The 68271-nt window shown below is 56.3% G+C and overlaps 4 protein-coding genes across 5 annotated transcripts; 2 read left to right on the top strand and 2 right to left on the bottom strand.

Moving 5' to 3' along the window:
• The first annotated feature begins 1665 nt into the window (after nt 1-1665).
• Nucleotides 1666-8245, top strand: MVD (mevalonate diphosphate decarboxylase). The gene is made up of 10 exons (XM_068992637.1): nt 1666-1752; nt 3686-3756; nt 4160-4274; nt 4541-4687; nt 5384-5583; nt 5672-5746; nt 5846-6064; nt 6247-6362; nt 7119-7227; nt 7658-8245. The coding sequence occupies exons 1-10, from the start codon at nt 1683-1685 to the stop codon at nt 7736-7738; spliced, it is 1203 nt and encodes a 400-aa protein (XP_068848738.1). The 5' UTR covers nt 1666-1682; the 3' UTR covers nt 7739-8245.
• Nucleotides 8246-9002: 757 nt separating this feature from the next.
• CYBA (cytochrome b-245 alpha chain) lies at nt 9003-15725 on the top strand. The gene is made up of 6 exons (XM_068992761.1): nt 9003-9100; nt 12268-12337; nt 12770-12844; nt 13068-13151; nt 13657-13738; nt 15347-15725. Exons 1-6 carry the CDS (start codon nt 9043-9045, stop codon nt 15551-15553), a joined length of 576 nt encoding a protein of 191 aa, XP_068848862.1. The 5' UTR covers nt 9003-9042; the 3' UTR covers nt 15554-15725.
• Nucleotides 15726-18119: 2394 nt separating this feature from the next.
• On the bottom strand, nt 18120-21633 carry IL17C (interleukin 17C). The gene is made up of 4 exons (XM_068992262.1): nt 21598-21633; nt 21358-21426; nt 18792-19132; nt 18120-18381 (listed from the first exon to the last, which is right to left on the bottom strand). The coding sequence occupies exons 1-4, from the start codon at nt 21631-21633 to the stop codon at nt 18120-18122; spliced, it is 708 nt and encodes a 235-aa protein (XP_068848363.1).
• Nucleotides 21634-24505: 2872 nt separating this feature from the next.
• ZC3H18 (zinc finger CCCH-type containing 18) lies at nt 24506-67731 on the bottom strand. 2 transcript variants are annotated; one of them, XM_068991957.1, is made up of 19 exons: nt 67603-67731; nt 61010-61584; nt 54792-54876; nt 54031-54099; nt 47073-47221; nt 46669-46761; nt 45890-46047; nt 43464-43581; nt 42262-42524; nt 33185-33376; nt 30745-30870; nt 30260-30361; nt 29127-29273; nt 28760-28819; nt 27675-27835; nt 27321-27520; nt 26822-26918; nt 26009-26105; nt 24506-25269 (listed from the first exon to the last, which is right to left on the bottom strand). In XM_068991957.1, exons 2-19 carry the CDS (start codon nt 61568-61570, stop codon nt 25062-25064), a joined length of 2886 nt encoding a protein of 961 aa, XP_068848058.1. In that variant the 5' UTR covers nt 61571-61584; nt 67603-67731; the 3' UTR covers nt 24506-25061. The 2 variants fall into 2 exon arrangements, with proteins under 2 accessions (XP_068848058.1, XP_068848059.1); XM_068991958.1 differs by lacking the exon at nt 54031-54099.
• Between the last annotated feature and the right edge of the window lie 540 nt (nt 67732-68271).

The raw sequence follows: 68271 nt of genomic DNA, 5'->3' as shown, positions 1-68271 counted from the left end.
TAAATTATAAACAATAACATGAAGTCCCCCAGAGTGGGACACCTGGCACAGTACTTGGTGCAAAACAGATGGCATCATGAACCTGTGAGATGTCCCTTCATCATTGCCACACACTGTACAAATCACTGATACTCATAGGCAACCTTGCTTCTATAGTTCAGAGAATACACAGCAACCACTGTCCAGAGAAATGCACCAACAGCTCTTCAAAGGAAGTTTTAATGGCTCTGCATGAAACAAAACAGTGACTCCAAGAAAAATGTAACAACTATCAGAAACACAACTGAAAACAGTGAGATACCATTTTTCATGGGTCAGGTGGACGGGGAGCTGCTGTGCTGGGGAAGGTTCCAGATCCCTTACTTTGGTGGCTGGCATCAATGAAACTTCCAGAGGGAACTTGCCAAGAGCTATCAACTTTACCTCAGGTACATCCTGCTAGGCCCTTCAATTCCAATTTCAAGGATTTATCCTAAAAAAGGACTCAACACTTGCGGAAGAAACCTGCTTGTGACCCAAGACTGGTAACAACTTCATTGTCAACCAACAGGGTACCAGTTGGACAAGTTATGGCAAATGGAGATCTTCAGGATGGTCTCTAAAACACACCTAATCAGAAGAGAGCTATTTGCTGATACTTGTAGGAACAGAACCGGGGGGCTGCGCTCCTATCTTCACTGAAAACAGAATCATTTTAAAGCCAAAAATAAATTTTTACAAACAGAAGGGGGAAACTGGGAGTTATTGTGTAAGGAATAGAATTTGACCTTAGGAAAATGGAAAAGTTCTAGAGTTGGAGAGTGGTGATGGTTGCCCAACAATCGGAAGGTATTTAATGCCACAGAATTGCAAGCTTCAAAGTAGTTAAAATGGTACGTTTTACCCCAATAAGCGTCATTATAAATGTGACAACCCACTTCAACAGGGAGGCCTGGCGTGCTGCAATCCATGGGGTCGCAAAGAGTCGGACACGACTGAGCGACTGAACTTTAACCCTGAAAAGAGAACCCCGGCTGGTACGGAGCTTTAAAAGAGGGGGTTAGGGCTGGAAAGTACCTATTCCGAAGAAGTTCCTCCCTTAGCAGCCCCTCACCCAGGAACTGGTTGGTGAGGGGGTGGGGAGTCTGTGGGAACCCCGGGCGGCGGGGTGAGGGGAAGCTCAGGCAGCCGGGCTGAGGAAAACTCGGGCGACGGAAACTCAGGGCGGCCGGGTGAGGGGAATTTCGGGCCGCTGAGTGAGGGAAACCAGGGCGGCGAGGCGTGGAGGACCTCGGCCGGCGGAGTGCGTGTCTCACGGCGCTGAGCGCGGCATTCACCCAGAGGCTTCACCTGGTACCCTCGGCGCAGGTGGGGGAACTGCACCTCCAGGCGCCTGCGCGGAGCTCGCGCCTGCGCGGACTTCTTCTGAGCGTGAGGGGCGGGGTTGGGGGGGCGGCGAGGCGAACCAATCTCTGCGCCTGCGCAGAGTCGGAGCGTGTTTTCGGGCCAGCGGGGGCGGGCTCAGGGTCGCCAGCCTATCTTCCGATGCCACTCATTGGTTGAGAGGTGGAGCATGGGCCAGGCCCGCCTTTAATTGGGCGACACGCGAGCAGGTGGGGCGTCGAGGACCAATCGCCGGTCCCCCTGCGGCGCGTGTCTGGAAGGCTGGCGGCCGTGGCTTGGGGTCGCTCTGTTCTTCGGCCATGGCCTCAGAGAAGCCTTTCGTGGTGGTGACTTGCACCGCGCCCGTCAACATCGCGGTCGTCAAATACTGTGAGTGGTGGGCTCGTGAGGCGCAGGATGTGGGGGCCCTGCGGACATGGAAACTGAGGCTGGGAGGGGCTTGTTTGGGCGGTGGACCGGATCCCCGGACAGCGGCAGGTGGGCTGGGCCCTCGTGTGGACGTGATTGTAGTCCGCGTGCAGATGTGGGGACCCTCCCGCGGTGCGATCGCGGAGCTGGGCACCACGTGCAGCCAGAAGACCTGGGGACGTGTTTCATACAGGACGCCGGCCCCCGTGGGGGCTTGATTCCCACGGCCACGCCCACCCTGCCACCTCCACCTGCTCTCGGTGTCTGTCTTGTTCAGGTCTCAAGAATGCTCCCGGGATTGGCTCCTTTCCCTCACTAGTTTCTGGAGAGCCACCCGCGTGAATCTTGGAGTCCCCAGGGGGGAGGGGCCACAATTTGCTTGGCAATATGCCTTTGCAAAGTAACTGGGCTGTTTCCAGTTTGGATCAATTATGGGAAAAGCTGCTCTAAACTTTTGTGTACAGGTTTTTGTATCAATGTAAATTTTCATTCTTCTAGATAAATGCCCCGGGAGTACACTTGCTAGGCCATAGAGTGGTTGCATGTTTGGTTTTTTAAAGAAACAAACTTTTCCCATTTGGCTGTACCATTTTAATCATTCCCGCCAACCACATAAAACCGTATGGGTGATCCAGCTTTCTGGCATGCGTTGTTGTCACCAGCTATTATTTTAGCCATTCTGATGGTGACATCGCACTGTGGCTTTAGCTTGTTTCTTCTGCTGCTCAGTGATGTTGAACAGCGTTCCGTGTGCTCATTTCCTCTCCGTGAGTCTTAGGTGAAATCTCTCTTCAGGACTTTAATCCAGATTCTAACTGAACTGTCTGCTTACTACCATTGAGTTTTGAGAGTTCGTTTTGTATTTTAGATAATAATCCTTGCTACATACAAGATTTGCAAATATTTTCTCCCACCATGTAGCTTCTCTTTTCATCCTCCTAACAGAGCCTTTCAAAGGGTTGAAGTTGTTAGACGGTGGTGGGGGCCAATGTGTCATCTTCTCCATCCTTGGTAGCAAGTCAGAGACGTCTTGGTTCTAGCCCTTCACCCTGAAGAGTATTAACTATGTTTTTTCCTAAAAGTTTTAGGCTTTTACATTTTAAATTGAAGTCTGATCTATTTTGAGTACTTTTGTTCAAGACATGAGACTGAGGCATGGCTGTGTTAGGCCATGGATGTCCAGTCACCCAGCGGCATTTTCAGAAGCCGCACCCCTCCTCCAAGGAACTGCTTTTGCACTTTTGTCAGCAAGCAACTGGGCATGTTTATGGGGGATCGTTCTGGGTTCTCCTGGGTTATCCACCAGGATTCATTCTCCTCATGTCCTGTAACTGTCCGCCACCCCAAAGATGAAAGTGGGGACCCTTTCGTCCCCACCTGTGCCTAACAGTGGATCTGAAATTTTGGACTTTCTGGAAAGTTTTCCGTATTTGCTGTGATATGCAGGAGTGGAAGAGCTCAACAGAAGTGGGGGTAATTCCAGAGTGTCTCCAGGGGCATAAACAGGGAGATTTAATAAATTTTCGGTAAATGGGGCTTCTTCTGTTTGGGAGGGAAACGGAAGAGACTTAAATCAGGGCACTCAGCACCCGGCAGGCACTCCAAGACTACTTGCTGAATGAGTGAAAAACAAAACAGAAGCAGTGAAGCAGGGGGTGGACTGGCCTCCAGCTCTGCTCTTGGGAGCTCAGTGAAGTGGGGAGCAATTGCCAAGGGGTTCCTGAGGACAGGGGCACACCAGGAGGAGGACTTAGATTGTGCAGTAAAAGAGCAAGATCCAGGCAACTTGGGGATCTATGGGGTGGCCGTGGCGGTGGGGAGGGGCAGGGCACTGGTGGTGCTGGTAGACGGGGCTGGGACACTGACTGGCTTTGCGGTGGGCTGTCTGTTCCAGGGGGAAAGCGAGATGAGGAGCTGATCCTACCCATCAATTCCTCTCTGAGTGTCACATTGCACCAGGATCAGGTGAGCATGGTTGATGATACACATCGAAAAAATATTTACAAAACCCCTGTTTACAGATGGTAGCAGTACATCTCCAGCCAACAAACGCCATCCGTCCGATCGCTCACTGCAAGGTGTGCTCAGCACACGGGCACGTACATGCTGAGCCCTCCTAGGAGGTCCCTGCCCTGCATTCTCTGCTGGGAGATGGGTATGTGGGCCCTTGCCCTGTGTAGTGGACACCCATGGGGCGTCCCCACCACTCAAGCCTGGCCTGCCTTGGCCTCCACCTCCACGTCCCTGTTCTCTAGCAAGGCCACTGCCCTGAGCGGGCGACCAAGAGGGACCAGGGGAGGAAAGGCCCCACAGAGAGGGGAGCTTGGCTGGTACTCACCACCGAGGTGCCCTGCGCTTTCTTTCCCAGTTAAAAACCACCACGACGGCCGCCATCAGCAGGGACTTCACAGAGGATCGGATTTGGCTGAATGGCCAGGAGGAGGATGTGGGGCAGCCTCGCCTCCAGGCCTGCCTGAGGGAGAGTGAGTAGGGTCCTTGGGGATGCTGGGGTTAGGACAAGCCTGCCCCTACCCCTGCGCCACTTCCTTGCGCTGGGCGGGTGTGAGCACATAGAAGGCACTGCTGTCACCTGCCCCCTCCCCACCTCACACCTCAGGGGCCGCCAATGCTTGTCAGCCTGGCCAGGTCTGAGCCTGGGGTCTCCCGAGAAGGGGGAGGTCTGTGTAAGGAGCTCGGGCAGAGGCCGGTCCCCTTGTGCTGACCCAGGCGTCGTCTCCCATCCCCTCAGTCCGCCGCCTGGCCCGCAAGCGGAGGAGCAACGGCCATGAAGACCCACTGCCCCTCAGCCTCAGCTACAAGGTTCACGTGGCCTCGGAGAACAACTTCCCCACAGCTGCAGGCCTGGCCTCCTCTGCTGCAGGCTATGCCTGCCTAGGTGGGTGCCCCGGGACAGGTCCCTTGCAAGCTTGCCCTGCACACGAGGCCACGGCCTCAGCCATGTCGCACCTCTGAACGCTGAGATATTCTGGGGGCTCTGAGGGGAGGACCCAGCACGTGACAAAATCCCCCTCAAACTGGCTCAAACTAAGTGGGGGTGATTTCTTGGCTTACGAGCAGAACCCCAGGGCTGTGGCTGGCTCCAGGCTCTCAGATGGCCTATTAGGAGCCCATCTTGCTTCTTCGGAACCCCTGCTCTGCTCTGCCCTCCTGTGGCTCACTCTCTAGCAGGGCCCCCCACCCCCAAGCTGGGGGCAGAGCCGGTCACCACAGCAGTGGGTGGTTGGGTCACGTCCTCCACATAGCCCTGAGACCGGTGAACCAGGGCAGACAGCTGGCCTTGTGGACCCCTCCAGGTCTGCATCCCAGCATCATGCCCTTAAGAAGTCCTGGCCTACGCCCAGCACTGCCAGCAGCCCCAGGCCTCCTGGTGCCCAGGGGGCTCTTCCTCCCAGCAGCTCATGTACCCTGAGAGCCCTTTGTGGAGGCTAAGCCTGTGAGCACGTGGGTGCTGACTGCCAGCCACGGAGCTGAGGGCCAAGGCTCCATCCCCCAGGTGCCCCCCTTCTCTACCACTGAGCACAGACCACCCCCCACCCCCAGCCTATCTGAGCCTCCCCACCTCCACCTGCAGCCTACGCCCTGGCCCGGGTCTATGGGGTGGACAGCGATCTGTCGGAAGTGGCCCGCAGGGGCTCAGGCAGTGCCTGCCGCAGCCTGTACGGTGGCTTCGTGGAGTGGCAGATGGGGGAGCGCCCCGATGGGAAGGACAGCATCGCCCATCAGGTGGCCCCCGAGTCACACTGGCCAGAGCTCCGAGTCCTGATCCTCGTGGTGAGTGAGGGGCCCAGCTGGGGTCAAGAGGGCCTTCCCAGGCTCCCTGGGCTGCGGGCACAGTGAAAGCCTCCCTCCCTCGCCGCAGGTGAGCGCCGAGAGGAAGCCGATGGGCAGCACGGCAGGCATGCAGACCAGCGTGGAGACCAGTGCCCTGCTCAAGGTGAGGCCAGCGGGCAGCTGGCGGGCGGCTCCTCAGGGGTGCTCGGAAACCAGGCTCCACGGCTCCACACAGCTCACAGGCTGGCCGTCTGCCTTACAGTTCCGGGCAGAGGCACTGGTGCCGGCGCGCATGGCCGAGATGACCCGCTGCATCAGGGAGCGCGACTTCCAGGCCTTTGGCCAGCTGACCATGAAGGATAGCAACCAGTTCCATGCCACCTGCCTGGACACCTTCCCACCCATCTCCTACCTCAGTGACACATCCCGGCGCATCATCCAGCTGGTGCACCGCTTCAATGCTCACCACGGGCGGACCAAGGCAGGTGCAGGGCTGGGCGCCCCAGGCGGGCTTCACGGAGCCTGCTTTGCTGGGGGCTGCGTCTCCATCTCACTCTCATTGGTGGCACAGCCCCCATGTTGGAAAAACTCCACTCCCCACCTGAGTGGGTGGCCTGTGGGTCCTGGAAGCTGGTCTGAGCCCATCTGACCGCCCGGTTCCAGGTGGCGTACACTTTTGATGCGGGTCCCAATGCTGTGGTCTTCACCCTGGATGACACCGTGGCTGAGTTTGTGGCTGCCGTGAGGCACAGCTTCCCCCCTGAGTCAAACGGAGAAAAGTGAGTTGCAGGTCCCCATCCAGGAGGCCGTGGCGGGCAGCAACCATGAGGACCACAGGCAGTTTCCCCACACGTGTGCCCATGTGGCTGTGGATGCTCGTCCACTTGGCCCAGCCCCAGGGGCACATGCCTGTCTCTGGCGGCTCCTGTGATGATGAGGGCATCTGGATTTCTCCCTCCCAGCTGTTTAAGGGGCCCTGTTCTCATTGTGGGGACACTTGACCCACTAGGGATGTGAAAAGCGTGTGTGGGTTCTTTTTATCTGTCACCCTAAGGAGGCAGTGAGGCTTCTGGTAGGTGGAGCTGAGTACTGCTCCCACACTGCGTGGGATTGGCCCCACCATCGAGGACGCAGAGGCTCTAGACTCATCGCCCTGGTTACCACGGGGGTGGTTTGTAGGATTAAGCTTGAACTGAGGCTGTTTCTTAAGCTATGTCCCCATGGGGCACGGCAGCATGGTGGGCCAGGGCGAGGGGCAGTACTATAGCCTCGTGGAGGTCTCCTGAAGCCCTCCCCTCAGAGACAGCCAGGCCCTGGCTTTCTCACTCCAGGTGTGCCTGTACTCAACATTTAACCACCTCGAGATGTGCAGCCCAGTGGCATTAAGAACAGGCTGAGCACCCTTGTTCATCAGCCCCAAAGGCCCCAACCCCGCTGGCAGTCACGGTTCCCAGCAGTCCTGCATCTGCCTGCGCTGCACACCTCCCACCCCTGCCGTCCTTGGACTGCAGTCCAGCCCTGCCTTCTTCCCCCAGGTTTCTGAAGGGGCTGCCCGTGGAGCCCATCCTGCTCTCAGATGAGCTTAAAGCTGCGCTGGGCATGGACCCTGTCCCTGGCAGCATCAGATACATCATCGCCACTCAGGTGAGTCCTGGTTGCACACCGCATGCGCCCTGCAGGCTTGCCCCAGGGCATCCACAGGAGGGCCAGTGAAGTAGCTGTGACCCTGCTCCCTGGTTTCACAGCACCTAGTGTTCCCCTCAGTCACTCACAGAATATTTAAGGACTGATGGATGCCTGTGGTGTGCAGGGGTGGAGCTGAACTGTGGTGTACCCTCCAGAGCAGGTCAGGGTCCTATCTGACTCCTAGACCTGTGACCTATGCTCTCCAGGCCTTGGCCTCTGCCGACCGCTCTGGACTTGCTATCCACTCCACGTCTGCCCAGAGGGACTGAGCCTCTGCCTGAGGATTGGGCCCTGGGCCCAGCATCACCAGGGTGTCTGACCTGCCTGCATTTCCTGGAAGGGCAGGTGCACCCTGTCCCTCCCTGATGATAACTTCTTAACCCCACAGGTGGGACCCGGGCCTCAGGTCCTGGACGACCCTGGCGCTCATCTCCTGGGTCCTGACGGTCTGCCAAAGCCAGCTGCCTGACCACCTCTTTGATGGGGCCCGGCCGCCGCTGGGAGAAGGGGCTGCTTCGCTGGGATTGGGAGCCGGGTGTGGTGGTCAACAGGCCACGCTTGTTGGGATTTGTGGGTAACTGCCTGCTCTGGGCCAGGCCATGTGCTGTGGCTGAGTTGGGCAATGGAATGACGCCTGCAGCCACCCAGATGATCAGGGGCAGCCCCCCCAAGTGCCTCACCTTTCCCTGACCTGCACCCAGCGCTTGCTGAGACGGGGACCTGGACCCCGATCCAAGACCAGGGGACTGAGCCGGCAGGGAGCTGCTGGTGCCTCGATCATGAAGGGCCCTCAGGCCCTGGACTCATGGGCACCCCACTGCCATAGGAGGTGATGGCATGTCGGGGTACCCCTCAGAGCTGGAAGCCGGGTCACCGTGCAGGGGACGACCTCAGGACAGCTCCATGAAGTGGTCCCTCAACTCTGAGCCCAGGCCCCTGAGCGGGTGCAGTGTTGTGTCTGCGGGACAGAGGAGCAGTGCCAAGGCCAGAGTAAAGGCAATTCGAGGACTCACCTGGCCTGGTGTGCTTTCTTCAGCCCTCACCCAGGGGGCTGGGTGGGCATTGTGGGGGGTGGGGCTGGGGCCTCCCCGCCATGCATGGGATGCTCAGCACAGGCCACAGCCACAGAGTGCTGGGTGGACGTGGTCACTAAGGCCGACAGGCTGGGGAAATGGTTCGGGTTTGGCTTTAAGCTCGGTCCATGTCCCCCTTCCAAGTGAGTTCCATTCTTCTCCACTATCCTAACCCAGCTGGGGGAAGGAGGGGGAGGGCTTCTGAGCCCTCTGACCTTGACCCTAAAAGGGAGTCCAAGGAGGGAGGTGACAAAGGACAGGGCCCAGCACTGCTACATTCTGGGTTCTCCCAGAAGCTTCCCATACTCACCCGCCCTCACCCCCAAGTTAGTCCAGGGTTACCAGTGGGGCCAACGCCACCACACCTGCACTAGCCCAGGGCCGGATGCGGCGGGCCTCCCAGGAGTCTTCCCAGGGGTTGGCCTGAAGCCCTGCTTCCCCTCCAGGGGTCCACCGAGGCCGGGCTGGCTGGGCCTGCAGGGGAGGAAGACCTGAGGTCCCGTGGAGCGAGTTGGGGGCAAGGCTCCTGAGACCCCAACCTGCCGCCGGCCTGTCACCTGGGGAACCGGGTTGGGGCGGAACCGGCGGCGGGGCGGGGCGGCGCCGGAACTTGGGGAACTTGGGCGGGGCGGGAGGCTTGCTGAGCTCTGGGGCCGCGGGGTCTGAAGAGTCCGAGCCACGTTCGAGCCGATCTGCCGCCATGGGGCAGATCGAGTGGGCCATGTGGGCCAACGAGCAGGCGCTGGCGTCCGGCCTGAGTGAGTGGGGGGCGCTTGCACTTGGGGCGGGGGCTGCTGAGCCTGGGGGCGGGGCGCCGCGGCAGTGCAGTGGGGCGCTGGGGCTGGGGAAGTAGGCGCCTGGAGACCCCAGGCTGCGAGAGGTAAAGGGGAAAGGGCAGGCTGGAGAAGGGGCGGGAGCAGGGGTCCTGAGGAGCCACAGACACCCGGCTGGAGCCTGGGGTGGGGCCCCGGGCCCGGAGGCTCCAGTGGGCGACCTACAGCGCCGGCGGGAAGGGGGCTGGGGGCCTCTGTTGGGAGCAGGGGAGGGAGAGTCGGGGCCCTCCTGCCCCTGCACCCCGTGCACACCCACACCCCCATCCTCTGCCCTCTTCCCCTCCCCCGCACACCCTCTTCCCCTCCCCCTCCCCCCCCCCCCCCACACACACAAAAGAGGAAGTTCAGTCTAGGGAAGAAGCGCTTGCCCCCGTGCTTTCCGGAGAACTCACCGCCCAGTAGGGCTGGGAAAACCCAGCATGACCCACCCCTGCCTGGAGTGACCCTCCTGCCCTGGGGTGGAAGCTCCCTCCCCTAAGGCCCCTGGGCTGCGGAGGTGGGCTCTTCCTGCCTCCTGGGCAGGGGCTTGGTCCATGGAACTGGGTGACCGCTCTGTCTCCCGGGGCGCAGCCCTGAGTCTGCTCAGAAGGACATTGCACTAGGCAGCTGGAGACGACCCATGTGACCCCTCCCACCCAGCTCCCAGGGCCTGCTTCTGGGTAGGAAGGCGGCCGTCCCCCCTGCTTCCCTGTGCTCAACCGCGGTTGCTGACAGTGCTGTAAGCACTTGGACTCAACTTCTCAGGAGAGGGTGGGGCTTGAGGCTTGAGGAAGCCGCCCGTGGCTCCGCCCCTCCCAGGAAGGCCCCGCCCCCAGTGGGAGTGGGCGGGCGGGAGGACCTGGGGATAAAGTGATGAGAAGGGTCTCAGCCACCACGTCTCACCTGGGACCCACCCTGAGGCCCCCACCGCCAACCTGGGGACTGAAGGAAGGAACCTGCGAAGCTGAGCTGGAGGTGGGGAGGGAGCACTTTAAGGTCACATTTTGGGGGTGGGCAACTTTGGGGTGCCAGGCAGGGCAGCCCCCTTCTGGCTTCTAGATGGCGGAGAGCCCAGTGGGTCAGTGCGTGGCTTTCCTTGCTTCTGCCCAGAGCGGTCTTCTCCCAGTGCCGTCTACCCCTCCCCATCACCGCCGCAATGACTACTGCTGGTCTTCCTGCACAACCTCCTGGCTCTAAATTCCTCCTCTTGCTAGCTCCTGACTCAGTACCAACTACAGGCCCCACGAGCATCCCAGCCCACCGTCCCTTTATGTTGTAGAGAATCGCATCTGATCAGATAACGGTCCCTCCATCTCCCACCACTCTGCCCCTGCCCCTCTGGCCTCGGGGGCCCACCACCCTGGTGTTTGCCACAGAGCTGGCTCCCCCCACTTCACCTCTCTGACCACATCCACCTGCTCAGAGCCACGGCGCCCACCTCATTCACCATGATCTGAAGTGTCTGTCCACATCGAGAGACCCCAGGCCCCTCTGGGAGCTGAGGCTCCAGCTAACGACGCAGGCTCAGGCCAAGGAAATTACATGCCCAGGTCAAGTGGACGAGCCACTGCCTGAACGCAGGAGCGATGGCTCTTCCCTCCTCCAGCACAGCAAGTGTGAGCATGACACCAGCAGAAGAAGGCCAGGGTTCAGGGGCTGAAGGGAGGGCTGGGAGGTCAGAGCTTTTACCTCGTGGGACTCTGAGGCCAGACCGGGAAAGGCTGTCTGAACAAGAAACAGATCAAAAGATCGTCCCCTCCACGGAGTTGTGTTATCTGCCACCACAGCCTGGACGAAGAAAGTCACAAGTAAGACAAAACCGCTGGAAACTCAGGCCTGTGCTACACAAGGGGCAGGGGCTGCCCTCTCCCACTCTATGCCACAGGGACCACCAACGAAGAAGTTCAGGTCATCAGAAAGGAGTGCTGAAGGGTGTGCTCCAGCGAGGGCGAAGCTGGATCCAGAGGGAAGATGGCTATGCCACTGTGAAGACACTGACTGTAAATAATTAATAATTGTGGCTAATTTGGGGTGAGATTAAAGATAAACCTTCTAAAGTCCACATGTAGTTCAGGAAGAGGAATTTTAAAATTACAGTTTGATCAAGTCAGTAGAAAGCAGGAGAAGCAACAAGAAAAGCTGTTTAAGAGGAAACCCAAGTAAGATAACAAAGTAAGTTATCTGCAATCACAGTCAATAAAATGTGTCAAATTCACTATCAGATTGCTTAAAGAGTGAAGAGTTTAACTCTATCAGCTGATTCATAAAAGCCCAACATTGGAAGCAACTGACATGTCCCAAAGGCAGGAGAATGCATAAATAAATTGTGGGAAACTACCCAATGAGACAAACAGCGAGCCAGAGCTCTGTGCAAACCACCCCAGGAAGGGCCTGGACCAACCTTCTGTCAGCAAAAGAAGAGCCCTCAGAAAACCTGGGATGGGGGAGAATCTTGATATGGGTGGAGGTCACATGGTAGGGGTCACACGTGTTAAAAGTCTGTGCACTTTATGTCATAGTGATACCTCAGTAAGTGACTGGAACCCTGAGGATGGGTGGCCGTGATGGAGTGACAAGTGTGAGTGTGCATCACGCCCCTGAGTGGTACACTGAAGCTACCGCCGTAGAAGAAAGTCACTGGGGAGGAACGGGGGCGATGCACATGCTCACGGCAGGTGGGCTGCGATCAGGTGCACACAGGGCCGGAGAGACCAGGCCCACCCAGACCCGGCATCGCACAGAGCGCACGAACAGGATCAACCCACACACCCGAGGCCAGGACAGAGGGTCCACGCATCTGGTACAAAGTCAACCACCAACAGCGTGGTCCTTAAACGCTCAGGGTGCCGTGGCTCACAGGCCTCGGGGGTGTGTCCAGGCTAGAGCCAGGCCCTGCCTCCCTCTCAGCAGCTCCTCAGTCCCCTCCCTGCCTCAAATGCTGCTCTTGGGGAAGGGTCCCAACGCCCATGCCTATAGCCACCCCCATCATCTACCAAGGTCTCCCCCGCCTGGGTCCCCTTCCTGGGCTAACATGGTGGGCCCTGGGGAAGGGGCCAGAGCCCCTGCAGAGTTGGGGTATGGCACCTACTAACCTCCTTCTCCTCTGCCCACAGTCCTTATCACCGGGGGCATTGTGGCCACAGCCGGGCAGTTCACCCAGTGGTACCTGGGCGCCTACTCCATGTATCCTCTTGCTGCAGACCCAGGTTGGGGTGGGGGCCAGAGAGGCTGCTGCCCCTTGAAGGCAGGAGGGGCTCCGAGCAGGGAGGTGACAGAGCCTGGGGGCCTCCCTGGCAAGGGAGGGAGTTGTCCGCGGCACCTGAGGGCTGACACTGAGGCCTGAGAAAGCTCGGGGTCCCTCCGTATTCCCTTCTATCAGTCACCCTCCCCAGCTGGCCTGGCCTGCCCACCAGTGGACCGAGCCCCCCTTGTCCCAGCCAGTCCAGCTGTTACAAGCCCTCCAGACGCCAAGGCAGGCATGGGGGAGGGAGGCTGCCTTGTTCGAATCCTGTGGACCTCAGGCAGTGGCCACACCTCTCTGTTCTCTCATCAAAAGAGCCGACTCCCTGGGGCCTCTCAGGCTTGATCTGGGCTGTTCCTTAACCTGCGCTTCAGAGCAGCGGGTGTATTGGTCTGCCTGCTGGAGTACCCTCGAGGGAAGAGGACCAAGGGCTCCACCATGGAGAGGTGGTGAGTTTCCTACCCTGTTCCGGGAACCACCCCCCACCCCCACCAGCTGTCACTATGAGGAGCCTGTCATTCCTGTCTCTCCGAGGCTCCAGCACCAGCCCACTCAGGGTCTGCCCTGCCACTGAGCCTGAGACCCCCTCCCCTCCCCGGGACGAAGAACCGAGTGATCTGAGAGGCTGGGGCGGGTGGAGGGTGACGTGGCCTGTCTCCCCCTCCCGCCCAGTGGACAGAAGTATCTGACCAGAGTGGTGAAGCTGTTTGGGCCCCTCGCCAGGAACTACTACATCCGGGCCTTCCTGCACCTCGGGTGAGCATGCGCCCACTTGGGACCCCTCAGCGCCACCAGCAGAGGACTGCTGGGGTCAATCAGGCCTCTCCCAGCCCAGAACCTGTTTCAAACAAAACCCCAGGTCCCAGGCTCTGCCACGGGTTCCCCAGACCTGTATCTGTCATTAACACTTCACCCCAGCCTGATAGCTTAACTCGGATAATCGGTGCCCCAGGGTTGATGGCTCAGCCGCCCCCAGTGAGTGTGCTGGAGAGACCGCCATGCTGCCGAGGCCTCTTCCCAGGTGGCCGGGGGCCAAGTGCCCTGTCCAAAGACTCGGGAAGGTGCAGACCAGGCAGAGAACAGCTAGGGGTGAAGTTAAAAGTCCAGCCGTGCAGCACTGGGCCTGCTGGGCCTCCCCTCCATTCAGGGTCCTGCGATCGTGTGCTGTCTGACCCGTGCCAGGGGTGGGGGAGCTGTGGACCCCCTCTGACCATCCTCTGTCTCCCCTGTCCCCTCTGACTGTCCTTCACCCCTACTCCAGTCTGGCGGTACCTGCTGGCTTCCTGCTCGCCACCATCCTGGGGACAGCCTGCTTGGCCATCGCAAGTGGCATCTATCTGCTGGTGGGTAGCATCCTTGCAGTCAGCCTCAGCCTCATGGCTGGTCCTGCAAGCCGAGCCCGTGTCCTGGCTTACGTTGTGGGGACATGACACTGTGGCCTCCATGTGTGGCCCATCTAACATGCTAGCCACTCCCCTACATCCTCCTGTAACCCATGCCACAGAGCCTTGACAGTGCGGGGGGGGCCCACTTTACAGACAAGTGGCAAAAGCTCGGAGAGGGGATGTGGCTGGCCTGCCGGGCCCTGCTTGGAGTGGGATCCATTGCTCAAAGTTTTCTATCCAGTTCAGGGTGCTGCCAGGAGTACTTCCCTGGGACTCATGAGTCTGAGTGGTGCCACAAGCCGTGCGTGTGGGGCTGCGGGGCTGGGTTTGCCTGGAGTCCAGGTTATGCAAAAGGCCCCCTAAGGCCATCTTTATAGCAGGTTGGGGAGGCTGGGAGGTGGGGAGGAGGGGGCGGGGAGGTGTGACAGTGGAGTGGGGAGGGACGAGGGTCCCTGCCAGGCGCAGGTTGCTGAATGCCCACTGTTCACATGCTGCCTGCTGGCTCTCAGCCCACTAAGCCGTGGGTTCCAACCCAGCCACAGCCTCCAGCCTCCCAGAGTCAGTTTTGACTTGGTTGCTCTACTAATTCCAACCCCAGGTGCCCCCCTCATACGTCGCAGCTGTCTTTCTGTGCTGCTTGTTCAGATCTTCCCCCCATTTTTCTGTTGGGGTTTTGTCTTCTTGTTGGTTTGCAGGAACCGCGCGGGTGCTTTCACTGTGAACCCTTTGTAGCTTTTAGCTTTTGAGGATACTTCCTCTCTGTTAGGGATCCACCTTTACCCATGGATTCTTCACTGAGCAGAACACAAGTGTGTGGTCTAAACTGGTTTTCTATTTTATGGTTTGTCCTGCCCGCCTCCCCCGCCCCGCTGCCTGTCTATTTCCCTGCATTCTCTTCCTTTAGCGTTCTAGCTTTAGCTTCTGGGATAGAGTGCTCTAGTCTTTAACTTAGGTGTGATTATAGAACCTCTTTTCATTCTTATGCTTCATAAATTATATGCCGTCACTTTTTTTTTTTTAATCAACTATTATGGAATACAAAGTTAGAGATACACGTTTCTAGGTCCACTTGGCCTGTGGCCGTGGGGCAGGCCCAGGACTCTGCATTTCGGCAAGTTCCCTGGGCTGCAGTCTTCCCCCCTCGACATGCCTGGGCCCCTGGCCTCCCACACTGTGCCTGCCACCCCACCCCCCACCCCTACCCAGAGCTGCTGGCCTCAGTTTAGCATCATACCCCTTAGGCCTGGGCTCCTGTCCTGCTCCCAGCCCTTACTCCCTGGGAGGAAGCCTGGTCTTGGGCTGTGCGCCTGGCAGTGGCCTCCAGGGGTCATTCAGAAGCCCCAGGGTTCCACTGTCCCCCTCTCAAGTTGAGGTGTCTCCTGGCTGGTGAGACAGCTGGGTTCTGACCATGTAGCCTCAGGCCTGGCGCATAACCTTACTGAGCTACAGCCCCTCAGGTCTTGCTGAGCTCAGTCCTGTCCTGGACCCTGGCGGGGGTTGGGGGGCGCAGGGACTGGGTTGGGGGGTGGCCCAGGAGGACCCATACCCAGCCTGTGTGTCCTGCAGGCGGCCATCCGTGGGGAGCAGTGGAGCCCCATCGAGCCCAAGCCCAAGGAGCGGCCGCAGATTGGGGGCACCATCAAGCAGCCACCCAGCAACCCTCCACCCCGGCCCCCGGCTGAGGCCCGCAAGAAGCCGAGTGAGGAGGCAGCGGGGGTCCCCACGGGTGGCCCCCAGGAAAACCCCATGCCGGTGAATGACGAGGTCGTGTGACCAGAACTTCAAGCCACTCTGGCCCGCTGAAGCTTCAAAGGCCCTTCCTCCTGTAGGCAGGCCAGTGGGTGGGTGGGGGTGTGTGGCGCCCAGCCAGGGGTGCCCCCCTTCCTGTAGCCTCTTTGGGGTTCCTTGACAGCAGGGCTGGGGTCTCGGTGCCTCGCCTGTTCCATGAATCATGTACCTGGAATTCCCTGTGTTTGTGTTTCTGCTCTGGAAATGAACGTCTCGGGTCTGGGGGGATGGCCTGTGTCCTCCCAGATCCCCCATCTGCCAGGGCTCACCTGCTGGAGCACCCCTCAGGCCACCCTGGGGTCGATGTGCCACAGGCAAGATGCCTGCACAAGAACTTCCGCCCACTCTGGGTCGCCAAAACTGTTACCAAACCAAATGCAGGTCCCCTTACCCCCGTGCAGCAAAGCCAACCTACTGACTTGGGTCGTGGTGAAGGAAAGGGCAGCATTATCGCAGGTGCTGAGCCAGGAGGCCAAGCGGCTCACGTTCAGAAGACCCCCAGCCCCCTCGGCTTTCAGGGAAAGGTTTTTAAGGACAGTGAGAGAGGGTAGGGGGTAATCAACAGACAAGAGACCCAAATTTGGTTCCGCAACACACACACACACCACACATGTCCCCTGCTTACTCCCCCAACACACCACACACACACCATACAAGCCATGGCAGGGGCCCCAAAGCTCATCAGCTCACACCCAGCCTGGGAAGCCCTTCCATCCTGGTACCCAGTCCCCCAAGGTCTGGGAAAATCCTTCAATCACTGGCTTCCTGCTCTCACAGTTCTGGAACCGGGGTCTCTGGGATCTCTGGCCCAGAGGGCACCCTGCCCATCAACTAACACTCTGTCTTCAGCATAAATCCAGTGGGTTCACTGTTCCCTGCCCCCTGGCCACTCCCAGGACTACCTGGCCTGTCCAGTGCCTGGCTCAGAGCCCAGAGACTCACAGGAACACAGGGCAGACCCCACCCTACCCCAGCCCCACTGCTCTGGACCCCATCACCCTGCCCGCTGGCCTCCAGCCGCCCTGACCTCCCAGACACAGCTGCATGGGCTGCTCCCTCCGCCTGGAGCATGGGCTCTGGGTGGCCAGCCGGGTCATCCTCAGGTGGCCTCCACTGCAGCCCCTCTCTTCCTGATGTGTTCACCACCAACAGGCCAAGCACTTTGCCGAGGATCCTGTGGCCGTGAGTCACCTGCAGGGCAGGCAGGGGGCTGAGCATTTTGTCACTGCTCCGTCCCCAGTGCTGGGCACGTGGCCGAAACTCAGGGCGTAAAGTGCTGACTGAAGACTGCTTCCAGGCTCACGACATAGTCACCTCCTCCAGGAAGCCTTCTCTGAGACCTTCCCGCCTTCCTGGGCCTTACACACAGTAGGTGTCAATCATCGGATGAAAACGGCAGTGGGGTGCAGACAACCGTCCTACAGCCCCGCGGCCCAGCATCAGCCCTCGGAGCTGAAGGGCATCACAGGCAGCAGGGAGACTGAGACTAAAGGGGGGTCGTGACTGAGCCAGGACGCTGAGGCTGCGCACTCAGCCTCTAGACTGCCAGGAACGTGCTCTGATCCAGGATATCCTGCCATGAGCGGGCGGGCTGTTCCTCCGTAGCTGACGGGGCACCTGAGCTGGTAAGCCTGGCTGCCCCTCTCTGGCAGCTCACCTACAGTGGACAGAAGCCCTAGGAGGGGTGTCTAGAGTTTTCTGGGCCCCTGTTGGGGCTCGGGGAGCATGACTCAGCCAGGTTAAAGATGTGTCCCCCTGAGTTGACCACTTGCCCTGAAGTTACCCTGAGGACACCCGTCCGTGGGGCGGGGAGGTGGTCCCCAGGGACCACAGCCATGTCTGTGAATAGAGGGCTGGGCTTTGGGAGTGTGGCCCATCGCCAGGCCCGGGAGCCACTGCTCATCCATCAGGGCACAATTGGGCTCTTCTGTTGAAACCCACCTCGCCCTGGGTGCACCTGGGTTCACGCACAGATCTTTCTAGGACACACCACACTAGTGGCTGCCCCTGGCGGGCAGTGGTCAGTGACTGCCCCTTGGGCCCCAGATGGGTATAGAGGGCCTGGCGGGGGTGAAAGAGAGGGGCTTCACCCACTGCCCTCTGTGCCATTCAGGTCTGTGTTCTGGGGGCAGTTTATCAAGTAAACAACATAGATTCACGTGGAAAACAAAAAGCTGTTTTAGAAACACAGGGGTACTTTTTTCCTCCCAAAGGGCTGGGGTGAGGGGCGCCCAGGGGCCTGGAGGTGGAGGCAGCCATCAGAACAGTTCCCCTTTTCTGTAGGTGTTTTAACAAGTCCTAGAACAGTGAAAATGTTCCTTCTAGCCCAGCTGTTTCTGTAAAAGGGTAAACTGTCTTTCAAGGTGGGGGCTGCCGGCCGCAGGCCCCCGCCCCCCTCCCCACCCCAGCCTTTCCTGGAGCCAGCCTTTCCTGGAGCCAGCCCTTCCTGGAGCCTCGTACCTGCCCGAGACCCAAGGGGCACATAAATAACCAATAAATACACATAAATAGGAGGGCCTCCCTGGAGGCCAGTTCAGGAGCCAAGCGGCAGTCACCGGGCCGACCGGGGCAGGACACAGGTGCAGCCCACGGGCACGCGGATGAACTCGGCATGGAAGGTGAAGGCCCCAGGCGTGGGCTCCCCCATGGCGTCCTGGGAGCAGGGCCGGCGGCGTAGCACCAGGAGGCTCTGGACCAGCGGCACCGAGTTGAGTGCGGCCGTCTCGCGGCCCGTCTTGGCGCTGATACAGCCCCGGCACAGGCACTCAGCGAAAGCCAGCTTCTGTGGGTAGCGGCTCTCGTCCGTGTCCACACTGCGGGGACAAGCGGGGTGTCAGAGAGCCTGGAGGGCACCTCCCTCCCTGCCCATGCCCCCCCGCCCAAGCCATATGCACTCAGGGCCCAGGGCCTGCGGTGTGGGGCGCTGAGAGCACATGGCACACAGCTGGTGCCCAGTGAGTGCGGGTGTGCCTGTGCCCCATGGCCTCCCAGAGCATGGAAGCCTGCTCTCTTCCCACCTGGCCCCATCTCACCCCTGCAAGGACTCAGATAGGGGCCCCCAAATAACCCAGGGGACCCTGGTGTCCCAGGTCTGGCTGCGATCGAGACACGGGGCAAGGACTGGCTCATGTGGAGCCTCACCCTTGCCCTCACGGAGCTGGAACCGCCAGCCGGAGGTCACGGTCACGGGGAGAGTGCCCAGGCCCTGGGAGCCCGCCCTCACCGGTATCTCCAGGGTGAGATGGAGCGCTGGTGGACGTCAGCTTCCAGCACCTCTCCCGGCTGCAGCACGGGGCACTGAGTCCCGGCAGGGGCCCCTACGTGCCTCCTCCTGTGGCCTACCGCCTCCAGGCTGGACACCAGGGCCACTGGCAACGCCTGCTCCCACTTGGCAGCTCGAGCCAGCAGGTGTGGGGGGGCATGGCCCAGGGGCAGCTCCTCTGCGGAGTAGCAGCGCAGGGTCCCAGGGCTGTGGGGGTGGCTGTGGGCCCCCACCTGGAGAGAGGGGCTGTGGCGAGCCAGGCTGGCGGGAAGCCAGAGCAGAAGCAGGAGGCCAGGGAGGAGCTGGTGGAACAGGCGGTGGGTGGTCAGGGGTGGTCAGGGACGGGGCCCTCCACTGCCACCCGCGGGCTCTGCTCCCGTGGAAGGATGGGGTGGGGGAGGTGTAGCCTCCCTCTACAGCTGAGGGAACAGGAGGTCCGGAGGGGCCAGCCTCTCAGCCCAAGCTCACCAGCGAACCCGGGATCCAGGATCCTGGCTCCCTTCGACCCCAAGATCTGATGGGTTTCCTGGACCCTACCCCCCACACCCTCAGCCTGGGGGGTCAGTGAACCACCAGCCCTTCGGGACCAGGCAGCCCTGTGCAGGTGGGGGCACGGGGAGAGGAGCGTCTTACCATTGCAGCAGGGGCTGGGCTCTGGGCTCCCGGCTCCAGCACGTCCCTGGTGGTTGACCTGGCGGCGGCTGGCCCGTGGTGCCCTTTATACCTGGGGCCACACCTGGGGAAAATCTGGGCGCTGCTTCCTCCTCGGGAAGTGCCTGGCTGCGCTTCCTCCTTCCCTCCCTGCAACCGTCCCCTCCCTTCCTCCTCCTCCTCCCTCTTCCGCCACCCCCATCTCTCCCCAATCCCTCCCTGGCATCCCCCAGGGGGACACTGCCTCAGGCAGAGCACTTGCAAATGTGGCTGAGAATGAAGGGTCTTGCCTGACACTCTTGAACCTTCTGTAAGCTCGAGTCCTAGCCACTTGTATGTTTCTGCTGTTTGGACCTGGTGCCCGGGGGGCGGAGGGCTCCTTCATTTTGCGCTGCTGTCCAGTCCCCCACAGGCTTGATTCTCTCATCCATTCCTCTTGCCAAGAGGGAGGTCCCAGAAGGGCCAGGGGCCAGTGAACGTCTTCAGGTTTCTCTGTTGGGCTTTTGTGGTTTTATTAACAAAGTGTAAGTCTAAGCGCGAGGGGGTGATGGTACCCTTGAACCTTTAAGATGCAGGGTGCCCTAGGAAGGTTTCTAGGGAGGCCCCAGGAGCCCACCTGTAGCAAGTCTGTGCAGCTGGCTGGGGGTGATGGGGTGGGGAACTTTGTTATCCCGAAAAGGAGACGGTTTGGAGCCAGATTCTGCAAAGTTTTGAATTCTAGGTTCAGACGCCATCCTGGGAGGGCCTGTCTGCCCTGGTCTCTTGAATCTGTACCACATGTCCAGCTGAGGAGGGCCTCGCCTTGGAGGATCGGGTCAGCTCTCCTGGTTTCCCCCCTGCCCGCAGGAGGCAGAATGCACGCCATCAAGGCACCAGTCTGAGTTTGGAGGCCCAGGCTGGGTGGATAGGAAGACCCCTGAGGCAGCACTGGCAGAGGCAGGGTAACACCCGGGCCCTCCCAGGGCCTCTCCTAGGCAGTGCGTGACTCTGGGCCTCCAGTCCACCCTCCCTGCACATCTTCATCTGGAGTAAACGTTTCCGGAGCAGGCACTGCGTCATAGCTGTTCTCCCGGCTTCTTCCTGATGAATGGATGGACACTTTGCGTCCCCAGGCTGTTCCTGCCTACCACGCCCCTGCCCATGGCCACCCACCTTCTGCTGATGCACCTCCTGCAGTGGGGAGCTCACCACCTGTATTCGTCACAACTGGGGCCTTAAGAGAAGTGTCTTTTCTCAGGCCTGGAGGCCGGAAGGCCCAGGTCAGTGTAGGCAGGGCCTCTCTCCCAGCCCTGGTGGCTCCTGTGGTCCTCGGAGCTCCCGCGGGCGCCTCTCTCCCCAGGTGTCTCTCCTCCTCCACGGCTTTCACACTCTCCTAATCCAGGATGATTCATCAAGATCTGAACTTGACCACAGCTGCAGAGACCCTTTCCTCAGATAAAGGCACATTCCTCACGGGCACTGGGGCTATTCAGACCTCGACATGGTTTTAGAGGAACAACAGAGCCCTTTATACCTTACCCTGGGCCAGATGCTCAGGTTGAGAAAGACCCCACCTTCCTACAGGGCACTCGACCTCAGAAATTCCAGTCCCTCCTGCCTGGGCCCCCCAAGTGAGGGGAAGTGGTAGCTGTGCCTGGCAACAGTCCCTGGGGAGAAGCCACCAGGAGACCGGGGAGGTGGCCCCAGCAGTGGCCTTGCCTTTGTGCGGCTGGGGTCCCCACACAGGATCTTTGGAAGTGAAAGGCTGTAGAACTCGCTTGCGCGGTGGTCCCTACTTCGAGGGCTGAGCTCTGGCATTTTCTGTGTCTTTCTGAACAGCTGAGCGAGTGGGCGAGCCAGGCACAAGTCTTGAGGCCAGGCCATGTGCCTCCCTCACCGCTGCCCTGATCTGTTCTGTGGGCACTGGCGGGCTGGTTGGGGTTGGGGTCGGGGTCTGGGGCACCAGCTGGAAAGACAGGGCGGGGCCCAGCAGTGCCTCATTCCTGTGGGTGGCTGAGGCAAGCACACCAGTACCAGGTTGGGCAAGACTGGAAAGGGCGCTGCAGGAGGAAGGCCAGAAGGCTGTTGAGGTGGTGTCCTGGATGGCTCCGCCCCCAGACCACTAAACCACACCCACCATATCCCTGTCCCCAGACTGCACCCATAGGGCCATGCTCCCAAGTCCCTGCCTGGAGAGATGCAGAAAGGGGATGGAGGGGGCACAGAGTGGGAAATGGAGGTACGGGAGGAGGGATGGAAGGAGATAGGCACAGAGATCCAAGGAGACTCAGACAGATGCAGACACTGCGGACAGAAGGCAGCGGAGAGAGAAAAAGGCAGATCCAGGGCAGGAGACACACGGACAGACTCAGCAGGGACAGTCCCTCTGTCCCTGCCTGTGACTCAGAGCCCTTGCAGCCCTGGCTGGATAGGAGCAGCCCAAGTGGGCCTGAGGTGGGGAGGTGGACTGCAGGACAGGTTTGCTCTAGGCTCTTGCAACTCCAGGCTCAAAGTTCTCCCCCATCTTATGGGGAGACCTAGGGGAAGACCTCAGTACCGTCTGTAAAGCAGGGGTGGCAATCCCCTCCCGCTTCCCTCCTGTAGCATGGCCTTCTCGACCACTGGGCCCAGGCAGTGCTGCCCATGGTGAGTCTGTGCCACAGTCCAGTTTCCTTGTGCTCCCCAAACTTTGCACTGTTGGGAGCAATCTCTCTGCCTTGTCCTAGTCCATGGCCCTTCAGGGGCTGGGTGGCCAGGGTGGGGGTCCCTGCTTGTATACTCAGGGCTTGTGCCTCCTTTCAGCCCAACTCCTCCTGCCAATGAAGGCGGACCGCTGTCATCTGGGGCATACAGGCCTGAGGGGCTGGGGTGCTGGACAGTTGGCACAGGGTGGGAGGGTGTTTCCGAGTCAGCGGTAGACGACAGCAGGCTCGTGGGGAGGCAGGCAGGTGTGACTCCCATCATGAGAAACCCGAGGGACCTTCACTGTCATTGAACTGAGCTGCCCCATTAGCTCGATGTGTTCACTCATTCATTGGAGACTATACTCCACATTTGAGTTAGAAAAATTATAAACTAAAAACATGGTGTCTTCTTTTTCTCACCCTTTCAAGAGAAGGGGAGAAGGCCTCATCTGAAGCTGGAGGTGGAACCTGCGGGGTGGGCTGGCGGGCAGAGGTCCTGAGGGCTGCTGCTCCTCATGGTGGGGGGTGCAGCAGTCCATTCACCAGCCAGGGGCAGGGAGGTGTAACTGAGACCTGACCCCTTCCCTGGAGAAGAGGAGGGTTAACAGGAGAAAACTCAGAAGGCTGGGGTTTCAGTTTACCCTCCAGAGGGCCAGCTCGAGGATGGCACTCGGGTAGTGGACAAGGGAGAGTCGGAGCTGCGAGAGGAAGTGTGGGGCACAGCTGGGTCAGAGTTCCAGGAATAGGAAATAGTGTGTGCAAAGGCCCTGGGGTGGGAGGAATGCCAGTGGGCAGGGAAGGCTCAGGTCAGGTCCAGGTCTGCCAGGTCAGGTCCGGGTCTGCCACAGAGGAGGAGGCTGGAGGGGCGGGGCCTGCCGCAGAGGAGGAGGCTGGAGGGGCGGGGTCTGCTGCAGAGGAGGAGGCTGGAGGAGGGGCGGGAAGCAGAGCTTTGGCTTGAGGAACAGGTCGCGGCTCCCATCTTCGCAGGTGAACAGCTTGGCCGCACGTTCCCCGGAGGGCAGAGATGCTGAGAACCCATTACACCACGGAGCCTCCCTTTTCCCAGATGCTTGGCCTGGAATGTTCTTTCCACTAGACCTGTGGTGGAGCTGGCTCAGGGTGTGCTCTCAGCCCTCCTGGGACAGGTCCCTGCCCGCAGGTGGCAGAGGCCAAGCTGCCAGTTTAAACCTAGCCCTGGTCCAGGGACCCAAGGCCACAGGTCCAGCCCAGGCATGAAAGATCAGGTCAGGCCAGCCCCTTGGCTGACTGCAGAGACCTGCCTGGGGGCTCACTTGTGGACTCCTGGCTTCAGAGGTCATCACTGCCTGGCTGGCTGGCGGAGCCCAGCACCTGGGGCCCAGCGTGCAGGGCCAGGCTATCAACCCAAGTTGTCCTGCATTCCGGCCCCATGTCCTCGAAGGCCGCCCACTTGGAGAATGGGAGTTCCCTCTGCAACTGGCTTTGACCTGATGGCAAACCAGGTAAGACCTGAAAAATTACCCAGACACATGCCATGATGAGGCCGGTGGTGCAAGAGGCCTTACGTGTGCTGTGCTGCGGGGCTGGCGCTGCGGACAGGCCACTGGAGGCCCTGCAGTGCTGGCTCCCGCCCAGCTCTCCTGTCCCACATTTGAAGGGCCACGCAGCCTTGGGGCAGAGGACCTGGTCACTGCATGCAGCTCCAGGGTCACGACCCCAGGCCAGAGCCCTAGGTGGCTCCTCCTGACGCCCTCACAGCGAAGTTCTGGGAGGTGAGTCATCTGCCAGGACTCATGAGACTTGCTTTAAAGGTAGTCTTCCGAGGGCAGAGGCCCTGATAGGGTCTGGGCAGGGGCACTCCCAGGCCCCTGGCACCTCTGCAAAGTCAACCCACAAGGAAGGGTCTCCCTCCAGTGGTCCTGGTCCCCTGGGAGGGGAGCAGGGGCTGAGCAGGGCATGGCGGTGTTCCTGCCCTGCAATGGGACGGTAGTATGGCCCCACTGGAATGTCTCACACACAGACACCTGCACGTCCGCGTGGGGTCCAACCTCGTGTGAGGCACTCGGTGGAGAACTGGCTTGTAGGCTGGAGTAATCTCTGGTCCAGGGCCCACCAGGAAGGTGGCCTCCAGTCCAAGCAGAGATGGCGGCCCTCAGGAAGCCCCGCCAGGCCAGCCACTGCAAGGAAACCAGACGAGCATGCTAGGGGCCGGGCTAGCAGCTCCAGGGGCATCTCAGCGGCCTCCTTCAGCCAGCGATGCCCAGTGGGCATCACCAAGGGGAGGATGCAGGGGGGCTGGGCACAGGCAAACATCACCACCAGGGCAACACAGCTGTTTATCAAAATATTTTATTTTAGGAGACCCCTCAAAAAAAGACCCTCCACATCTGACAGATGCCCAACAATACCCTTGGCCTGTTTTTTTTTTTTTTTCAGTCTTTTCTGTGTTTTTCTTTTTTTCCTTTTTAAATCAACTAAAACAATTTGATGCTTAAAATAAAAGACAGGAGTATTTCCCAATCAGACTTCAGTCAAGAATATATATATTTTTGATCCTGGGGATGGCAGGGTGGGGAAGACGCTCGGCAGCACTCAGTGTTCCCGGTTACAGGAGGAGGGCAGAGCTGGGGACGCCTGCCTGAGCGGAGGGAGGACTCGTAACTGACATAAAATCGGAGCTGGTCCTCGCTGCCGCCGTGCCCTCACCCACCGGGCTCGCGGGACTTCTGCTCTGGGAAGGGGTTGGTTCAGTCTGGGATTCAGCGTCATCTTCATTACATGTGTGGCTTCTTTTCCAGCTGAGAAACTTTTTTTTTCTTTTTTAATTTTTAAAAAGAATCACAGCCAAAATAAGACATTAACTGCAAAATCCAAAATGGCTGCGCTTACCCTATTTATAAAAACAGGTGAGTCCCTGCCTCGGGGAGCAGAGCCCGGGCTACACCTTCCCGGGGATCTTGGCCCGCTTGCGGGCGATGGCGTCCTCCACAGCCTTGAGCTGCTTCAGCAGCTCCTCCCGCCGTGACAGTGTGCTGGCCTTCCCTGACTTGGTGCCCGCAGTGACAGTGGTGCTGGTGTCCGAGGCTTTGCCAGGCACGCTGGTGACCTTGCTGGAGCTCTTGGACTGGGGTGACAGCGGGCGCTTCCTGCAGGGGTGGGGAGGCCATCAGAGAGGGCTGCTCTTTGAGAACCTCCTGCCAGGGGCGTGGGTCCTAGGAGCTGTACGTGCTAGACAGAAGGCACCCACTCCCCAGCGGAAGAGGCCCCCAACACAGACGAGCGTCCGGGGTCCAGCTCGGGTTCTGGCCACAGTCAGCATGGCCCCCCGTGCTCCTCCCATGCCCCGATCGCGGAGCACACCTGGGAGGTGGAAGGCACAGCACTGGGGCTCGCCTGGAGCCCACCGACCTGGTCCTCCTGCTCGGTGCCAAGGTAGAACCCACACTGCTGACCCTGACTTCAAGCAGCGCTGTGGGCCGGGGGCTGGGGGTGTAGGGCTGTGCCCGTGCCCCTCCTTCCTGGCCCCCCACCCAAACCTGGGGTGCTGATGCGCAGGGACTCAGCCTGCTTCCAGGGAAAAGGTGAGCCCCGCTCCTGCTTCTCGAACTGAGTGGGACGGAGGGAAGAGCTGCTGCCAACTGGCCCCTGCTCCTTCGGTCGCAAGCCACGTGCTCCCGAACTGCCCTGCACTCTAGGACCCGCTGGTGGCCCAGGGTGAAGACACAGCCAGCGTAACGCACCCAGCACCTCTAAGCCTGCCCTGAGCTAGTCCTGACAGCCCAGGCCTCCGCCTGGTGAGGAAGCTTGGCTGGCCCTCTCTGCGGCCAAGAACCCGATGTGCTGTGCCCAGTGTGGGGGGAGGGGGATTTGTGGGGAGATACTCACCTGTCTGTCGGGGCCGAGGGGGCCTTGGAATTCTGGCCCCTCTGCCGCTCTGGCTTCGGGGAACTGACTCTCCCACCTGACTTCCGGTCCCGAGAACCTGAGTGACGGGACAACATAAGACCAGGGTCCCAGCTCCACATGGGTCCAGCTGCACAGCGGCTAATGGGCACAGGCAGGGAAGTGGCAGCCTCTCTCTGGCCCCCAGTGACCCCATGCCAAAGAGCGGTGGCCATTCAGCTCAGCTTCCTCATTCTCAAAAGTGGCCAGGTCTAATTTGGGTTTTGGTTTCCTGAGCCACCATCAGCGTCATACAAAACAAGGAGCTTCCAGTGTGCAAGGCCAGGCAGACCAAAACCCTCCTCTGCTGACTTGGAAGAAACTCACAGTGTAGGTCTTCAAGCAGGGAACAAAAACACACGGCTGCTTACATACCGCAGGCAAGATCAAGAAGAGGAGTGCTTGCTGCCCTGAGTGTGGGGCCCGAGTGAGGGCACACAGAGGGGTCCCAACACTCAAGAGGCATGCGGGTGGCCTAGCAGGGGTGGGGGATGTTTTTCAGGGGTGCGCCGTGAACTCCTCCTGCTCCTGGTGGTGTGTGCTGGGCCCGCTCCTTCTATTTTAGGGGGAAAGATGCCCTGGCAACACTCGGGGTTTCACTTTACTAGCGGAGCAAGCCAGGAAGAGGCTCTGCCTGGGCCAGCGGCTCTCTCTAAAACTAATGCTGACGGATGCAGACCACCTGGTCAGAAGGCCCCTGGGGGCTTCAACACTTCTCAGGGCACACGAAGTGTGGCTCCAGAGGCAGAGGCTCACCTCGGTCTGGGGAGAGGTTGGCGCGCTTGGCTGGCGGTGGGCTCTGCCTGTCCTTGTCTGAGGGCTCGTAGCGCTTCCTGCTCCCCTTGTCAGTGGCCTGGAATGACGGGTGTGCAGTCAGGACCAGGGCCTGAGTGGACACAGGCAGCCACCTGCTCTCTGCTCCCGCGGGCCCTCCTTGGGGCCCCTGTACCACATGGCCCCAAGTGAGGCAGGGCCCATGGTCTCTGGGCCTGCACGCCAGGGATGGGATTCAGGCCTTCCAGTCCCCTGGGCACTGTGGATGCCAACTCAGAAAGGCCATGTCTGTTCTGCCTCCCGACCCAGGTCCCAGGGTTGTCCTGTGGTAATTGGCTCATCTCCCACTGTCAACCCCCTGCCCACGCGGCACTGCCCCTGAGGCTGTCCATCAGGGCAGGACGAGCCAGGCAATGTGGAAAGCCACTAGCTGGCCCAGCCGTGGGTCCTGGGGTCCCAACAGCACTGCCCACAGCCCCACCTTGTTCAGCAGCGTCAACTTGATCTCCTTGTGGGCAATGAATGCGGCCGCTGGGGGCTGGCCTGGTGGCGCCTGCTGGGGGGTGGTGGGCTGCTGGGAGGACCTGCCGCCCGCGGCGGTTCTTGAGGGTTTAGGCGGCTGTGTGGACGAATCCCGTTTCCGCTTATCCACTTTCACACCATCTTCCTTCTTAGATTTTCCTGCCAATGAAAAACACCGTCTCAGCCTCTCTTCCAGTGAGGCAGCTGCCTGTGTGCTGTCTTGGGAAGGTGTCATCAGTGGACAGAGGACAACCAGCCCACACCGCCTCTTCTCTCTGGACCCCAAGGCCCGGCACACCTTGTAGGCGCCTACCTTTCTCCTTCTTGGTCTGGGCTGGGGTGGGGGACCGTGAGCTAGCCGAGGACACGGGGCTGGCCAGGTCTGCGTACATGTCATCCGAGTCCACGCTGTGTGCTGAACTGCTGCTCGACGTGGCACTGGACACCGAGGACACACTGCTCACGCTCAGCGATCTGCACACACAAACACGTCTGTGCCCACACGGCCCTGAACCCCAAGGAAGGGGAACCCACCAGCCTGAATCTTTAGGGGCTCTGGACAGTTTACAGGTGCCACCCAGTAAGGGGATGCCTACATGGCCGGGGCCAGGCCCTTGTGCTCATGGTGACCATTCTGCTAGCTGGGCAGGGATGCACGACTGGGTGTGACCAACACACAACAGAGGGTAGGGATGGGATGAAGGACGAGCACATGCTGCGTCAGCGACGCCCTGAGGGGCTGGCTCGGGAGGCTTGAGACATGGATGGTCTCTTTAGTCCGGTCCCGTCACAGCCCAGGCTATACGAGGGCTCCGCCCTCTGAGAAAACCACCAGCCCCACGTCCCGAGCTCCAGCGGGGAAGGCAAGAGGCAGCCTTTCGTACGCAGTATTTTTGGCAGTGCTGGGTCTTTGCTGCCGCTCAAGGGCTTTTTCTAGTGGTGCACAGGTTCAGTTGCCCCGCATCCCCTGTGCTGGTGGGTGGGTTCCTAACCACTGAACCACCAGGGAAGCCCAGAGCCCAGCCTTCCTGAAAGTTAGGTCTTTAACAGACCGCAGACCTACTCGGACAGATTCAGGCAAATGTGTATACCACCTGCTGCCTACAAGTGAAACAGAAAATTGAATTGAAGGAATCTCAGGACTAATCTGATACCATCTTCTTTTTAAACTAAATGGCAGAATGCTCTTCTGCTTTTTCCTGTCTCAGATCTTTTCAACAGGCTGTCCCCCAGCTGCCTCGGCCTGCTCATCCTCGCCAGAACTCTGCGGAGCCATGGGGCCAGCCCGAGGCAGGGGCTGCGCGCACCCAAGGTGGCCTCTGTCCGGGGTTTCCTGGGCCCTGACTGCAGGCAGAGGCTGCCGGGACGGGACGGGGGCAGCAGAGACATGACAATGACCTGGATCTGGAACTGGAGCCACTGTAGCTGCTGCCGCTGCCGCTGCCACTGACCGTGCGCCTGCAATACAACCAAGAGGCTGCAGCTCACGCTTCTGGGGCCTCAACACATGGCGCCCCCCAAAGCCGGGGCTCACTGGCCCAAGATCAACACTCCACCAGGGACTGGCCAGCGAAATCAGGCGGGGCTCGGATTTCTATAGAGGACTCCCCCTCAAAGTGAGTCAAACCACACCCTCACCAGCCCCAACTCCCCCGGCACCACCAGGAGGGGACTCCGCCGTCAAGCTCCTGGGACACCAAGGCTGGAGGACATGCTGAGTCCCTGGGAGCACCCCTCCCCCAGCTCTGGAAGGCGGGACACTCACCTCCTGGGGGGGCTCCTGGCCTGCCGCTCCCTCCTCCTGGCTTCCCGAGGGTCTCCGCCGGGCTTGGTGGGCTCGGGGGCAGTGGTGGTGGTTTTGGGGGCCTGCGGTAGGGCTGGAGGAGGGGCTGGCTTCTTCAGCAGCTTCTCTCTGTCATGTGGGACACAGGGAGCTCAGACCCGCCGGGCAGGCCTCAGCCCTGCTGGCCAACCTCGGGGCGTGGGTACCACACACACGTGCTTCCCCTGCCCCCTGCCCTGAGGCGCTGTTTCCTGCAGACCCCACCGCACACCAAGCATCACCCTGCCTCTTCCTCAAAGGCAGGAGGAGGAAAATGAGGGCCATTGGGAGAGCTCTGGAGGAGAGCCCATGAGCCAGGTCACGCTCCTTCAGTAACAGCACCCTGACCCCTGCCCTGCATGGTGGGGGCGGCAGCCCTCAGGTAAGGCTGGGTGTGCGCGCGTGTGGGGACCTTAGGCAAGCAGGAAAATGGCCCCAAAGCAATTCTTCACTGTTGCGTGAGGAAGATACCCTGCCAGTGTTGAGTACCCTGAACACGCATGGGACTGATGGGCCACAGGGCGAACCTGCCAGTGGGGCACAGTGTCTGGGTTACAGGCGGCTGCGCAGCACGGCAACAGGACTGAGCCCACACACAGACCCCACCTGTGAGACTCGGGGCTGGGCCCGGCACTGCGCAGGGGTCTCACGGCCGATGGCACCGGGGAGGTGGCTGCAGTATCTGGGATGGAAGCTGTACCCCAACACCATTCACTTTTTAACAGGGGGCTGCCCAAAGCCCCAGAGCTGACCCTGCTCAGGAGGAAGCCCTGCAGCAGGGTTGGGGCAGACTCGTGCAGGGACAGCCAGCGTCGGGGGGCAGTGCTCCCTGACCCTGCACGCCAGTTGCCATGCAGTTCACGTGCCAAGTTCTAGACGCTTCTAACCCCTCCCTTCGACATGTCTGTTGAGAAGGACCAATATGACCAATGGCAGAAGCAGTGAAGAAGGTAAAGGATGACAGGGAGCCTGGCAGGGCCACGGCTCCAATGGAGAGATGTGGCCCATGGCCGGAGGTCCAGAAATCGCAAGGCCAGGCCTGCCCCTCTTCCCCAGGGCCCGTTGGCAGCACTCACCCTGCTTTCGTGGGAGGCGGAACTGGCTCCCCCTTGGCTCTGGCAGGTCTGTGTGGGGAGGGTGTCGGGGACGGCGATGGGGACGAGGAGAAGGACCGGGACCTGCTGGGGAGCAGAGGTGTGAGGAGAGCACCCTACCGTCCACTGCCCAAGGGGCAACTGCTCAGCCTGAAGTGGCTCGTGCTCATTTCCTGAATGCACCTCTGGTGAAAGATGCTGGGGGCAGGCAGCACCCCATCAGCTGTCACGGGGGAGCTGGTGGGGAGGCTGCCGAACATAGGGCTCTCGGACACAGCCTGGGGGAAGGGTCAGCAGTGAAGAAAGTGTCCCTGACGTTGTGAGAACAGCTCAGACACAGGGCTCTGTTGTGGGTACAGTGTCACACACTGCTCACACAGGGCCAACTGAGGGTGAGCCCCACGCCCTGGGATCGCCAGAACCCCCAGGTTCCTCAGCTGGGTTCCACGCTTCTCCCCACAGCTCACCTGGACCGGCTGCCTGAGAACGAGCTGTGCCTGGAGGACCGGCTGGAGTAGGAGCTGTAGGACGAGGAGCGGGACCGGGAGCGGGATGAGCCGGAGCCGGAATAGGACGACGACCGTGAGGAGGACCTGGCCCAGGGAAAGCAGGGGTGAGGCGTCTTCCCCCGCCCCGCCCCCGCTCCAGCACATAGACGCACCTCGCCCCCGCTCCCGCACAGACGCACCCCGACACCGCTCCCGCACACAGACGCACCCCGACACCGCTCCCGCTCACAGACGCACCCCGACACCGCTCCCGCACACAGACGCACCCCGACACCACTCCCGCACACAGACGCACCCCGCCCCCGCTCCCGCACATAGACGCACCCCGCCCCCGCACAGACGCACCCCGACACCGCTCCCGCACACAGACGCACCCCGACACCGCTCCCGCTCAGACGCGCCCCCCCCCGCTCCCGCACATAGACGCACCCCGCCCCCGCTCACAGACGCGCCCCGCCCCCGCTCACAGACGCGCCCCGCCCCCGCTCACAGACGCGCCCCGCTCCCGCTCACAGACGCGCCCCGCCTCCGCTCACAGACGCGCCCCGCCCCCGCTCCCGCACAGACGCACCCCGACACCGCTCCCGCAGACGCACCCCGACACCGCTCCCGCACACAGACGCACCCCGACACCACTCCCGCTCACAGACGCACCCCGCCCCCGCTCAGACGCACCCCGACACCGCTCCCGCACACAGACGCACCCCGCCCCCGCTCCCGCACATAGACGCACCCCGCCCCCGCTCACAGACGCACCCCGCCCCCGCTCACAGACGCGCCCCGCCCCCGCACACAGACGCACCCCGCCCCCGCTCCCGCACAGACGCACCCCGACACCACTCCCGCTCAGACGCACCCCGCCCCCGCTCACAGACGCGCCCCGCCCCCGCTCACAGACGCGCCCCGCCCCCGCTCACAGACGCGCCCCGCCCCCGCACACAGACGCGCCCCGCCCCCGCACACAGACGCGCCCCGCTCCCGCTCACAGACGCGCCCCACCCCCGCACACAGACGCACCCCGCCCCCGCTCCCGCACAGACGCACCCCGACACCGCTCCCGCAGACGCACCCCGACACCGCTCCCGCACACAGACGCACCCCGACACCACTCCCGCTCACAGACGCACCCCGCCCCCGCACAGACGCACCCCGCCCCCGCCCCCGCACACAGACGCACCTCGCCCCCGCTCCCGCACAGACGCACCCCGACACCGCTCCCGCACACAGACGCACCCCGACACCACTCCCGCTCACAGACGCACCCCGCCCCCGCACAGACGCACCCCGACACCGCTCCCGCAGACGCACCCCGACACCGCTCCCGCACACAGACGCACCCCGACACCACTCCCGCTCACAGACGCACCCCGCCCCCGCACACAGACGCACCTCGCCCCCGCTCCCGCACAGACGCACCCCGACACCGCTCCCGCACACAGACGCACCCCGACACCACTCCCGCTCACAGACGCACCCCGCCCCCGCTCACAGACGCACCCCGCCCCCGCTCACACAGACGCACGCCGCCCGCGCTCACAGACGCACGCTGCCCCCGCTCACACAGACGCACCCCGCCCCCGCTCCCGCACATAGACACACCCCGCCCCCGCTCCTGCACATAGACGCACCCCGACACCGCTCCCGCACACAGACGCACCCCGACACCACTCCCGCTCACAGACGCACCCCGCTCCCGCTCACAGACGCACCCCGCCCCCGCTCACACAGACGCACGCTGCCCCCGCTCACACAGACGCACCCCGCCCCCGTTCCCGCACACAGACGCACCCCCTATGGGGCACCTCGTGGATGCGGCAGTCCAGCCCCCTTCTCTTGGGAGAGGTGCTCAGAAACCAATATCTAGGTGCTGGTATGCTCACGGTCAAGAGTGACACAGCTCCCAGGCCCTCGGGCAGAGCCAGGACACGTGCCCGTGAGCGCTGACGAGCGAGTCTGACCCAGGCAGACACACACGTGTGTATCTGTGTGTCCACCGGGGCAGGTAGTGGAAATGCTGAGTCCACAGGCACCTCCAGCCTCCTCCCTCTTCAGGGAGCGCCCCCACTCTCGCCACCCACAGCGTCCTCACTTGTTTGTGCAGACCTGGTGCACACACACGTTTCAGAGAGGCCGACCGGAGCTCGCAGGAGATGGGAGAACTGCCTGGACACCGGCTCAGGCTGCTCTTGGCTCCCCAACCAGCAACGCCTCTTGTTGACCCCTGCCCAGGCCCGCGCTCCACTCTGGGCTGCCCCCACCCTGGCTCACCTCACCGTTTATTCTGGGGTCCACGGAGGCCTCGCCTCAGTGCTAAGTATCAGTCCTGTTAGCCGGCGATGCTCCAGAACCCAGCCTTGCTAAGAAGACAGACACACTCAGTCCTGCTGACCTCTCTTACCTGGAGGAATTGGAAGCAGAGGCCGACGAGGCTGATGTTTTTCGACGCCGTCGAGCACGGCTAGGGGAAACTGACACCCCGAGTTTCTTCTTCGGAGACTTGGACCGGCGCCAGGGGTCCTTCCACTCGTCGGCTCTCTTCACCTGGGGTCCTGTGGACGCAGTCTCCTTCTTTGGTGGCTCAGCTTGACGGCTGAAATCACAGAGGGGTTAATAGGTCTGGGGCCACCTCCCACCAGACAACTCTGCCATTTGGTGAGAGAAACTGTGTGGGAGGAGAGACGGGGACCTAAGGGCTCACTCCAGGGATGCCCCACACACAAGGCAGCAGGCGCTCTGTCAATGGGAGACCTCCCCTGGAACCGGACATGCGGGGCTCTCTCCACGAGCACTGTCTCACAGGGCCACGGGGGAGCTGGCCACCCAGCAGCGCCCCTCGGAATCCCTACCTTGCCCACCGCACAGGCGCTGGGTGGGGCAGGAGGAAGGGGCCCGTGCGTGTGCGCCCTAGAGACAGGCGCACTGGTGGCAGCACCGTCAGCACTTAGGATGCGAACATGACTGAAAAAATCCCGGTTTTCAAGTGAGTTAGAAACTCTGTAAATATAAACCTAAGCCCTAGACAGTTCCTTTGTTCACGGGCAGGGCAAATCAACAGTGTCAGAACCCGCCCCGACCACAGGTCACCACCAGTCAGAAACGCACACGGCTGAGCCTGCCCAGAGGGCGGGATCAGCTGGGTCCTGAGCGCATGAACAGGGGTAGGGGCCAGGCGGCAGCTCAGCAGGGCAATACCCAGAGCACAGGGTCGCAGACCGACAGCAGTTCAATACCAAGGTACCTGCTGGCCTTGTGACACATCGATCAGATAAAAGTCACAGAAAGTGAAGCAGGGCAACAACCCCCGTCATCCGGCTCTCCTGGCACAGCCGTTCCTAGCATGTCCGAGTGTCCCCTCTGCCTGTGTTCACTCTCCACCAAGGACCCTGCCGGTAGAGTCAGGGCTGCTCGGAGACTGCCCCGCCTGGAGTGGACCCCCCGGCCATGGACAGCAGTGCTTCACTGTCAGTCTGTTACATAATCTGGGCGTTTCTCTACTGTTAGCTATTTCTGTGTTTAAAAAACACAAACAATAAAGCTACCCTTTATATTAAGTCTTTATGAACACCTTGTCTTTTCAAGGGTAAATTTTTAAGATGTGGAATCAGGGGGCCACAAGAGGCAACCTTTTAACAGGTTCTTGCTAAGTTATCAAATATTTCCCCTGGAAGTGAAAGCCATTTCACACTGGGCTCAGCATGGTGCTTGCCCCACACTACCTGCCTGGGCAGCATGGGCCCCGTGTCACCAGGAGCACCACCGTGCCCAGAGAGGAGCACACCAGACTCCTGAGAGCTCTGCGCACAGAGCGCTTCCGGGAGGCCACCTGGGGGTTTTGGCCATGCCTGTGCTTGGCCAGTTTTCCAGGAAGTTCCTGGGGTATGACGATGGGAACCCTCTGCGGTCAGGTATTTTCCCAGGCTACTGGCTTCCACTCACTGGTGCTGCTGACACTTGTTCCAAGTGTTAACAGCTTCGTTCAGGCTCACAGAGCCCTCTCCACCTGAGCCAGGCTGGCTTCTAGCTGACTGAGAGGCACTGTCTTTCTTCTTTAACCCCCCTCCCGCCCCTGCAGCGTGGTGTGCTGGCTGCCACGCTCTGTGCAGCCAGGGTGGGGGCACTGTGTGGATATTGTGAGCCTGGCGCATTCCCGTCCACAGGCCAGGAACCTGCTTTCCCTCCAGAAGGTGTGGGCAATGCCATCTCTAGGCACAGATTCTTCCTCAGAGGGGCTGTGCTCCCCCATTCATCTGCCTTTTCTTATTCCAGAATCTGATCTGCACACAGGACCACCACATCATGACAATTCCAGACATGCTAATTCTCAGAGGCTTCTGGAGTGTCCTGCCTACCCGTGGGGCTCTGGATCAGAACTGTGCCAGACATATGAAATGGGTCCTGACATTCATCCCCACTTTCCATGAATGCCAGCAAAACATCAGTTTTATTCACACAACATAAAACAATCACCGCCTGCTGATATCTTCAGAACTTTTCAATCAGTCTATCCACCAGTGAGCAGGCTCCATGCCAACTATCTGCTAAGAGCCCCCACCAGGAACAACATCCAGCATTTAAAACCACCCTAAGGACACTGAACAGAGGCATAAGACCCTGTAACTCGGCCCCCACACGCTGAGCCACTGCCCTGCTGGCTCCAAGCGTGTCCTCCTGGAAGTGTGTCCAGGAAGGAAGTGAAACCCGAGTCTGACTCGTGCCAGTCCCAGGCCACCCCAGGCTGCTTTCCCCTTTACACTTCCTGTGTTGTTCTCATTCTGAAAAGACAACAGCAAAGGAAACACCTTGGTCCCTGGTATTTTCATGAGTCATCAAAATGGCCCAGCTCTGTCAACCTGTGGCTCTTCCAACACAGGGAGATAGAAGCAGCTGGGCACCAAAGGCGTGCGTGATTCACACTGGAGCCGTGTGAGCACTGAGGGCTGTGCGTCAGCAAGGGGAAGCAGAACGCTGGACCCTCTCCCCTCGTGGCACACAGCACCCGTGGCCAGACAGGTGGCTGCGCAGCCCCCCGACCTCTGAAAGGCAAGGCTTCCTCACCCTGGCTGCAGTAAGATGGTCTGGCTATCTTATGAGCGCCAGAACCAGGCCTGGAGGCATCCCTCGAGCCCCACATTCTCCGGCGAGTGTCATGGACGGGCCAGAGCTGGCTCTGCAATGACGGAGCCGAAGGCCTGTGCCACCTTCCTTTAGCTCGACAACAAGCCCAGGACACGCGGGAACCCTTCTGCAAGTCCGCCCGTGTTCCCCAAAATGTGGGAAACTGGGCTCCTGATTTTAATTAGTATGAAGAAAACTATTTTTATTTTTTACTTTGTTTCTACAGTGACTCACCAGGACAAATCATCTGGTGTCTGTTACATGTTAAGGGTATAAATTTCCTTTTAAAATGTATTTAAGTTTAAAAGGTGAAAGTTTTTTTGTTTTTTAATCCATGAAGGTTTTTTGACCACAGCACGCAATTTGTGGGGTCTTAGTTCCCTAGCCAGGGATTGAACATGGGTGCTCGGTGGTGAGAGCACAGACTCTTAACCACTGGGCTACCACGGAATTCCTGGGACATATCTTAAAATATGAATCAATAGTGTTAGGTGGTACCTGGATACAGAAAATCATGCAGGTGGAACACCTGTGGGACAGGGCACTTTGCAGACCACAGTGAGAGGTGAATGAGCCAGCTGGGCCCCAAATCGCCTCCCCTGACTGGGGTCTCAAATCAGGGATAAGTGGTTTCAGACCTAGATACAAACGATAAACAATCACTTTAAAGACGGATGTTTTGGGAGGAAGGACTGGATGAACAATCAACAGAGTTCATTCACAATGCCGACTGGGGAAGCTGTCCCTAGCCTACTGGGGAAGGGCAGGGGCACCAGGAAGGCCTGCGCCCAGTCAGGCTTTGGGGAGCACGGACAGAGCACGGGGCCGAGTTGGCGCCCCGACGTGCAGCCATGGCCTGGGCTGTCCTGCTCTCCGACAACACTGAGGAGAGCTGAAAGAGACCTGGGAAACCAGGCAGCCCCAACAGCAACTACATGGGAACGCAGGACGGCAGGCTCACCAGGCTCTTCCCACAGGCCACCTGCCCACGGGAAGCCGGGGCCACATGGGAGGAAGCCTGCGTGTGCAGGGACAGCTGGGAGGAGGACGACCGTCAGCCATGCTGGCACTGAAAGCTGACAGGACAGATTTGGCATTTGCATAAACCCTCTGAACAGAGAGGGGAAAACACCTTCCCATAATCTCTGAGCAGCCCTCCCCCTAGGCCAAAGCCACGAGCAATCTTATCTGCCAGGCTCCTGAGCCTTTGTTCAAGACCACACGAGAGGGACACTGAGGAGCAAAGGTCACGAGAAAGGGCCTGAGTCCCCTCGAGACACCAGGGCAGAGGCGTGAGGTGAGGCGGCTACAGAGCGGGTGGCTGCAAACCCCTGAGCAGCGGCCTAGCTTGAGGTCAAAGACAAGAAGAGATAAAAAGGAGGAAGGTTCTCTTTTAAGATGGAAGGGTGACGAGCTCAGAGAGACGCGCAGACAGCGAAGGGGCAGCCCGTCGGTGGGTTTATCCACTGCACTCGCTCACGCCTCCCACGGGCCCTTCCCCATGAGTTGCTCACCTCCAAACTCTGGACAAGGTCACCCTGGGTCCCCGTGGACGTGGAGCCGGCTCCCAGGATGGTCCCAGGATGTCACCAGCCTGAACAACCTGCCCAGCAGCCTCCTCCAGGCCAGTGGCTCCCAGGGATCCATACACAGACAAGCAGGGAGTGAACAGGCCCCTTGACTCCCCCCCCCAGGGGCCTGGGAAGGTGAGAGCAGTTCCCAGGGAGGGGCATCTGGGGTCACAGACCCGTCGCTTTATTCCTCAGACTTAAAAAAAAATTTTGACTCCACCACAAGGTCAATTTCTGGGTGGGGCCATGAAGACTTTGTTTCCACAGCGAGGCCCATCATTCCCAAGCCCACTAATGTTGAGGAGCAGCATTAGTTTGGGGTGGCCCTGAGGGCCAGCCCGTTCCCACCATGGAGCGCAGTCATAGCCTGACTGCTCTTGTGACCTCATGCATTGACGCAGTTCCCACCAAGGCCGCTTGTAGGCACTCGGGTTAGAACTTGAGAGAGACAAGTCTCTCCATTTTTAGGCAAACTCTGTAACTCTGTGCGTCAGTCAAGAAGTTAGAACACGGGATCCACACAGATCCACTTTTCCTCGAGAATGCCCTGGGCATAACTTTCCCAGAGGAGGAAGTAAGCCGTGACTGGGAAAGACTGGAGTGAGATGAGAAAGATAAACAAGGTTCCTTAGCTCCCAGGAAGCGTGTCTCCTAGCAGAAAGTCCGAGCTAGGATCAAACTCCCTAAGTGCAAGGATGGAGCCAGTGCGGAATGGGAGGCCCCTGTGGACTGGCCAGCACGGCAGCTGTCTGGGTGTGAGCGGCTGGAGCCCTCGGGGTTATTTAGCAAAGGCGGGTAACACCAGCATGGGATCCCATGAATTCCACAAGTAAGACAGATGGCACTGAAGGCAGAGCTGCCACGGCAAGAGGTGAGGTGCTCGAGGGAACAGAGGGAAAGGCCGCCAAAAGCAGAGGGGGACCTGACGTGTCCCACGGAACAGTCAGAGGAGACCTGAGTGGCCATCACCCTCGGCCAAGCACCAGTCTGAGCCAGATGGAGTGCGTGGGCTGTGGCTTGGTCAACCAAACAGTAACCTCCGTGCTCCTAGGGCCCTGAGACTCCCAGGTAGGCACGCTTGAGCAGGTCACCTCCCTGGCATCCAGGTGACGGTCGCCAGGCCGTGGGGAGTGTGAGGAAGTGGGAACAGCACTGCCTCACGAAGAACCCTGGTCCCTAGGAGACTGAGAAGCTGGTCATTTCAACCCCAAGGGACCCCAAACCTCTCACTGCACTTGAATGCTCAGTAAACAGCTTTGAAGATAACAGGCAGTCTGGGTGAGTCCTCAGGAAGGTCCCGGTTACTATTTGTGTCTGGAATGACATTCATCCGCCTGTCTGAGAACATCCTCCTTTCTGTGGCACCCTACCCACAGAGCACGCCCGCCAGCCTGGCTGTACGCACTGGGAGGAGGTTTCATGGAAGTGCTCCTCTGTCACAGTGATCCTCTCACAGAACTGGCTACAGGCTCTGCTCTAAAAACAGCCCAGTTATAGAAGCGGGCAAGATGCTTGGAAAGGCCCAATCACAAAGGTGAGCCTCGATGAAGGCGGGGGTGCCGACTCCAAACGAGCAACACGGGGGCTGGCCCAGAGGCCTGCAGAAGCGCCAAGAGGTGGTCCCTGTGGCAGCCACTCCACAGGAAGCAGCTCGGGCAGGTGAGGGGCGGGGGTGAGGGGGACCCGGCCTGGCAGAGCCAGGACCCACCCGGCTGTGTGCTGCCTTCAGGCCCCGAGCTGGGTTTGGGGAGCTCTCACTGGTCGTGGATGTGAGGGAAGATCCAGCACCACACCCAATGGCATCCTCTACTCCCACGTGTGGGACCTTCCGCGACAGACACCGCCCTGTCCAGAGCCCGCACGCAGCGGCAAAAGCTATCTCAGGTATGCACACGCTGCGTGCTCTGTCGCGTCCAACTCTCTGTGGCCCCGTGAGCTGCAGCCTACCAGGCTCCTCTGTCCATGGCATCTCCAGGCAAGAATACTGGAGTAGCGTGCCATTTCTTCCTCCAAGGGATCTTCCCGACCCAGGGGTCAAACCCGCACCTCTTGTGTCTCCTGCACAGGCAGGCAGGTTCTTTACCACTGCGCAAGCTGGGAAGCCACCACACTCTCTCCATCCAGCTGCTGACGAAAAACTCCCAACCTGTTAGAGGCTAAGCAGACAAACTCTTCCATAAAAGGGACGTCATGTAAAGGAATTATGGCAGGGAGCCTGGCCACCTCCTGACACAGTGGTCACACCAGCTTGGGCTGATCAAAGGAAAGGAAACAGGAGGCCGTATTGGAAATTCTGCTCTGGTGAAACCCCAGCCTTCAGGCTGGTGGCAGGGCTGGCGGGGCCCCAGCCAGGGTGATCAAAGATGAAATTCAAGACTTCCAAGACCAGTGAGCTGGGCTGAACTGAGGCCAAGTGATGGAATGTGCCCCTTTGCTGAGGGCAGTAGGGGGTCCACAGGGGAAGAACTGAGCCCAAAGAAGGGAAGTGAACCAGGTCAGAAGCCGGCAGCAGAGCACACCAGCCCATGGCAAAAGCTGCCTCTGATTCTAGGAGGAACTCACTGAGCTCCCTGAACCCTGGCCCTCTGGTCCAGCTGTGCTGTCACCGAGCCCCTCCTCACAGGAGACCTGTGGCTGCGCAGACACCAGACCCGGCGGCTGCTCTCAGTGCTCCGCTGCTGGGGGCCAAGCTGAGACTTGCCACTGCCTTCAAGAAACCCTCCTCGTGGGCCTGATGTCCCCAGACCTCCCCGTGGAGAGTGAATACAGGCATCTGTCCGTGAGCTACAGGTAGTCCCTGACTTGTGATGGCTAGACTTCTACAACAGTGGAAAGTGGCATGCCTTCAGGAGAAGCTGTGCTTTGAATTTTGCATTTTGATCTTTCCTGGGCAGTGAGCCACAGCTCCTCCTCACGGTCACCCACATGACCACAGGGCAGACGAGCAATACACCAAACAACTCTTCTGGAGCCAGGAAACCCTTCTGCTTTCCACCTTAGTACAACTTTCCATAAGTCTCATGAAAGATTCCACACTTTACACTGTTAGTAAATCAGATGCATTTTTAACGTACAATGGGTCTTTTGAGACAAGATTCCTCCTAAGTTGGGTAGGCCCTGGGGTCACACACAGACTAACTACTGGCGCCCCCCTGTGCCGGGCCCTGAGACTGCAGTGCCCTGTCGGGGTTCCACTCTACAAAGACCACAGACGACAACAGATAAGGAAGTCCTATGAAGTCAGAAGATAAGAGGTGTAGAACAATAAATAAAGCAGGAATGGGGGTGGGGTGGGGACTGACCTCTCTGAGTAGCAGGTAAAGCCCAGAGGCAGGGGAATGGCAGAGCAAAGATTGAGGTGAACCATGAAGAGGCAGAGGCTGGCCAGCGGTGTGGACAGAAGGCAGTGTCTACCAAACAGGGGCTTCAAAGGGCCCCACAACAGAAAAATTAAAGAAAGAACTCTTCAATGCATCTAAAATATGATTTACTCTGAATGTTCTGAAAGTATATCACTTTGCCCAACATTAGGAAAAAACAGCAAATTCAGGGAGGTCAGTTCACTGTCACCCAGAGGACAAGAATAGAACCCACACTTAACAAAAGACGAGAATGAAAGACTATATGGTCCTGACATTTACTTTCAGAAACACAGGACAGGACTCTGTTCAATGGTAGGGACAAGAATCAGGGATAAGAGCCTGGCTTTTCCACCAAAAACTGTTAGAACTAATGAACAAGATTCAGTGCAAATGCAGGATACACAATCAACGTACAAAAACCAGTTGTGTTTTTATATGCTAACAAACTACATTAAAAAATAATCCTATTTATAATAGAAAATAATAAAATACTTAGGAATAAATTAAATCATGAGACACTGATGAAAGGAACTGAAGAAGACACAAAACACTGAAACACACACCATGCTCATAAATCAGAAAAATATGGTTACAACGTCTGTGCCACCCACACCAATCTACAGATCCAGTGCTGCTGCTGCTAAATCGCTTCAGCCGTGTCCGACTCCTAGTGACCCCATGGACTGCAGCCCACGAGGCTCCCCCGTCCATGGGATTTTCCAGGCAAGAGTCCTGGCGTGGGGTGCCATCGCCTTCTCCACAGATCCAGTGCAGTCCTAACCCAAGTTCCAATGGCATTTTTCATACAACAGAAAAAACAACCCTAGAGTTTTGTACGGACCCACAAAGGACTCGGAATAGCCAAAGCAATCCTGAGAAAGGACAGAGAAGGAGGCACCGCACCTGCTGACTAAAAGCTAAAAGCTGTGGTGACCTAAGCAGCGTGGCACTGGTGTCAAAGCAGAAGCACAGGCGTGAGCGGAAGGCAGAGGCCAGAAACAAAGCCCTGCACATCCAGGCAACTAATATTTGCCAAGGGAGCCAAAAACACTCAACGGCGAAAACTGGACAGTCACATGCAAAGAATGAAATTAGACCCTATCTTAAACCCCTAGTAAAAGCCACCTTGAAATGGATTTAAAAAGATGTGAGATGGGAAATCACACAACTCTCAGAAGAAAACAGAGGGCAAAAGCTTCATGATATGGGTCTCAGCAATGTTAGATATGACGTCTAAAGCACAAACAGCAAACGCAAAACTAAACCTGCGGGACTGCATCTAACTAGAAAGCTGCTGCACAACCAAAGGAGCGGTCCAGACAGTGCGGGTGGCGAGGAGCTGCGCGGGGAGGCCGGCCCTCCACCTGGGCGCCGCCGCCCCTCCCGCAGCCCTCCCGCTCCCAGGCTCCGGAAGGCGTGGTTCCTACCTGGGTGGCTGGGGGGAGCGGGCCTTGGGCTTCTCCTTGTCCTTCTCACGCTCCTTGTCGCGGTCGCGGTGCAGCCTGTCCTTCTCATCCCGCTTGGCACGCTCCCGCTCCCACTCCTCCTTCCGCCGCTGCCGCTCCTTGTCCCGCTCGCGCTCCCGCTCCCGCTCGCGCTCCCGCTGGCGCCGCTCCCGCTCCCGGTCCCGCTCCCGCTCGCGCTCCCGCTCGCGCTGTCTGTTCTCCCGCTCCCGTTCTCGCTCTCTTTCCTTCGTGGAAAAGCCAAACACACGCACACACGGGATCAGACCCTCAGAAGGGGAGGCGCGGGCAGGACGCGAGAGCCGGCGGAGGAGACAGAACACCTGGGTGGCAGTCTCCTTTCTGCGCCAGAAATGGACTTGAGGCCACATGGGGGGCCCACAGAGCAGGCTCTCCAGCATCAGCACCAGGTCGGTGGGCCTGGCAGGCCTCCCGGACCTCAGCTCCTGTCTCGAGAGGTAGACACCAAGACTGTGCACAGGCAGCCCAGCCTGGGGCTCAGGGGACCCCAGCAGGCCACCCCCGGCTCTGAGGCTGCCCTGGCTGGTGGGAGGCATCCACAGCCCAGCAGCCGGCCCCACTGAGTGAGGAGTCTGCTCTAATCGCCAGGGAAGGGGCATAGCAGGGCCAGCAGCCAGGTCCTCTTCTCACCACAGGCTCACCATCTGATGGGGTCCCCAGCCAGTCACTCCCCTTTGGCCCTAAAAACTCATGACTGTCACTTAAATTGTGGCACAGAAACCGCTAACCTGCTTCTAATGACCTCTTCCAAGCGGCAGCTTCACGTCAGAAGCACAGGGTCAGGGGCTCAGAGCGTGAAGCACATATATTCATAAACCTACCACATCTTAGAGAAGTGCCGACAGGAATGGCCATGACCCACCAAGGGGGGTCCTGAGCCTGAAAGAGGCACACCCCCTGCCGCTGGCATTGCTCACCCACCCCACGGCTCCAGTGAAAACAGAGCCAGAGCACAGACCGGCTCAGGGAAGGAGCTGTTCAAGTCACCACAAGGTCAGTCCACGGAGCAGAATCCGTTCTGCACAGATGGTCAACTGGGACTTGAAATCAGTACGCCATGCTCATGCAATTAAGCCTGTATAAAGTCCTATAAATGAAAATGGGGTGATTTAAAGGGCCCACCAGTGAAGTTCCAACCTACATACCCGGTAGTTATGGTACGGCTCGGCCTCTGTGTACTGCACCCGGAAGTTCTCATACTGCCCGCCACGCCAGAAGCGCTCTATCTCGTAGTCGTAGTAAGGGTCTGCGTAAGGCTCAAGTCTGAAAAAGAGCAAGTAAAACTCAAGCTTATCACTTAGGAACGTTAATGCAAATATATTACATAAAATATTTGCCAAGATTGAGACACCACATTAAAAAAAAAAGAGAGATTACAAGGCTGAGTCAGTATTAGAAACCGAATATACTAAACAAAATCACAGACCTAGAGAAAAATCAAAGGATGACACCTACAAATGGTGAAAAGATTTGTGACAAAACCCAGCCCTTCCCAATGAGAGGAGGAAATGGCACTTTCTTACTGTGATAGATACTGATGTTCATACACTGAAGAGCTAAAGCCAGCACCTTACTCACTGGAAACAGGGAGGGATTCCCAGTAAGATCCCAATGGACAAGGAAGGCCAGTGCCTCTGAGACACCCAGTGTGCTGGGGGCACCGCCGCAACCAGACTCCAGGAGCCCCCAAGCCACCTCAATGTGCAAATTAAATGACACCCTATGTGAAAGCCATGACGTGATGGTGAAGCCAAGTCAAGTGGCAAGAAGAGCCCAGTAAGGCACATGGATAATTCTAGACAATAGCCAGTGAGGAGGGTAGAGAAAACCCCATTTAACCAGCAAGAAAAGAAGAAGCATACTGAGGAACAAGGCAACAATACATTTAACCAGAAACATGCAGAACTTACTTGAGGAAAACGTCAACACTCTCGAAAGACACAAAAGCACAGGTGAATAAGATCACATCCCTCATCTTCACAAAGGAAAACTGACCATCACCAAGAAGTCAGTTAATTTACAAATCCCTTCGTTAATTTATAAATTTAGGGCAATCTCAGTAAAAATGCCGACAAGGTTCTTCATGTAGGGAGACAACTGATCCTCAGGTTCCCATGGACATAAGACATGCAAGACCAGCCAAGAAACCCTGAGAAAGTAAGACACACCCTCTGTGTGATATCCCTGGTGTCCAAGGGTTAGTACACCACGCTTCCACTGCAGGGGGGTAATGGGTTCAATCCCTGGTCAGGGAACTAAGATTGCTCATGCCACATGGCACAGCCAAATATTAGGGGGGAAAAAAAGACACCCTCTGAGACCTCACAACATCACAGATGGCCCAGGTCATGAAGAAACAGACCCGAGGAATAAAACAGGTCTGGGCGCAGACCCTGGTGTGGGTGACAGAGGCACACTTTCAACCATGGGGATAGGATGGCTCCTAACGCCCTGGAAGAGAAGGGCCCTCCCCACACACTGACCCAGAGGACCTGCATGGGGCCTGGAGCCCAGGAATGTGTGTGTGTGTGCGCATACACGTGCGTGTGTGAGAAGGGGCTGGTCACCCAACAGCAGCTGGGCCCTCAAGCTTCTTACAGGGATTTCTTGGCTCCAGACTAACCCTTCCTGTTGGGTAAACTGGTAGGAGAAACAGGTGCTCAGAGGCCCATGGGCCCCTGCAGCCTGCATCTCCTCCGCAAGGCCTTTTAGTGGCTGCTTTCTAGGGCGTCTCCCCCCACACTCCTGGGGCCCTGGGGGGGTGAACCTGGGGCTGCGCTGCCAGGTGACAGCCCTATTCACTCCCAACAGCCAGACAGCTTCCTCACCCTCTAGCCTACACGGGCGGCTGTGGTGCTGACTGTAGAAACACAGAGCTGACCCTACAGCCTTTCTCTGCACCCGACTGTTGTTTCAGCCGGAAACCAGGGCTGTGCTTTCCAGGAGGAAGGCCCCTCGCACGGTGTTGCTGTGAGGCCAGGGAGCTGCTGAAGCCGCCTGCCAGGGAGAGACGGGCCCGCCCTGCCTGAAGCTGAGCCAGGCTGGGTACAGAGTAGGCGCTCGGGCCCAGATTGTGTGGGGGCACCACACAGCTCCTCAAGGGCTGATGGGGGTTTCAGCCACATGCTTCTGCAATCCATTTAAAAGGCCTGTGATAAAATGTCTGGAAGCAACAATGAAGAAACTTGCCACACTCCTGGGTTTTGGGACAAATTTCACACCTTCTCCTGGTTCCTGGGGAGCCTGGGGGAAGGTGGGAGAGACCTGGGGCTCAGGGGCTTTAGGAACAGCTGTAAACCCCTCAGAGCTCATAGGAACCCCAGTGGATGTGAGCCCTCTACAGTTCTAAGGCTCTGGCATGGCACTCAAACATATCCTCCCAGAAGAAAAGCAAGGAAAGTCAGCTGCAAACTGTCTGCAGCACCTCAAGAAGGCCATTCTCAGCCCAGGGGTGTGGACAGGACCCCAGCCCCTGGGAACCTCTGTGCCGCTGCTCCCCAGAGCCTGGGCCCCACCCAGCCGGGGACACTGAGCTCTCAACGGGAGAAACAGAGGCAGAACCGCTCCTTACGCTGTATCTCTGACATCTCTTGTGATCCGATAGTTCCAGTCTCGGAAAACTTCATTTTCTTTGTCAAACTCTCGCTCATCTTCACCAATGGTCACTGTAAACCTTTTCTCTTCAAAATCAGGCTCCTGTTCTTTTCGAATGGTTGCTTTTTTCAAAACCTACCATTGTGAAAAGAGAAGCCAACACTATTACTGCTAAGGAAACACAGGGGGTGCTATCCTGACTGACCCCTGATGCCTGGGCTGGCGTGCCAGAGGAGCATGACCAAGCGCCCAGTATGGATTTGCTGAAGCTCTGTGCTGGGATGCACATGGGACCCCACAAGGGCCCGATCCCTGCAGGCCCAGCACACCCTGACTTCCTGTTCCTAGTCCTGGCCTTGAACTGAGGGCTCCAGACATGCATTCAGTGAGGGGGCAAGGGAAGGTGCTCTAGGGAGGGGCACCCAGAGAGGAGCGGGGCTGGGAGGGGGCGGGAACGGCTCCGCTTTAGCCGGTCATTTCCCTGAAGGGAAGGCCCAGAGCCAAGAGGGGTAAGCCTGGGCACCGGGAGCCAGGTGCCAGGTACCAAGTGTGGCTGAGCATGAGGGAGGAGGGGGAGGCGGGTGAACACTGTGCTTCCCCAGGAAAGATGGCTTCTCCAGATACAGAGGGCACAGGGGAGGTGGCATGGCCCCCAGCCTCTGGATGCCCCAGCCGCCTTGGGGGGACAGCAATGCTGGCTCTGTGCGAGGACCACCGCTAGCACTTTTTCTCGCAGGCTTTCTGCTGGTCTCTTACCTCCTTTGCATGCCGGAGCCCTCGTTCCCAGGCACTCTCTGTGGGGGGTTCTGGAGGGGGTGGAGGCAAAATTTCATCTACTACAGGCCCACCCTATAAAAAACAGTAAGCAAAAGTTACAACAGCAAGCAAAACTTAGAAATGGGGGAGCAAAAATTCCAAGTGAAACCCCAGCGGGTCCTGCCTGCTCTCCTCGCTCATCCTCCCTCCCTTGACCGGCTGCCCCAAGCCTATGGTGGCCTCTAGCTGGGGACAACCAGGTGGTTAGAAGGCAGCTCTGGCCTCTGTGGCAGCCTAGAAATGTCTTACACACAAGGCATATTCATGTCTTTGAGCTGGAACATCACAAACAGAGTTTAGATGTGATCTACCAGCAAGGAATGGCGTTCCTGGTGTTCACATACCCATGGGTTGGCAGGCATCAGGGGGTGCGGTCCGAGCGGTGGGGCCCCATTGGGTGGGAAGGGCTCGGCCTTGGTGATGAGGGAGTAGTTGCCCTTGTCATTGACTCCGGGGTGTATGAACCTGCAGTTCATGCCCCAGGTGCAGTTCCCTGTGGAAACAAGAGGCAGGTCAGGGGGGCCTGGCCCCTGTGCACAGCTCAGCTCCCCCTGCTCCACTGGCGACCGGCAAGACACCCAGGCAGCGGGCCGAGGGCAGCCCTGTCCATCCCGAGACCATGCAGGCAGGCCTGGACGGTCTGGGCTGCCCTGCGGGCAGCACCTGAGGGCTCACACAGGACCCTGCCCCCACAGTCACCATGAGAGCAGCGCATCTCCCCTAAACAGAGACACCCAGAGCATCCCGGTAGTCGGGGTGGCCCTGCCTCGGGGTTCACGGCTCAGGACATAATACACCTGAAGGTACACTGACAGGGTTGTAATTCTGACTTAAGAGAGCCCCATACTGAAATAGAAATCAACGAGAAGTACGAGTGCGATCAGAATTCTGCCAATTTATGCCAAGGTGATCTTTACTAGCTCTGTACCTCTGCATTTCTCCTAGCAAGCCACTGCAGGCTATTTCTGGTACTTAAAAAAATGGGTTAGAGAGAAAACATATAGACAACTATAATAAATGGGGTGTTTACACTTCACAACAAAGAACTGAAAGGGTTGACTTTTAGCATTATTCAGCAGAACACCAAGATTCAGGAAAACCACTTGACTTCTCAGGACAGAAAAGAAGACTACATTTTAAATTTGTGAGTGAACGGTTTTTTTTAAATTTAATTTTTTGAAAAGGTAATATGTGCGCAAGCTTAAAAAATAAATATGGCATACAACATCTAAGTGGTTTTAAGAAACATTTTCAATTGGTTAGTACGCAGTTAAATTGTAAGCCATCTTTTAATATATATTCACTTCTAAACACAATATTTCGTTTGAATATTTCTGTCCAAAAAATGTTTTTCCTTATATCATGTAAATTAAAGAGAAATAATCATGATATTTAAGGAAACACTAAATTTTACCTTTTAAACATTACGAGCATTTCAACTTGTATTAAAACCAACATAATAACATATGGCTCCAAATTAAATAAGGAATAATGTATGCTTAAAAAAAATTGCTTCTCTGGGAATGCAAAAATAACCAACTAAGTTTATAATTTCTAAAAGTGTTTGAGAGATCACATGCAAGGCAGAGACTGGGAAACACACTACAGGGAGTTCAAAACCCCAGAGACTCAGACAGTTTTAAAGAAAAAAGAATATGCAGTCATACATCTAAATAAAGAATTCCAAAATATCCACTTATTCATCGCCCGACTCTCGTAAACTCACATCACAGTTCACAGTGCTCATGCAGTTAAAAAATAATAAAAAAAACCCTGCAAGCACAGAAAAATATTAACAAAGTAAACCACAACATTTCTATAATATTTAAAATCTAAAATACATATATGGGTAGAGGATAAATGAATAGGTTATTCTTTGTTCTTTTTGTATTTGAACTTTCAAAACTAAACAAAAACATCACCCTGGACCTACTAACAAAAAAGCTCTTTGGTTCCTCAGGTTTTAAGGGCAGGGAGGAGGAGCCGGTGAAGAGCACAGAGAGGAGTTGAGACTGCCTGTGTCTGGGCCCAGGGCCTCAAGAGAGAAGGAGGCGGCTGCTCCAGGAAGTGTGGGCGGTAGACATACATGCAAGGGCAGGCGTCCCGCACCTGCGGGCAGGAAGAGTGGCAAGAACAGTGCAATCCCACCAGCCTTTTGAAAAGTGAATTTTCAATTATGCAGAAAGAAGTTTGTAAGGATACACACTAGCTGTATCGGGATAACTGTTTTGACTCTGTCAGCACACATTATTTTCATAATTTAAGAAAGCAATTTGTTTGGGGAAAAAATTCTCCAGGAAATGGAAGCAAAAATAGATTTATAGGTTTAAAAACTCTTCTGCTTCTAAATGAAATTTCACTACCAGAAAATTTATGTGGATTGTGAATGTATGATGAAACAGGATTATAGTTCGGTAAGGGGTCTGCACAGACAGGGACAGGAGCCCAAAGGGAACAAGCAGAGGACTTGGCGACAATCCAAGTGGTGTGGCCAAAAGGGAAAAAAAAAAAAAGACTCAGTGAAGTGGTGGGTGGGAGGGTCACAGGAATACATGTAAATAAAGGTGCCTATCAGTCACACACACACACACAAAGCCTGCCTCAGTCTTAGCAGACACCAAAGACCCGAACACAGATGACAGAAAGCACGCCCCACACAGCAAACCCAGGAGCCCCTGTTGGTTAGAAACACCACCAGACCTTAAAAGTTCTGACTGCTAGTCTGACCAGAGGTAGAGAGGTGCCTCTGCTGGCATTTCTAACCAGCATGGCACCGCACCTGTGGTGCCTCCCACAACAGTGGAGATGATTTTACACTAACTTCCACACAAAATGCTTTCTTCACACTAGAATTTTAAACAAAGGCTTTCTTGTTTATAAATAAGACAGTGGTCTTATTTAGATATTCCTCGGTCCCATTTCCTGTTAATTTGAACAACTCGGAATAACTAATAAAAATAGGGATTGTCAAAATAAGTTTAAAGTGCTTCATGGTTTTTTAAAAAAATATTTCTTGAAAAGAAAACAGAATATATAAAAATCTAATAAGGAAAAACCCAAGTTCTACAAATGCTTCCTCTAAAAGGCATAAAACTCAAAGAACACAAACTTAATGTAAGAACCCAGAAGTTAGCGTGCCCCTCTTCACAGAACTGTGACAGAGACAGACAAGCAGCTCATCTGTGCTGAGCTGCTTCGACTTCTTCAGAAATAGTCATTATTCACTATGGTAGTTTAAAGAATAAAAATAGTTTCTGGGCTGCTTTTTTATAAATGACAGACTTGAAACCAGTGGTTTGTGTAACTTTTTGGTCTCAGGATCCCAGAGTCTCCATAATGATTGTATTTATTGATATTAAAACTGAGAAAATTTAAAGACATAAAATATAACTTCTGTAATTTCTGTTAACAATATTTGTTAACATAAAGGTTTTATGAACATATTTTGAGAAGACTTAGCTTGCTCTGGGGGTGGCTAGAAAACTTAGCCTGCTCAGGGGAGGAGGTGTAGCCGCTGGGAGACCCTGAGGCCACTCCAGACTCTGCGTGCCCTGCGAGGCTTTGGCCAGGAACTCCCCCACCCCTGCCACTGAACTTCTCTGACTCCTGGGTGGGTCCACCTTGAACTGTGAATGGCTTTCTACCCAGGTATGATTTTGTGACATCACACAACAGTCGCTTGGAAAAGTCATCAAATCCTGCAAAGCTGTCAAGTTTCCTAACACTGATTTTTCACTTGAGAGCTTGACCTTAGCAGCAGCCACTGTCCTGGCCTTCTGGGTATCCTGGAGGCGACAGGACTGGGCTCATGGCCACACCCGGCATGCCTTCCCTGGAGGCACCCCTCACGCTTCAGGGGCAGCGAAGGAGCTCCGTGAGTGCTTCAGTTTTGTTAGAAAAGCAAAAAGACACACACTGACGGGTTGTGGTGGGGCAAAGGAAATATTCTACACCTGGACTTTGGTGCTGGCATTAAACTGGACACTTAAAGCAGGTGGATTTTATGGCAGGGCAAGTATACCTCAATAAAGTTATTTACGAAAAGACCTAAACTCAAACTAATCCCAGACGTCGTTTCACAGCATGTGCAGCAGGTGGCCCCTACCAAGTGGTGCACTCAGTCTCACTAAGGCACTGACTTCAGGGGCCCCTAGGTTGCAAGAACATACCTGGAGACCTCCTGCCTTAAAACACCAGAGGATGCAGGGATTAAAAAATGGGCAGAAAGCACTTACCCAAAGAAGATTCACAAATGGCCAAAAAGCACTTGAAAAGATGCTCCACATCACTAATCAGAGGGGAATGCAAATCAGAACCCAGGGGAGACACCCCCCCACACCCATGACAACACTCACTATTGCAAAACCAGAAAACGGGCGTCAACAAGGAGAGAGCTTAAACCCCAGGCGATGTGGTGGGATGTGAAACGGTACAGCCACGTGGACAACAGTAGGGCAGTTTATAAAACTTTAAAGACATAACTGCCACACGGCCAGGCCATCCCACTTCCGGGGGCATACTCAAAAGACTGGAGAGGAGGGTGTCAAAGAGACGTCTGCACACCCATGTGCCAGCAGCATTATCACAACAGGTCCAACAAGGAAGCAACCAAGGTGCCCACCGATGGGCGCTGGGTTAGCACAACGTGATCCACCCCCACCATGGACTGTTACTCCATCTTGAAGAGGGAGGCGATCCCAACACTGCTACAGCACAGTGAACCTTGAGGACACCGTGCTGAGTGAAATGGGCCCACCACAAAAGGACGAGACTGCACTTCTGTGAGGCACACGGGGTACTCAACTTCACGGGGACAGGTGGGCAGAGGCCGAGGGCCGGGAGCTCGTGTCTAATGCAGACAGTTGCAGGTTCCCATAATGAAAGGAGCTCTGGAGGCCCATGGTGGTGATGGCCACAATGAAGGCCAACGAAATGGACATTTAAAAACAGTTCAGATAGTGAATTTTATGTTGTGTTTTTTACCACAATTTAACAAGAGGAAGAAAGTCGGGGTGGGGGTGGGCACAGGAAGGAGCAGACACAGGAGACCTGGTCTGCAGAACAGGCTGGGTGCTGCTGCTGCTGCTGCTGCTAAGTTGCTTCAATTGTACCCGACTCTGTGCGACCCCACAGACGGCAGCCCACCAGGCTCCCCCATCCCTGGGATTCTCTATTGACAGCCAAGTAATCAGAGACCCAGGAGCAGGACAATTTACAGAAAACACTCTTTATGCCTGTGGACACAACTTCATGTTTTGATGACTCAACCTAAATAGTTGAGACAATATACCATAAACAAAGTACTGGTGCTTTAAAATGTTTCAACTTGTATTCCTACGTACATTGGTGTTGTCATTGGTTACAAATATCAATGTGTCCATCTGGGCAACTTAACAATCTGCAGATCACAACTTGTAATAGAAATATAGCTAACAAACACTGTCTAAGTATTTTCAAATTAAGATATAATTCACATACTATAAAATACCTCTATTTAAAGGGCACCATTCAGTGGGTTTTAGTACGTTCACAAAATTGTGCAACCATTGCTACTACATAATTCTAGGACATTCCACCTCCCAAAATGAAACCCTGTACTCAATGGCTGCCCCTCCTGCTCTGGCCTGGACAATAACCAGCCCATTTTCTGTCTCTATGGATCTGTCCACCCTGGACAGTTCCCATAAGCAGAATCGTACAATCTGGGCTGTTAGTGACCGGCAGGGTCCTTGGGTTCATCCATATTGCTTTTATTATTCCCTGTTTATCCCTTCATGAGCTGATGGGCACTGGAGCTGTTTCTGCTTTCTGCCTGTTGTGCTATGCTGCTATGAACATTTGTGTACAGGTCTCCATGTGACTCAGGACATACCCAGGAGGGGAGCGGCTGGCTCAGACGCAGCCCTCTCCATCACACACTCTATGAGCGCCAGGCTGCGCCCAGGGTATAAGGTTCTGTTTCTCCACATCTTCACCAGACACAGCAAACTTCATTTTATTTTACAGTGACCCTTGCTATTGGAGAGAATCGAAAAGCATTCATCTCAACTTATAATCTTTTAAACTGCATATAAGCAAAAACGTTTACACCCAAAATCTTTCTCTTATCTAAGGAAAGGCAAGAGGTATGTCTCAAAACATCCAAAGAAGTATCTATTATATTATTCTATAGAATGAATAGAATATTTGGGGAAGGGTAACTATAAATTAAAAAGTATATTTCTGAAACAAGTTACTGAATGTGCCCAATTAAACTGCAAAAAACGCTGCTTACCAGTAGCTTCTGACTTCCCTACCAAGAAAGGCCTGACACTTGGGGCGGGGGGTGTTACTCCCTGAAACCCCATCCGGGCACTCAGTGGGATCTGAGGCCCCTCCCCTCCTGTACTGTGACCCACCTCCCCCACCGAAGACGTCCTTGGAGAGGGCACCCCCTCCAGCACCCTCCAACGCTCCTCTGTGTACGGCCACCAGCTTCGCTTTGTAGTGTGTGTGCTTCTGGAGCTAAATTCTGGCAAGTCCTTCAGCAGTGAGACACCAAGCACCTGACCAGAGCTTCTATGCCCTCAAAGGTGCATGCGGCAGCCTCCTGCCCTGCTCCCACGGGGCCTCCGGCAGGTCCTGGCCATGGCCAGACTTCTAATCACAGTGTCTGTGCACAGTGCTAACTGGAAACGACTGCAGCACATGTGTGTGCATGCGCGTGTTGGGCTCCATGGGCTCCACTGATTTACTCCAGAAATTCCAGAGATAGACTGAAGTCTTTATGGCAAGGAGGTCTTTGGCTTAAGTTTAAGTTTTCTGAAATATTGACACTTCAAATACCACAGGCTTTGAGAAGCTGTAAGCATTTACTTTCTAGAAGGTGCTGCATACTCATCTGCATCCTTAGGGCGGCTCTGCTCCCATCTAGGGAATGGCGCACGTGGCCGCACCACGGGGCCGCCCCGCGGCAGCAGTGAGCAGCACAGAAACAGTGCAGCCAAGAGGACATGCCCGAGGACACGATGACCAGGGCCCCGAGTGCTCCCAGGCGCTTGCATCCTTGGTTACCTCGGTATGAGGGACGGGCTCGTTCGAGGCCACCGCAGGACGGGGCTCCACCGCCGCCCCCCGCCCCACCCCGCCCCCTGTGCAGGCAGCACGTGGTCCCTGGGAGCCCGTCACAGCCACATCCTGCCCTCAGAGCCTCCCCCTACCCCTGGCGTCATGGCAGGATTCTGGATCCAGAAGAAAGGAGTCTGGCCTCCGGAGCAGGGGGACTGTGCGGTACTAGAGAGACGAATATCATATATTTTGTACCTTTAACCTGGCCTCTGAATGGTATGGAATTTGATATTGGTGGAGGAGTGGACAATGGTGTCACAACATCTGGAAAAGAAGTACAGGAAGCTCTCGTGAACGTTAGGCTGCACAGGTGGGCTGGGTCAGTGCGCGAGGCATCTAGGGTCACAGCAAGCCTGGGCAGGAGAAGACCTTCCTCCGGTGCAAGAGGCCGCTCCCTCACAGACACGCCGGACGGCGCTGTGCTGGAGCAGCCCCGACACACATATCCTGGGCTTGAGAGCCCCTTGTCACACCTTCTCTGTCACAGCCACTCAACTCACTCCATCCGCTTTGCAGGAAGGAGGAGCCTTGCTGCCTTCAGAGGCCGACCCTTCTACAGGCTCCATTCCAGCCTCTGACACCTGGTAACAAGTGGGAACTCTCCTTACAGAGTTGGGAAATGTCACAGCTGGCAGCTGGGGCACATGGCCTTAGAAAAAGGACCACTCAGACGAGGAGTGATGCTGTCTACAGTGGAGACACAGGTCTATGCTGGGCGGATGGGCTGGAGCCCAGGGCGAAACAAGCGGGCTGGCTGCCCTCTGAGCAAGGCACGAGAGTGACCAGGAAAGGCCCACGGCTGAGCGCGAGGCTCTGCCACTGCCACCACCACAGACGGCCACCTCGGCCCCGAGAACAGCCCTGCCCAGGCTCAGGGCTGAACCACCACCTCTGTCCCAGGAATAGCCGAGGTCACACCAACGGGCCACACAGAGGCCCCTCACGCAGACAATTACCTTTCATGAAGAATCGGCAGGTGGGACGAGGTCTCACCTTCCTGTCACTGGGGTCCTTCACCTCACCCTCCTCCAGGTCATCATCCTGAAACAGAGACAGTGTCACTTGAAGAGAGGCTCATCTGAATGAGGTTGACGAGGCAGGAGGGACACCTACCAACGCGTACGGCACTCCCTAAACCAGAGAGGGTACGGCCACACGACTCATGCAGCCACGTTCATACACACTCCCAAACCTGAGGTTCCTTCTCATCGGGCATCAGGGATGATCAAAGCTCACCCACAGACTATACCGTCATAGAGAACACCAAGAAACAACGTTCTGTGATGTACGTGATGTGCGACACAGGCCAGGCTGTCATCACAGTTCTCTTAACTAGCAATTCTGGGCAGGAAATGGCCACACTGCAGGTTTTTAATATTTTTTACACTTAAACTTTATAGGACAAAATATTTTGTGTCCTTTATTTTTTTTGTTTTTTCTTTTTTTTTTTTTAATATTCAATTATTTATTTGGCTGCACCAGATCTTAGTTGCAGCATGTGGGATCTAGTTCCCTGACCAGGGACTGAACTTGGGGCCCCCTGCTTTGGGAGCACAGAGTCTTAGCCACTGGGCCACCAGGGAAGTCCCTATTTTGTGTCCTTTAAACTAGGCACTTTCTCTAATTTAAAATTCTAAGGCCGAGGAGGAGGGAATTTAGGCGACTCAGGTCACTGAACAGATCCACTTCAGCTTAGACCTGGGCCTTCTCCTCCTTGAAGGAGGGTTTCAAGACCACAGTCGGGGTGGGTCTCTCCTCCAGGGATTTCAGAGAGCAACTTGGACCACTGCTCTGCACCCTCCCTAGCCCCCTAGCTGTGCCTCTGAGCTGAAACCGCAGCCCAGGATGGCCCCTAGCCGGAGCAGGGATCCAGCTCCCTGTTGATGTAGTTAAGATGCTAAGCCCAGGATAGAGCCCCACCTGGTCTGCAGGCCCCGGCCTGTTTCAGAGCGCCCTCGTGTGGTCAACACAAGGGACCCACAAGCAGGGCAGAGGCCTGGGAGATCCTCCTCTCATCTCCTGCAGCACTGCCCCCGTCCAAATGACTGCCTGTCCCACTCAGCCTAAGGACTGCTTCTGGATGGGCACCCACACCCGTGACCCTCCGCACGCTCCCCACAGCTCTGTGACCGCAGTGAGTCCGGCCTGACCATGTTCTCACCTCTCCTCCTCGGTGGGTAACACACAGCCCGAGTCAGAGGCCCCACAGCCCCCAACCCCAGCCACAGCCCCAGCTGCCACGGCTACTGACGCGATGGCGCCATCCGCTTTTCATCTCCTGCTGCTCCAAGTGCAGTGTCGGATTTACAGTAAACACTTTTCATTGAATGAGGAAACACTGGAGACAAACCCCGGACTTAAGGTGACTTATTCCAAAGCTTAAATAGTTGTATAATTTCTGCCTTAAAAACACCAAGTTATTAAGAAGTATTTTGCAAAAAAAAAAAAAAATAACAGGGCTGAGAGCTATCTCTCTTAAGAAAGCCAGCAGAATGATTTCTTTTAGAGAAAGTAACAAGTTTTTTTAAAGGTCCTGAGAATTTATTCATCTAATAACTGAAAGTTTGTACTCTGTGATCAACATCACCCCCTGGTCCCCCCAGCCCCGTCTTCCAGCCCCGTCCTCCTCCTGCTTTCCTCAGGCACGGGGTCCTACACTACCACCTCATGTGCTATCTGTCACGGGTCATATAGATGCTCACATTGGAGCTGAGAGCGGATTCTGTTTGTTCTCATTAGAAAAACAAAACTCTTTTGAGAGGTCAGAACTCATTCAACTGTTCTGTTCTGTTTGAAAATCGACGCACAGGAATTGAAATGATGAGCACAGAACAACTGCTTTTAAAAAACCAAGATTCACAGCCAGCACACTCGATCAGGTTAGAGATCTGTTTCTGCAGAGATGTTACTCTCGATATTCACAAGAGCAATCGAGAGCCAGCCGCCCAGCTCAGCCACTTCTCAGACGCCAGACAGATGAAAGCATCAGTAAATCACCCAGCAGGAGAATATTCTCAATCGTCAACTAACCGTTCATTTAGCACAATGGCCTTTCAAGTGACAAACACAAGGAGTTCTGAGATCTTATAAAGGGTTTCAAGCAAATACAACTCAAGAAGGATGTCTCTAAAGCCAGCCCCCCAGTGCTCCCAGCACCAGGTCAGGGCTGTAACTGGCAGGAATTCCAGCGGGTGGCCCCTGATCCTGTGACGTAGAGTGGAGCCAGTAGAGCGCAGGTGTCCCCAGAAGCAAACTGGTGGGTCTATAAACAGCTAAAAGGGCACCAACAACTAACTCAGGGAGCTTGCGCCAGGCCCCCCTACAGTTTACAAATCCAGGGATAGCCCAGCAGCATGTCCTTGGGGTGAGCATACATGGGGCACAGGGCATGGGGTGGCCTGGGTTCTCCTGCTGCTACCAAGACCGTGGACTTGACGCCCAGGCCCCAGCCCTGCCCTCCTACCTACCTTTCCAGCACCCAGAGCTCCCACCTGGGCCTCAGGGGACACACGTGGTGGGCGCTCAGCACTGTGACAAGAAAAACCCCTCAAAGGCAACACGTCAAATGTGAGCAAAGGCAGCACCGGTGACATCTACCTTCCCCTTTGTGTGGGTTATTTTCCTTAAAACAAAACCACAAAGCCAGGGTATGACCTCAGCAACAAAAAGAACTCATTTCCAGCCCAGCATCTCCCCAGCCACAGCAGAGAAGGAAGCAGATGCAGGCATGTGCCCCAAAGCAGAGGCCCAGGGGCCACCAGGCCAACCAGGGGCTCCTTGAACCCACGATTCTGTATCGTGAGGTAGCAGTTCAGGTCTATAACCCTGCATGCGCACCCTTCGGGGCCAGAGATGATGTTCTGGTTTCCCAATGGTGATGGGGTGTGGAGCAGCGCCTGTGAGGGGACCCAGGACCTGTGCACGAAGCAATAAACACAAACCACAAACAGGTTCCAGCATGTTGGGCGCTGGCTGGAGGGCAGCCTTCCTACCCCAGAGCTTCTGGGCTGCTCGGCTAAGCGAGCACAGTGGTCCAGCCCGGACTAGCCAAGCAGAGGGAGGTGGGAGGCCTGATTGAATCCCTTGGGGCCAGGCCTCCGCGGCTTCTCCGCCTCCCACCAGAGGGCAGTGCTGCGAATGCCCCAGATTTCTAAGCCCCTAAATCCTTTGGTAGAAGATACTGTGTGTCCAGATATGAAAGGAGCAGGCAGATGCGAGCCTGAGAAAAGACAAAGTCTGTATGCAAAGAAAAGGCTTCAGAGCTGTATTCATCCCTGGCTGGGCCAGGAGCCATCACTTCTGCCTGAGCAGCAGTGTGGACAGTCCACTCGGGGTGCGGGCCCTGTCCCACCGTCTCCGAGCAGCCACCCTACCAGTGCAACAGTCACTGACCAAAGCCAGAAAGGAACAGAATACTCCGCCCCTTCCCAAGTGGATGGCACGCACCAGGTGCCAAAGTTTTGTTAACCAGATGACATGTGAGACATAAAAACAGAACCAAGTCAAAAAGCGGAGGAGATGATGGAAGGGCGAAAGATGGAAGGACTGGAGTCTGCAAAGGCAAGTCACAGACCCTGGAGGGAGGAGGCTCTGTGCAGGACCACACAAGGCACACATGGCCGCTCGTGCCATTCGGCTGTCTGAGCTGCCAGCACAGGTGAGACCGCTAAGTCAAGTTCACCCATGCTTCAGCTGTCACTTGGTGGGGACCCTCGGCCCCCTCCACAAATAAGCTAGATGCTATAAATAGCTGGCCCACAATCATGTTTGCAAAATCCCCTCCCACTGCAGCAGGGAAGTGGCACTTCCAGAAGGGCACTGGTATCTGAAGGTAGCTCACCAAAATACGTACAAGTCATTCAAGGCCTGAGTTATAAACCACGTGGTTCAAACAGAAGAATGTCAAAGGTTCGTTGTACAAACTGATGTCACTACCCAGGAAACCACCAAGAAAGTGGAAAAGCTGGGGAGAGGGAGCTTACTCCTGCCAAACGAACTGACCTGTCCCAGTGATCCAAAGCCTACAAAGGAAAAAAGCAGGTCAGTGTACCCCAACAGAGAAAAGCACTTCTCAGTTAAAAGAAGGGTAAATCACTTGTGTTCTTGGAGGTGAGGGTGCTAAAGAGCAACAAGAACACACACACTGACGACCCAGTCAGTTCAGACTGTGGAATCACAGCAAAGGCACCAAGCTTGACATGCCAGAAAGGGGCAGAGCCCACAGAAAGGGCGTAACATCTAAGTAGGTGATCAAAGAATGGGGAGGAGCCTGGAATGCAGGCAGCTGGGCACACGTGAACCAGAGGGGCTCCCATGAGGGTCCGAGTCTCCATTCATAGGGCCCAGCCCTGTCCAGGCCTGCCTGTCTGGAGGGGCGACAGGCTCTGCTCTGCCTGGTCACGCCCCTGCGTGTCACAACGAGCCCAGCACACTGCAGGGCCCGTGGGGGTGCCTGTGGACGGACACGCCACCCTGTGGCTGAATGAAGCTGGGCCTGGGCCCAGTGGGGCTCTGGGGCCCTCTTTAGGGCCAAATGAAACCACCATCTAGGGTCAAGTGGGCAAGAAAGTCAACCTGGATGTCTATTTCTCATGTTGTTTCTGAAGAAACCAGCTATCTCCAAACAACAGGTGTTTTCCTGGGCCAGCTCAGGTCAACGCCATGTCCTAGGCCACCACATCTAACTCAGTGCAGATGGGAGAGCCCCCAGGACCTGTGGGGAGATATCTGACCGCATGCGAGCATGGAAAGGCTGAGAAGTCGATGAACTTGCCCTACGGACCATTCACAGCTGAAGCAAGAAGAGCTTGCACCTCATCCTTTCTTAAAGGGGGAGGACTGCCCAGACCCGCTGGCCGCATGTCCCGTCACTAACAGCCCCATGTCCTACGGGCAGGACGCTGACTCAGCTTTTCTTTTTGTAAACTGAGAGACCAAACTAATGGGCAACCTCAATCGATGATTTCGTCTTCTGCCCCAAATGTCATCCAAACTGATTAACTGGAGTCTCGTGGCATCTCTTTTTCCTCTGGCAACTCTCTGGTTGAGAATTTTCCAAACTGCAAGGGAAGCTCAGCGGGCAGAATCTAAGAATGCTCACAGACAATGTCCCGACAGCACCTTTGTAAGTACACTAACGAGCAGTGGCTACTGGCTTAGGAGACCATCTGCTATGCTTAGTTGTGAGAAGACAAAAGATCTAAAATTCTAAGCTTGTAACTGCACACATGAGCTTGTAATGCCCCACAAAGTTCTGTTCTCGTGAAGTTCGAGAAGCAATAACCAGGCACAACCATGGCCCCAAGACGCGGCATACGTACTAGCTGCCAGAGAAGCCAGCATGTCAGGCAAATCCAGCTCACACACTGAACCAACAACCCCCTCCTTCGGCGATCCAGAGCATTTCTGGGAGCTATTCCTCACACCTCTCCCCTCAGTGCCTCTCCCATGAGCAGAATCTCCTTCCTGGGATATTAAAACTCCAGGTCCTGTCAATCTGCTCTGTCTGTCTCTCCCCTCCTTTGAGTAAAAGCATTTATCAGCAGGACTTCAGATTCTTCCCTCCCCAAAATTCAACCTCTTAAAAGATGGTGAAGGAAATTCTTGCATCAGGATTATCTATCATAAATCCCAACTGCCCACAACTAAGACAATTATTACCAGATACCTTCTCCTTAACCTGAAAGGCCAGATTAACAAAGTTAAAAGAATGTGATGGTCAAAAGTCAAAGTGCTCTGACACACAATCCCATTTTCTGCAGTCCCAAGGAGACACTTCCAAGGAAGCTTGGCCTAGAGAAGACCCTCAGCAGAAGACAAAGAGAAAAATGGCCAAAATAATAGACCAAACTGGAAGGAAGTTTCCTCAGTCTCGAGAATGTAACAGAAATTGAAATCCACAATGGTTCTAGTTGAACACTAACTCAAATAGTACTTAAAGACAGGAAAAAAAAAAAAAAGGCACAAAATGCTTAAAAAAAAAAAAAAATCCAAAGTTTTAACACAATCCAACCAACAGCACCAGACAGATGAGTGAGGGTCTGTGGAACTTCTGCCAGCTGCCGACTCCAGGCCAGGCTAGTCTCCGTGCCTTCAGTGACCCCTCACCACCAGGGCAACGGCCCCAGCGCCAGCCCCCCGACCCCTCCTCAGGGCGCCCACCGCGCCTACTCACATCAATCTCCCCGTCGTCGATCTCCCCGTCGTCATCCTCTTTCCTCTTCTCCTTGGCAGCCTCCGGGGGCTCCTTGTCCTCCACGGTGCGGACCCCTGCCTTCCCCTCCTCCCCAGGAGCCCCCTCTCCACGCTCATCATCATCCTCAGGCCCGGCCTTCTCAGCGTCGTCCTCCTGCGCGCCGGGGGCCGGCTCCTCGGGCACCTCCTCGTCGTAATCTAGCTCGTGCTCATCCAGGTCCCTGGTGACTGACGAGGCCTCGTCCCTCAGGTCGCTGGCACGGTCCCCCTCGGCTCGCGGGGGGCTGGCCGGGCCCCTGCTCAGCTCCTGAGCCTCAGAGTCCCGGTCGTCCTCGTCGGAGCGACTCTCCTCGTCCTCCTGGCTCAGTCCTGGGGCCACGCTCTCCTCATCCTCCAAGTCGGAAGCCCTCCCACCCGCCGCGTCCAGATCCTGCTCAGACCCGCTTTCCCTCAGGATGTCATCGTCCGAGAGCCCCTGCTGCTCTTCTTCTTCATCCTCCGGAGAGCGAGGGTCCCGGTCAGGGCTCTCGGCCACATCCATCAGTACCCACGGTTCTGCAAAAGAAAGAGAACACACTCAGAGCATCCAGCAGAAGGGCCAGTCAGTCTCGTGTGGGTCTCCTGGCCCCAGGAGGGCTCGGACCCGTGGCTGCCCGGCTCCTCTACATCCCAGACTGCGCTCCACAGCCCAGCGGCACCAGGCACCACAGCCCAGGCCTCCATGGGGCCAGGCTGGGCTCACTGAGCTGGGCATCAGGAGCTCCATACTGGGAGCCACCGGGTGCCAAGAGCCCCAGCATGCCCCCCTCCTCCCAGGGCAACCCAAGCTTATCTTGAGCAGGAAGATGGGCACCACAAGCAACAGCTTTTTGGGCTCTTAAAGTAATTTCTTTTGAAATTCAGGAGGATGTGCATTAGGAACAAGGTGGCAACACGGAAGGCAACACGCCTGACCACTGTCTGGAGCCCCCCACAGGGTCTGGAACACAAACCTGACTGCCTCGGACAGTCCCCAGGACGCTGGCTGTCTCTGCTCCTGCATATGCCTCTCCAGGGCTAGGCTTGTGACTGCCAAGTCACAATCACTGGGGGTGATCCTTAAACTGCAGGTCCTTCTGGAGCCACCAAGGGACGCCAGAAGGCCTCCATGCACCCCGATTCTCAAGAGGTACCTTTCCAGGATGGGCATGCTGCAGGAAACAACTCTGGCAGAAAATCATACGTGTTTCAGTAGTTTCAAATATAAAAACACTGACTGTCATCCTAGAAGATTTCTTTTCTATTTTTACTAACTAGATTTAATTATAAACTGACTATTTCCTGGTTTTCCCACCCTAATGTGCAAAGACAAAAAATTGTCCCATTTGTTCTAAACACAGGCTGCATAAGCTGGGGTGAGACAGTGTATGTGTGTGCGTGTGCGTGTGTGAAATCAACACCAAATAGCCAACCAACACCACACAGCCTACAAGCGAACACTGACCGTCCACCAGGCCAGGGGTCACCATCAAGCTGGTGTGAAAGAGCAGGAACAGCGAAAGGTTTAATGTTCACCTGAGTCTTCAAGACTTTTTATTAAAAACAATGTATGCCACAGTCATGTTACATGGTACCTTGATGAAACCTGAAAACACACATACCCGTATTTGTATAATTATATAAAATTATTTATGCATTTATATATAACCAAAGTTTTAAAATATATCTTTTAAATGTACACCTTCAAAAGGAGAACGTGTGTTTAAAGATGCGCATATCAAGAACTGGTATCTGAACCCATAGTTAAAAAATTTTTTTTGCTGATAACGGAAATTGTTAAAATTCAACAAACATAAGGACAAATCACTTAAAATTCATCACTTTATAAATAAATAGTCAGCAATGAAAGGAATTTACAAACCAATCCATTTAAAGTCACTTAAAAGTAGACAGCTTATAAAACGATTCCCTTTGTGGCCTTCTAATGACACTGTCCAGAGGCAGGCCTGCTGAAGGAATTATTAACATTAAAAAGTCAGTCCTAAAGTGCTGTATTTTGCTGCCTCCCTGCACAGGGCAGAGCTTGTCACCACATACATCCCTCTAGCAGACCAGAGCGACCGGCAAGGTGAGAAAGCTACCAAGACAGGACCCACACCCTCACCTCCTCCAGACACAGCATTGGGCATACGGCAACCAGTTGGGGGCCAGTGGCAAACCAGCAGCCTCCAGCCCCACCTTAGCTGATATCAATGAAATGTATGAGATTTTCCTTGGTGTACAACGTCCTATGCCTACCCTAGCATAGCTTTTACTACACTGTGCGTAAGAAACCTTTCCATAGAGAGGCAGGGACTTTCACTCCCCAGTTGCTCAGGCTGGCCCCCGGGACCCTGAAGGCAGGCAGTCACATACAACTGGTCACTAAGCCTCAGACAAATTCCGACTGTCACATAGTACAGTCTAACGGCAACCTCGGGAACCAAGTTGCCTCTGAAATTAATCAGCTAGTAACCAAAATTAAGTGTCCTCTTAAACTAGCTTAAAATCCACACAACTGCTACTTGAGCCTTGCAACATACTATCCTGTTCACTGTTCCTGGCACCAAGGCTGCTTGCCAGTAACATGATAACAGTCCCTTCCTGGGGCCCAGGTGCCAAAAGGTTCCATTGTCATGATTGGTCCAACCAAATTGCTTTGTGCATTTTGGCAAACTTGGATTTAAATCCTAGGGTAAGAAATGGAAGAAAAAGAGCCCCTAGCTTCAGATATACAAACTCAAGCAAGTGGACCATGTCTTTCTGGGACATGGGGATCAGTGTGGGGCTCTGAATCAGAACCCGAATCCTCACTCCACTGCCTGCCGGCCTTAGGGTCCTGAACAAATTACGTAAACTTGCCAGACGCCAGTTTCTTTATCTGAAATATGGGGAAACAGCATCCACTCTAAAGTCACTGCAGCAGTGAGATGAGACAAAGCTGATGGCTTCCAACACCTGTGTCCCACTCCCCACGAGACTGCCCAGGGGCCAGTCACCCAACACATACCAGAGAATGCACTCAGCACGATCATGTCTTCACAACAACTCTGCAGCAAAATCAACAGCCACCCTACCTGCGGCGAGACTACTGCTCTGCCAGGCACTGGATCTAGTCTCTTACATCGACCTTTCAGACAAACAATGTTACCCCTCACAGAGAAGGAAACCGAGTCACCTGGCCACTGAGTGCAGTCCAAGCTGGAGTCTCTACTCTGCTGCCCAGTCCTGGAGCCAGCCCGATGCAGAACATGAGCTCCTGCTACCTGCCCTGGGACTAACTGCCACACACCACCATTGTTCTACAGGAAAACGGGACCTGAGCGCCAAATGACTCCACAAATTCTGTTCTGGAATACAGCCCTCACACTGACCGGGGACTTCCACTGACCCAGGAGATTTGTCTGTTGTTCTCTTCTCCCTTCTCAAGTTTTGTGCTGATCCATCTGGCTTCCTGTCCAAGCCCTTCTAGAACCCAAAAGACGGCTTTTTACAGACATGGAAAAGTTACTATATGATCCATACAGACTATTAGGTAAAAAATAGTGATGATCGTACAGAAATCGAACTTGTGACACCACTTATTTTAAATGTGTCTCAAGTTTGAAACTTCCAGGCACTTAAAACCAACAGTAAACCTAACAAAAGAAATCCCCCAAAGGTGCACACTTGTATACCAATACCACAGGAAACGCTGCCTCAAACTAAAATCCCAAGGCTGCTGGATGGTGTGTGGAAAGAAGTCCTCACAGAGTCTGAATGCGCCCCCGTTTGTATTATGGAAATCACTTCACCCTCCTCCCCAAGCACAGAGCTATCTTCCCTCCTCTAAAGAGCTATTTTTAGCAAAAGGCCCTCTGTGCACCTGCTTCAATCCAGGTGGACAAGTGCTATCAGCCTTCCACTGGAGGCAGGGCGGGGAAGGGCACGGATGGCTTTGAGAATCTGAGGAAGGGGATGGCTCTTCTCCCTAGAAAAACCTGGACATAAGCAATTTATCTCCCATTTCTGAGAGTTCAAAACCTCCCTAGACTGAGAACCACTGCCCTGAGTATGTTGTGCAGTATTCTACCATGTGCCCACACTCACCACGCTATACTGCCATTATCGGTTTGCAAAGTCTGTTGGGAGACATCCCCCCCATGAGTGAGTGGAAGGACTCAGACTCTCCTCGGTCCTCTGAACTCAGCAAATGGCTACCACACAACTTACTGTCTGAACCTGGGGGCACTGCTGACAACTACCACAGGCACAAGTCACAGCCTTCCTAGGCACACCAGGACACACAGTCACCCGCAGGCGGCCCTGACACTCTCCTGGGGAAAGAGACTCACTTTTTCTCTCCCTGTGGAATCTCCTGGGATTTTACAATCTGAGGCTACATCCAGGCGAACAGCTTGCAGAGGAAAACATACCAAAGAACTGACTTATCAGAAGCACCCCGAGTGACACCTTGTGAATGCAGTTTGTGTTTCAGGCCCACTCTGGGAGAGTTAACTGGTTCTCTGGGCATCAGTGTCCTATTCCAAGATTAATTCAACTTGGCAATTATGTGAGTAAGTGCTATGTGTCAGGAGCCAGGAAAACATGTGGTCTACTGAGTGTACACAGTGAAACACAGGGTCCTCTGGGCACGTCTTCACAACTCCCAGGCTCACAACACTTACTTAGTGTGTTCTTCTCACACAATCACCCTATCGTCAGGCATTCTTGGCAAAGTTTATAACTCTTTAGGCCTTTGATTCACAAGACAGTGAAACTGCCTGGAAAAGAGAGTAACAGTGTCCATCACTGTGTCTCCACAGCACAGTACACTAGCAGATGGAAACTGACAGATGCATGTCGAATAAATCACAGAGTCCCCTTGCGTTGTAAATTACCTGTTGCATGCCAGAAAGAAACTTGAAATAAGTGTCTACTTTTTAGAAGACTGTTCTGGAACTGAGACAGAGTGGTGCTGCCTCCTTTTCCAGCGGTCATTCTGGAAGGCTGCACCCCGACTCCAAGGGCACTGCTAAAATACAGAACATTTGGGAACTTTTCTGAGAGAACTTTAGAACATGCAATACAATCCCCGGGCACTCTCAGTGGCAGCAAATCTTCCCTCTCTCAAGGTGGGTCAGCAGAAAGCCATTCAAAGCCTGGTCTGGTTAAGTGAGGTGAGTTCCCAAGCCGGGTCAAACATGTGGTGTGACTGTTGAACAAGACTGATTTTTCTCCTATGGCTTGCATATTTACTACCTAAACAGGACTTCTAAAGAGATTCTGGCAAAAAAGCACCAACGAAATACAAGTCTAACCTTCCAGGACAACAATTTTTAATAGAGCTGTCCCTATCTGAATGCCCAAGTTCTGATACATCTGGTTAAAATTCATGTTCATAACTTCATAGCTTTACAATATCCAAAAGGATGTCAAGACTGGTGATAGACATCATCCCCAAACAGACTAAGCCTGAACCAAACGACTTCTCAGGGAGGAAGCACTCACCTTGAGATGATCTGTGAAAAAGGAAAACACCTCCTTTGCTCTCTGGAATGGTCTCATAAAACTATCTTACCCACCAAAAACTGGAGAGAAATTCTAGCCTCCAGGACATTTGTGACTGGTTTCCAGAGCTGGGTGGGTTCCACACTTGTGCTCAGATTGTAACATCATCAGGCAACAATGCCCCTGCCTGGGAAGCAGGAATTGGCCTGGGTCCAGCTTCACCCTGAGAATCCCAACCTCTGCTCTGGGACAGGACCACTCCACAGGCGACACGAAGGAGAAAGGATGAAAGCCACTGCTATGCCCCTAAACGCACTTTTCTTCCATTCTCCCCAAACGGATCTAAAGACTGACCTGCTCTCACAGATGTAGAGCTGGACAGCTCATATAAGATGATCAACCACTCTATCCGGCAAACTCAGCTGTCATAAAGTATTCAGGAAAACTTAAGTTTTAGCAGGAGTAAGGCGGGAAGTTTTTAAGTCTTAGGTTCTCCCAGCAATGACCCGACATCCTATGGGCTTTCAACCAAAGGGGCACAGGGAAGTGTATTCCAAAGAGTGGCGTGCGTCTTGGGGCACAGCCAATAGATCCAACCTGTGCCGCCCGGGAAGTAGAGGGAGCAAGTTCCAGGAGGATCCAGAGAGCTCAAAGCTCCCAAAGAGCCTATTCTCAGTCCGGAGGGCGAACTTGCGTGCCTCCTTCCGCACCCCCATCTTTGTGGGCGGAAAGCAGTGCCACGCGAATGTCCCGGAAGAGAAATGACAGCTTCAGGAGATCAACCCCACGACGGAGTGCGGAGGCAGCCGCCAGGCGCTCGAGCTTAGAGGGATTCAGGACCCCCGGCCAGTTCGTCCGGACCGAACCTGGGATCGTGCCTAGCTCAGCGTCCTCTTCCCGGGGCCCGAGAGTCACGCTTCGGCCGGGGGCAGCCTGGAGTGCTCCCCGGAGGCAGAGGCGGCGAGGCTCCGGGCCTCGGCTCAGTGCCGCCGCCACGCTCCTTGCCCGGCCGCCTCGGCCTCTTTCTCCCGCCGGCCAGGTCTCCCAGCCACCACCACCACTTACCTCAGCTCGAGGGCAGAGAGGGGGCCACGGCTTCGCAGGGGTCGGGACGGCGCGGAGAAGGCGTCTCTCGGCCCTTCCGCTGCTCCCAGGCTCCGGCTCCAGGCACGACGCGGGCGGAACAAACGGGCTCCACTAGCCGCGGGGGCCGGCCATTGTGCGACGTCATCAGGCCGCGACGGTTATCTGCGGGCCGGCGGGCTTCCCTCGCTCGCCACGCCCCCCACCTGCTTCCTTCCGGCCTCCGCGCCCCCGCCCCCGCGCGGCCCCGCCCCCTCGGGGGCGCGCCCGCCCGAGTGACGGCGCAGGCGCGGCCGGGGCCCCGACCCTAGGGCGGGTCTCAGAGCGCGCGCACCGCCCATCGAGGTGCGAGGAAGGATGTCCGCGGCGCGTGGTTACGTGAAGTACTGGCGCAGGTTCCCGCCTAGCGGTCCGCTGTTCCCGCTGTACCGGACCAGGCATAGCTGGGTCCCGCGACGTCACGGCTCAGCGCTTACCTTCTCCAGTCCTGCTGAAGAGCCCCCAGCCTAAAGTTAATCCTTTTCGGGAAATGAGTTTAAATAACAAAACTTAGACCTTTTAAATTGCTTACTAGGGACTACATAGCTCCCTCTCTGTTAAAATATCAGTTCAACACAAAATTAATCATTTTCGAAAAACTGAGTTTAAATG

The sequence above is a fragment of the Capricornis sumatraensis genome, chromosome 20 (assembly GCF_032405125.1).
Source record: "Capricornis sumatraensis isolate serow.1 chromosome 20, serow.2, whole genome shotgun sequence".
Taxonomy (NCBI): Eukaryota; Metazoa; Chordata; class Mammalia; order Artiodactyla; family Bovidae; genus Capricornis; species Capricornis sumatraensis.
Note: the sequence above shows the minus strand (reverse complement) of the source record. Positions and strands in the feature narration are given on the sequence as shown.

Excerpts from the sequence above, each read along its gene's own strand:
- CYBA (XM_068992761.1), top strand. The coding sequence starts at position 9,043 with ATGGGGCAGATCGAGTGGGCCATGTGGGCCAACGAGCAGGCGCTGGCG. Across the intron at positions 9,101-12,267 it reads GGCGCTGGCGTCCGGCCTGA|TCCTTATCACCGGGGGCATT; the intron begins GTGAGTGGGGGG and ends CTCTGCCCACAG. Across the intron at positions 13,152-13,656 it reads CGGGCCTTCCTGCACCTCGG|TCTGGCGGTACCTGCTGGCT; the intron begins GTGAGCATGCGC and ends CCCCTACTCCAG.
- ZC3H18 (XM_068991957.1), bottom strand. The coding sequence starts at position 61,570 with ATGGATGTGGCCGAGAGCCCTGACCGGGACCCTCGCTCTCCGGAGGAT. Across the intron at positions 28,820-29,126 it reads GCCAGGAGCCCCCCCAGGAG|GCGCACGGTCAGTGGCAGCG; the intron begins GTGAGTGTCCCG and ends GTTGTATTGCAG. Across the intron at positions 26,919-27,320 it reads AGTTGACGCTGCTGAACAAG|GCCACTGACAAGGGGAGCAG; the intron begins GTGGGGCTGTGG and ends CCGTCATTCCAG.
- MVD (XM_068992637.1), top strand. The coding sequence starts at position 1,683 with ATGGCCTCAGAGAAGCCTTTCGTGGTGGTGACTTGCACCGCGCCCGTC. Across the intron at positions 5,747-5,845 it reads AGACCAGTGCCCTGCTCAAG|TTCCGGGCAGAGGCACTGGT; the intron begins GTGAGGCCAGCG and ends TCTGCCTTACAG. Across the intron at positions 6,065-6,246 it reads CTCACCACGGGCGGACCAAG|GTGGCGTACACTTTTGATGC; the intron begins GCAGGTGCAGGG and ends GCCCGGTTCCAG.
- IL17C (XM_068992262.1), bottom strand. The coding sequence starts at position 21,633 with ATGGCCCTATGGGTGCAGTCTGGGGACAGGGATATG. Across the intron at positions 21,427-21,597 it reads AGTCTGGGGACAGGGATATG|CTGGTGCCCCAGACCCCGAC; the intron begins GTGGGTGTGGTT and ends CTGTCTTTCCAG. Across the intron at positions 18,382-18,791 it reads ATCTCACCCTGGAGATACCG|TGTGGACACGGACGAGAGCC; the intron begins GTGAGGGCGGGC and ends TTGTCCCCGCAG.